This window comes from Watersipora subatra, chromosome 8 (genome assembly GCF_963576615.1).
Source record: "Watersipora subatra chromosome 8, tzWatSuba1.1, whole genome shotgun sequence".
In the NCBI taxonomy this organism is placed as follows: domain Eukaryota; kingdom Metazoa; phylum Bryozoa; class Gymnolaemata; order Cheilostomatida; family Watersiporidae; genus Watersipora; species Watersipora subatra.
The window spans coordinates 30,805,972-30,878,060 of record NC_088715.1 but is presented as its reverse complement, the minus strand read 5'-3'; the positions used below and the strand labels follow the sequence as shown (position 1 = coordinate 30,878,060).

The 72,089-nt window shown below is 35.0% G+C and overlaps 2 protein-coding genes across 2 annotated transcripts; both read right to left on the bottom strand.

The window, feature by feature from the left end:
* Nucleotides 1-4,601: 4,601 nt before the first annotated feature.
* LOC137402451 (transient receptor potential cation channel subfamily M member-like 2) lies at nucleotides 4,602-15,467 on the bottom strand. The gene is made up of 7 exons (XM_068088950.1): nucleotides 15,228-15,467; nucleotides 14,525-14,699; nucleotides 12,182-12,260; nucleotides 10,693-10,835; nucleotides 9,810-9,942; nucleotides 8,551-8,649; nucleotides 4,602-4,695 (listed from the first exon to the last, which is right to left on the bottom strand). Exons 1-7 carry the CDS (start codon nucleotides 15,465-15,467, stop codon nucleotides 4,602-4,604), a joined length of 963 nt encoding a protein of 320 aa, XP_067945051.1.
* Nucleotides 15,468-29,173: 13,706 nt separating this feature from the next.
* LOC137402449 (transient receptor potential cation channel subfamily M member-like 2) lies at nucleotides 29,174-62,439 on the bottom strand. Its single transcript, XM_068088949.1, has 16 exons — nucleotides 62,339-62,439; nucleotides 61,658-61,784; nucleotides 60,584-60,767; nucleotides 59,888-60,057; nucleotides 54,024-54,261; nucleotides 52,202-52,388; nucleotides 51,551-51,656; nucleotides 49,262-49,462; nucleotides 48,431-48,577; nucleotides 45,793-45,864; nucleotides 44,764-44,866; nucleotides 43,676-43,786; nucleotides 33,442-33,541; nucleotides 29,946-30,171; nucleotides 29,291-29,524; nucleotides 29,174-29,197 (listed from the first exon to the last, which is right to left on the bottom strand). Exons 1-16 carry the CDS (start codon nucleotides 62,437-62,439, stop codon nucleotides 29,174-29,176), a joined length of 2,331 nt encoding a protein of 776 aa, XP_067945050.1.
* Between the last annotated feature and the right edge of the window lie 9,650 nt (nucleotides 62,440-72,089).

Below are 72,089 nucleotides of genomic sequence, written 5' to 3'. Positions count from 1 at the left end.
TGAACTTTTGTTCTCGATTATAATCGTTGATGAAAAGTCAAAGACTTAGCACAAATTGAATAATGTCATACAATGGGCCATTCGCGATGCAAAATTACAATTCCCATTTCTTTCTAGATATGATCCTGCCAAAGATATGGCTGACAATCAATGGTTAATGGAGATTTAACGGTAGAAGACTTTTTGAAAACGCAACAAAATGATCATGTATCATCTGAGGTTAGTTATGAAAAGAGGAAAACGGAAGATGATCATTAAAAAGACATGAGCAGCAATAGAAGCTGAAAAGATTCAATTAACAAGCATGACATTGGAAAGTTTGTTAAGCCTAACACATGTAAACCTTTGAAGCAAGATAGACACAATTTAGGATTGTTTGAACTGGTAACTAGTCAACCGGAAACCATTGAAATGTTCATGTTCAAGGGAGATCCGATAGAACAACTACCCCAAACTTTATTAGCAAATTTTTTTTGGCAAATGCATCGTAGTATATATCACTTGACAAAGTGAGGCACATACAAAATACTAAGTGCTCCTACAATATGAACAATCCATTCTAGGCACGTCTACATCATATATAATTTACATTTCAAGATCAGTGAATTACATGTACATTGCCTAATATACTATATTGTAATAATAGTAATAATAATAGAATAATATTGTATAATATATATACAATATCATTCTAAACTCGCCCTTTTGAGCATACAAAAAGATAAACTTGATATAATTTTTAATTTGTCGACTGTACTGTAACTGCAGCATTATTAGTTTACACAGACAGCTTTTTTCTTTTTAAGAATCATCTGATTAGTTTTATAGACAATGATTACACTTATTTTTACAATAATTTAATGGAGAGAGCCTATCTTTGACGTTCATATGCAACGGTTTGCCTTTTTTTAACCAAAAAAGTCTATTATGCAAACTAAAACTAATAAGATCTATTTACTATGTTTACAAAAAGCAAAGTCACCGAAGCAAACTCACAGAATGTTTTACTACAAAAAGCGTTACATGTACAACCTGTTCTATGCTCGTCCGTATTCAGGGGTCAAGGTTAGGATGAAATAGAACTTTCGACGATACTCCAATTTGTGAAATTCCGATTGGTAGACTGACGCTGTAACACCTGCACCGATTGATCACGTTTATATTTATGAATATTTGAGCAGCTACGATATTTTTGTTGTTGTTGACAGATCAGAAGTTGCAAAGGCTGTATGAATGGTATATATATATATATATATATATATATATATATATATGTATAATAGATATACCCTATATGCATGTTTTTTATTACAAGTGCAGTGTGATAGATTAACATTCACATCGATTTTGATAACTCCCCTGACTTGACACACCATGTTATATGGAATTTTTTATGATCTACAACACAAGAAGTTCACATAAATCTTTAACTTTATCTGGAAACTGGGTTATCGGAGGTGAACGTTATAAGAGCCTCTACTGTATAAGCAAAATGATATAAACAAAAATTTTTAAATTAGAAATTGCCTGTCATACTGCCCACGACCAAAGTGAAAATGGAAAAAAGAATGGGCACTGCTGGTTGTTGAAAAAGTAGTTACAAAAGGTCAGAATTCTATAAAAGTAGAATTCTTTAGTAGATGTTGTAGGCTTTGCCTACAACATCTACTAAAGAATTCTCTGAATCAGGAGAGTTGTTGTTATTATTTTGGGTAGTGTGTTGTTGAACATTAGCATTTGATGTTGATAGTTGGTGTGAGGACCTTCTATTTTTTTTCTCTGTAAAAATTGGGAGACACGTGGATGACCACTGCGAAGACGTGGTGTTCTGTAAGGTTGTATGTTCATGGTAGTTGTCAAGTTTTGAAATGAAATTCAAAAGGTCAATTAAGCAAAACACAAGGTTGTATAAAAATCAGACCTAGTCTACTACTATCTCAAACCTATGTTTTACAACAATAAAATAAATATTAATTCAAGATGTAGGCCTAACCTACTGTACGTAATTTAACTAGCAACTGCAATAATGCAATATGTCTAATATATCTCTGAAATACAATATTAAAAGTAAAATGGCAAGCTTCCGTGTAATGTACACAGTTTGAAAGTTGTGTTGGAAAGTTGGTTGTGTTGAAGGTAGAATGGTTTTGACAGCGATATGTAACACAAAGCAAGCACTAGCATTTACGCGTCTGGATTTTAGCCCAAGTTAATCTGTTTATTTATGTATCATCTAATCAGATTGGTTAGTTTTAGGATACTTCGGCAACCTATCAAATACTTGGTAACATATTTAAATAGGTTTATATATGTTTTGTATCGTTATTACACTTTAACGACTTCATTGAAAATTTGGTAAATTTGTGGATGAGATTTTGATACAAGGGTTTGCTGCGGCCGTTAATGAATAATTATTGTGAGTTGTGTGCACATATACATTTATCATAAATTTTCCAACCAAACGCTTTGCTCGTGTTTGGTCGTGGAAAATTCCCCAAACTTTTCACATCCTTCGTACAACAAGCTCACAACACTTACAATAACCGCATATTACTTTATTTTTTTAACACTTTGGCAAGCTGCCATACCAATTATAAAATACAGGGACATCCGCATAAAACTATTCATTGCTTGGTATCATTCTTACGTAATCTTTTTTGCATTGAAATATAAATTTTAGTAAAAAATAACCTTCTTTGGTTTTTTAATCCAAATAATATTTTCTAATTCAGGAAAAGTTCTCAGCACCATGGGTGTGCGAGCGTAGCTGTCTAATATAGTAATCCTTTTATACTGGAGTCAATTAATGTTGTTACCTAGCAGAACAATATCAGGAGGGATATCCTTCATCAAAAGATACTAGTTGACAATTAATCTACAATTATTTTTTCCTCCATTGTAAGCTACCACCAGTTTGCAAGCAGGTATATTCCACAACCACTCATAAAATTCGTAGTTAAAAAAATGGTTTGATACCGTGTACAATCTGCATCAACTTTTCAGAGCCAGCATCACTGTTTCTGAACAATGAAAAAATTACTTTTGTTTCCTGTGCAGCAATTAAGACAGGAGAATGTCGATTTAAGTCAAGTCGCTAGTGCATTTGTGGTCTAAATCAGGATTTTAAATAAAGTATTGTTGGCCATGGTACATGGTTTTGTTACAAAACATAAGCTTTGTAGTAGTTTCTATAGCATAAATGTTCATATGACTGAAAGAATTGGGCATTGCATACGTTGCACACTATTTGATTTTCGTTTAATGCTATCTTTACTTCCCCGCACTCGTGAACGGACCTGTCGCATAATCACTTACTTCACATAGTACATTTACATTCATAATTGTGAGATTGTCATTGTGATATTTCGAGCACTCCGAATTGTATTAATTGTTAATTTTGCTGTTGTTGTTGTTTGTAATTATGGCTGAGTGATACACTTACAGACAATGTGGAACAAGAAAAGCGTTACCAACTGTTTTTTCGTGAGATCATGTAACTTCTTTCTCAACTTGAAATTATGATAAACTAATTTTTGACTACCCAAGCTTAACACAAGAACAACACGAAAATGGCAAATTGAATTCACTTAAAAAAAACAGTTTAATTAACGGGACCATTTCAATGATGAAAAACCAATAAATTTTACTCTAGCAATAAAGGTCATAAATACTAATCTAGGCGCTATGAGCCAGTGGAAGCTGCTTTCAAAAAACTGGGTAGATAAACTTCGCAGGTAGTTGTATCAAACTTCAACAACAAACACTCTACCAACTGTGGGTTATATGGGGAAGCGTGGCAAAAAACAGATAAATTAGTAATTCAACGTTTCAAATAAAACTGCTCCCTTTTAATTTTATGATAGCCTTGACTGTGTAGAAGAAGTAGGTAGATATGGTAGATATCTACCGGTAGATATCCTACCGTTCGATATGCCTGCTTTGAAAGTAGCAAACAATCTGGCAACTACTAGCACTACAAAAACAGAAAACCTGATGAGTGTCCATCATAAAGATAAAACCAGCCAGAAAGAGAACTGAGCTTACTTTGCTAGGTCCAGTAAATTTTAAAAATATATTTATATTAGAGGTCTTTCAGCTATCGAATAAGCAAGCTCTTGAGGACCAACATAGAAAATTGTAAGGACCACATGCTATCTTTTTACCCCAATGCCGGAAGGAATCGCAGCCATACTAAATATTAAAAATATCTCTGTGGCATTGTTTGTTTTACCAGAAGCAACAGAAAAAGCAGACGCCATGTCATGCGACACATTGCCATGTTTATATGCCCATTTGACTGTGAGCATGGCTTTTTTGGGATGAAAGGCTGAAGCATCAAAGAAAACATTGAGCTAAATACTATAAGCCAGTCGCCTATCTAGTAGACCAACAGGGGTGGGGCTATTATCTGATGAAATAGTGTTGAGATCTACAATAAGAGCAGTTTTTGGCTTGGCCACTTTGACAAGACTGGACAAAGTGGGCAAAAAATACCAATTCATTATTTTTTTAAATAACAAAAAAACTTGTCGCCTCATCCACCAGAACTGGAGTGCCTGACCGAGGCAACGGAAAACAACCAAGAGTCACCATAGTCACCCCTACTGGCCAGAGTATCCAAAGAGAAAGCTGTGAGCCTTTTCATGCTTAATTGTCTTCTGGAGTTTAGGGTAGCTGGTGCCTGGCCTAAGTTCTCTGTGCAGAAATGCTAGGGCTTCAATTGGCTTTTACTTTAAATAGTAGATTTTATCATGGACTCTGGCAAAATTGGTTAAGTACAGGCCCATAATTCAGTTCACAAAAAACTGCAGCCAAAAAGAACCAGAGAGCTGCCAATGAATAGACAGAGAAGGTTCAATGCATGCACATAATAGTCACTCGAGACCACTTAGACATTACTAGGAAAAATACTAGCCCAGAAGGAATCTCGTAACCTTGAGTATGGAACTTGACAGCTCAAGGTCCAGGCACAACTGGCTTTCCTATTAAGCTCTAATTAAAAAACGATGTTCTCAGTGGGAGTTTGGTGGGAGCCAGCCATCCTGTTGTCTGGTCCAAATATTGGCTTAGTTTGGCATGGTCAGTACATTGGAACCTGTGGCAAAGACACAAAGAAATCTGACGTATAAAGGTATTTAGCCTGAGCGCAGCCTACCCGTAACAGAAGCGTGTAGGGAGGCAGTTGCAGAAGATTAGACATAGTGCTTTTGTGCCTTGCTTTTATGTGTGGCTTAACATATCTTTCACAATAATGAATTCTGCGTATATTGAATAGAAAAAAGTATTCACTTGCAGGCAAGAAGGAAGCGCAATATTACCAACGTAGATAATGTAGTAAAATCAAAAGAGATATTACTCAATGTTGTAATCACAAACCATAATACAATAAATAAAGAAGTAATTACCTCATCATGGTTGTATGAGCAATCTATTGTTGGCATTATTATTAAGAATTTACCTGTGTGGTATCGTGATGAAATTTGCGGAATTTTTCTTTTGAATAATGCTTTGCTGGTGTTATCAACTCAAATCCACTGGTTCATCATAATGGCATATTACTTTACCTTCTAAATATAGTTTTGGATTGCTCACTGAAGCATAATTGTTCACACCATTTTAAATAATGGACATTTGCAACAATTGCTTTTGATTCCCAACTTATCATTTAAAGATTCCACAGACTCTTTGGAAGTTCCTTTTAAATTATTCCTTCTATTTTGTAACTTTCCCTAGATTTTTGTGGCATAACAAACTAGAAATAAAAAACAAATTGATTTATAAGGCTGTACAGAGAAATTTGCAAAAAATTTGGAAGGTTTGTTCACCTCATTGAGTGATGTCTCTGCTCTATGTACTTCTGTCATCAACTCAGCAGTTGCAGGGTTTTGTATAGAATGTTATTTGTTGTTGCAGTAGTAAGTTGCTAATAGATTTACTATTTGCTGGCAACTACTGGGTTAGTTTGTAAGTAGTTTGGTATTCTTGAAAAATAAATACTAAAGGCACAACCATAAGAAACTCGTTAATAAAAGCAACTGGATTTATTTTATCCACATATGTGTAATAGCTGCAGACATGCAAGTATTTAGGGGCTTTGTTAATCCTGAAAGCTTTTATTTTGTATTCATCACACAAAAATATAAAATAAACTGATCATTTCTTTACTTTCCACAAGAATCTCAAGCAATAAGCACACAGAGTGTTAGCAACCATTTTATGTGTATCTATATAGGTCACTGTTTAAAAAATGAACATGCATGCATAGAGCGCATTCGCAGTACGGCTCTGTTTAACAATGTTGTTCTTTTCTTATATATTGATAGTTCTTCCATAGACCTCATCGTCTTTTCTTTAAGCTTTTTTCTATAATAGGAAAGCCTAGCTTGGTTATGCTGGTGACCATGATGTCAGTCTCTCCAGCTCTGGTCACTGTACTCTGCTGTAAGAATAAATTAACTCTTGGCTAAGGAAAACAAACAAATGCAATAAGGGTTTTCTAGCATCTCTTAACCCTTTAACTGCCACAGACACATTTTTTGCAATTTTATTATTCATTGACCACATAAACCGCGGTCTTTAGGACTTTAATGATATTGAGACAATGTTGTCCAAAAATATGTAAATAAAATTAGCCTAAAATAACGAAGCCATTTTAAACTTTGGTTTGAGAGTTACTAACCTAAACACAAACAATTTTGCGTAAGTTCATTAAGTACCGCACCAGTCAAAAAACAGGTAATTAGTTATGTTGATGACATTATTGCCTATCCAGATTCAGACTTTTGTGATTATACGGATAATTAAAGTAGCAGAGCTGTCTTTGATAGTGGTGAAGTATTGGTTTGTAAAGGTAAGGAGCATTGTGGAGGATCGTTTTAGCTTTGCATTGATCATAGCTTCACAAAGCTTTATCATTAATAAAGTATAAATCCATTAAATTTGAATTGGATAGAATTGAATTGAATTCCAAAAATACTGTATACATATCATGAAGCAATATCAGCAATTTTCGGTAAATTGGCTGTCACTAGGCCGATAGCTGAATTTGTACATGGTTAGCAGTGAAAGGGTTAAACAGGATGTTCTTCCAAAATTTATACTATGAAACAATTGGTATTGTGTCTAGACGCAAATTACTGGCTGTTCACTATTCACTGTTCACTAAACTTTTTATGACATGAGTAGGCGTATGGCTGAAGCCTTCCTCAGTGTGTTTTTTAGCAATTCAGAACACCACATGGTAGAATAAATACCATAGACTACAACATAGACTAGAATTTTGAAGAATAACAGTAAACTTGCAATTTAATAAGACATAAAACCATAGTCAGTTATTATTGAATATATCAAGTGCATATGGAACATCTGAGCACACTCAACATTTGCAACCATCCTGAATAACTTTCAAAGCTCTGGTTCAGCACTCTCAACGTTAGCTTGTGTAACCCAACTCTAAACATAGTTGAATCTTATCAATCAAAAACTGAAGTTACATATTATAAATTTAGGTGATAGAAATATGACCTTCAAAAATTGTTATTGTTATGTCATGTTTCGAAGTGAATTAAAACCAACAAACAAAAATGTAAATAAAATCGGTTTAGTGTAGAAATCCAGTCAGTTGCGTAAAGAATTGACGAGCTGATTTTAATAAAGATAGTGTATAAATACAAAACTACATGTAGTTGCATGAATTCTATTTTGGCTTAGCTTAAAGCTATCGAGTTAATACCAGCAAAGCTGATAGCATTAAAAAAGGAAAAACTGACAAATGATGGGATACACTATTACAGACCTGGAAACAATTGTTGATTCCCATTGTTCAAATGAGTTCACAGTGGCATTTACCAAGAGTCATGGAAACGACACAATCTTAATAGATTTGACGCCGATTTTCTTCGCAAATATTTTTAAAAGACATTGGCAGTGAGACTACTATTCGAGGTCACAGTTATTTTGGTAAATGTTATTTATTTTGTTAATTATCGTTTATTTTAATAGCGATATAGTACAGTAACAAGCACTATTTCCTTTCTTCAACAGTGGAATGTTTCGTGCATTAAATGCATGTTTCAAAAAACTTCCTATCAGTGCTTGCTTTGTGTATTAGCTTACACATTTTTCCTTCTAAACCTAACCATCTAGTAATTCATAATTATTTTTACATTTTACAACAATCATTGGTAAGAGTGGTTAAATTTATTAAATATGAATTATCTTTTGATTGAACCAGGAGGCAGTGTTTTGAATAGGCTTGGTAAGCAATAGCTCATCTGGTTGACTCTGGAGTCTGTAGTTTTACTGCCAGGTGATCTCATCAAAGTGTAAAGGTTGAAAATTATCTTTTTATGAGTCCAGCATCTTTTAAATAGACTGACATCTCAAAATAGTATAAAAGTATTTAATACTTCTTTATAAGTATAAATATTGTTAAGCTTCTTCTGCCAAAGTCGCTAAAAAGAAAACAATCAATTTAGCTCTTTAAATTCATCTTTAAAAAATCTATTCAAAAGACAATCTTAACATCAGTTTGTAAAGACAATAGTGTACCTTAGGTCATCCAGTCCAAATGTGTCTCTAAGGAAAGGCGGAATTTTACGAATGGCATCATCTTTTAGGTCACCGAGTTGCTCCATCATCATCTCAAATCTATAAATAGAATCATAGTTGCTAGACATGTACTACCATAAAATAATGCCAATCTATAATCACTACACAGAATTTTTCGTTGCATAAAAAAATTAGTTATTTTTCAAACAAAGACAAATGAGGTGAAACAGGTTTATATTTAATTTAAAGTTCTTTTTATAGAGGTCTTGCTATTAACTTGGCAAAAGTGTTTCTTACAAGTAAGTGACAATGCAAAAATTTATGAAATTTTATGTCTCAAGCTATAAAAATCCGCTTGAGACTGCTTTTAAAATTTTGAAAGACATTCGAAACTCCCTCAATTGATCTTTTGAGAGTCACCAATGTGCACATTTTGATATTTTACTACATGTATATTGATGCTGACTGCTTAGATTTCTCTCTACTAGCTGTGGCAGTAATTTCTATATGTACTTGTAGCTACTTACCCAGTTTTGTGGCTAACACATGACTTTGGAGAGTTTAATCTGTTGACATGATAGTATGGTAGAAACGAGTTGTCAACAATAGTAAAAAAAGAGTCGACAATAAAAAGAGAATCTCTTGCGAAAATAGCTGGAGACATGGCTTGGAACTATTGAATTAAATTTAAAAAATTTTACTCTTTTGATAATAGGAAATCATAAAATTAGCACTTTCTACACTAATATTTTGCGTAGTTTATCGTTATTCGTCTGCTGTGATTATAGACTTTTCAACGTTTCTCTGTCCTGATGCAGATTGACTCAATAATGTTTAGTATTGATTATGAATCTTTGATTTTCTTTAAGTGTTTGTGATTGTTGTGATTCTCAAATCTCAAATCTCAAATCTTGCAACGCACTGTACAAGTATGCCACAAGTAAAAAGATATGTGCATGTACTCACGTGTGTGGCGATTGTTAAAGTTAAGAAAACACTTCAAGGTTTTTTAAAGTATTAGAGTAATGGCTTGCAATTAAAACTGTACCTAGAGTTATAGTAGTTATTGTTTCATGAGTGGCTGGAAACATGGTTCTTCAGGCTTGGAGTGATTACTGTATTTTGTTATTCAAGTTATTTCTAAAAGAGTACTACATGTAATTGTTCACAAAAACTTTAGAAATGCAAAAAAGTGCAATGAAACGCAATTTAACCTTTTGTTTCAAAAACTTTCTGCTGACGTAATTTTATGAACCTACCTTTGAGCGGTATTGGTCACTTTATAAGCCATATCTTGATATGTCTTTCTTCGTTCGTCTGCTAAGTGCTTCTCCACGCGGCCTTTTACAAACTTTGTTATCTTTGAATTGTGGTCTGCACCAAGAGTTATCCCTAAATCAAATATACTCTAATTAATTTTCTGCTAGGATGCTGTGTCAGTTAATAGAATTACCAAATAAATTGATCTACAACAGTTACTTGTTGTATGCATCTCTTGGCATACTAGAGAACTGCTATTGATGAAAATTAGCTAATGAAAACTAGCTAACTCTACATGTAGTTTATTATTTATTGGTTTATTATGTTAGCAATTAACTCAACACTCAGGTTGGACATTTGAATTCTTGAGTTTTAACATAATTTGTTCTTATTTATAATATCAAGCATCTGTAAAAAGTTAACTCAGCTAAGTTCAATGTGTAGAGTAGAGAGCTCATTAATGTTCACTTCATAAAATCTAGTTTATGAAATACAATATTGGCTGGTATTTATCAGTTTTCTATTTTATCAGCTAGCGGAGGTCTTTTCTCATTAAATATTGTCCTTACACCTTTTATAGATTTATAAAGACTAAGATTTTGCTAACCATTACCCAAAACTAATATAATTTTTAGTCAAAAATTTTATGATATATGTTAGCTCTGTTTCTTCTCTGACACCCATAATCTCTGGTTTAAGATATGCATCGGTGCTCCTTTTTATGTATTTCTAAGAGTATTTTTCCAGATATAGCAACCTGGTTAAAAAACAAACGATATAAAAAATTCTGTGGTTCAGAGTTTGGCTCAATGTTTTGAAAAAAAACTGAATATTGCATAGTTACTACCTTGTTACAGACTGTGCCTAAGTAAGAAAACTTACTGAAACCAGGGCTGGGTCTACATATCTGTATAAATGTTCCAACGAGAGGAATGTAGGGTCGGTCAACATGCTCACAGACAATAGCATAGTAGTTATACTTCCATAGAATCTCAGATCTCTCTTGAACTTTCTCAAATGTATAGCTGCATGAAAATCAAGGGCATCTAATAAGAAAATCAGAAAATAGCCTAAAGTTTTCAAATTATCAGAGTTTTTAATAATGCAGAGCAAGAGAAAAAACAGAGAATTAGAGAGACAGAAACAGTGAGAGAAAGAGTGAGAGGTAGAGGGAGAGAGGTAGAGAGAGAGAAAAAGAGAGAGAGTGAGAGAGAGAAAGAGAGATAGAGAGAGAAAGAAAGAGAAGAAAAAAGAAAACGAGAGGGAAAGAAAGAGTAAGAAAGAAAGAAAGAAGGAGAGAGAGAAAGAATGAGAAAGAATGACAAAAAAACGAGACAGAGTGAGTGAGAAAAAGCGTTAGTGAGAGGGTGAGTGCAACGAAAGGGGGAAAGAGAAAAAAAGAGAAAGTGAACAGTGTTAAAGCGAAAAGAGAGAGATTGAGATAGTGGGAATATTCAAAATAAATGGAAAAAGAGATGAAAAGGTAAAAAGAAGAGAATGGTGAAAAATAAAACAACAAACAAACAAAGAAGAATAGAGAAGGCTAGCTAGTATGGAGAGAAAGAGCTATTACAACATTTTAAATTTGTTGCAAGAATTAGATTATCAACTAAGAAGTTAGCCTAATTTTATCAAATGAAATGTTAGCTAGAGGTTGTCAACTCAAAGTTGTTAATAAAAGCTAAAACATATTATGCTATTAAAACTAATTTCGAGCAATTTATTTAATTATAATAAACCAATTTTTCCAACTGTAAAGTGTTAATATTTATACTTATTTTCTTTCAAGTAGCTCAAACAGGCTGGCTAATTGTTCATAATGTCTTGGCTCATTAGATACGTTTTTGCAACTGCAGATTTGTCATAACTGTTGCAAAGGCATGCACAATATTTATGGTTTTTGCAAGCAAAATAGTGCTCAGTAATGAAATAAGACTTTCCTAAGCAACCAAAAAGAACTTGACGTCGTATTGATGATTACAAAAACATTTTGAGTGTATTACTCTATATGATTGTAAAAAGTCAGAAATACCTAACCTTCAGAAAATATAACTTTTTTTTATTCATAGGCTTAATTTACTGGAATAGAAATAATTTTTATCTAAAATTTTAGTAATATAGCTAAAGAGTTACTTTAGTTATGGTGCAGTAATTACATCATGCCAGTATTTTTCTATTACAGACTTGAGTAGTGCTGTGCAAACTGGAGGAGGTGGGAGAGTACCCTTAGCTCATTCAAAAAAGTAGCAAAGGGTTATGTTGAGATGAATCTTATAGCTTTGTAACATCTACCTATTTAAGCATTTATTTAGGCATTTAGACATTATATATAATATGTAAATAGATAAAGGAAGTTGTGGTATGGAAATACCTGAACATGGCGATGAGCAGATTGAGCAGCAGAACATTGGTAAGAATCATATATAAGGCCAGTAACAGTGATCTGTAGCCTGTGAAACAATCATGGAATTGGAACTCATAAAATCTTTCAATTACTACTCAGTTTGCATGGAATATTTAAGTGAAAATAGTTTAATAGTTTTGCTTAGCATACAGAAGACAAACACAAAATTCAAGCTCACAAACTAACAAGTCTCTTAAAAGTATTTTGCTAAAATCCAGAACATGTTCTGAATTTTATAACTTCATGAGTAGATCTAAAACACACAAAAAACTCATAGTGAAAAGTCATTTTTCATAGATTCCTATACAAAATTATTGGAAAACTATTCTTTTGGACGCTTAAATGCAATTTCCGACAGACCAAAACAATGTAATTTAATTTGTTAAATTGATTTTAAAAAATGTGTGCTACAGCAAAGCAAAAACTGAGTGTTTTTTTCAGATACGCTAATGCAAACAATCCTAACTTTTATTTAGAAAAGAAATCTGCAGATATATGCAGAGTTTATAGAAACCAAACCATTAAAAAATTCAGCGTGTTTTATAAAATAAATTTTTAAGAGAATGAATAACGGGAACTTAATATGAAAACCTACTTGAGCTTAATATATGTGGAAATATGGTCCAATGTTTACAGGTTGCTGCTAATACTTTGGTAATACTAAAAATCATATCGTGTGTGTGTGTGCGTGCGTGCGTGCGTGCGTGTGTGTGTGACCTTTCGCGTGAAAATTGACCAAAAGCCTGCATTCACTATCGTTAGTAATGGAGCTTCGAAGTTTGCATTAGGTTTATTAGGGAGCACATGGCTACTTTGTTTATTATTTTACCCTAGACTAATCAGAGTGTGAGGAATTCATTTCTGAAGTCAAAAAGGGATTTCATTGGTTCCTTGTGCTGAAATCTCCAATCGAAGTCGTTGATATGCGATCGCAACGTCATCAAAATGGCGACACGAAAAGATTCTAAAACTTCGAAGAGCTTTTATAATTTGATGAATCTGAGGAACTTGGCACATTGCTCAATGAAATTTATGCTGAATATAGAGAAACAGAGATAAAGATTTTTGTCTAGAGATACAGATTTTCATTTTACTGATGACCTGCAAGCTCGGATGCCCAAATTTATTAACGATGAAGAAGTCAATGTTGAACTTACCAAAGAGTTAAATGTTATTCACCCGTATAGTACTATGGTTAATGACTCAGAATCACCTGCTGCCAGATTACCAACTCATCCTATAGTGTCTGATGCACCTATTAACTTTAGTTGCAAGTGTGACTGCATCAAGAAATTAGATAGAACTCTGATTTTTAGTCAGCTGGCTTACAACAAAGGAAATTCAAAGACAAAGTTAGATTTGGTTATCATGGGCCAAATTTCTACTTGTGTGGATGATTGGAACACAACAAAACCTTTTGAGCATAAGGAGAAGATGATAAAAAGGTCAAGATGCAACTTTAAATATCATGGTGAGATTTATTGATTTTTTTTCTGATCTACCATGTTTATTTTTGGTAGTAATAGTATGGATGTAGTAGCCTACTAGTTGCAGGCACAGTTTATGCCTCCCTGAGTCACATAAAATTACATCATACAATATGTGACTCAGTGATCAGTCGTACTCACTGGCTTGAGTTAGGTGTGTTTTCACTCATCATTAGTTGCCAGTTGTCACATGACTTATTCAGTGTGTCAATGCTTGCCCGCTTATTTTCTTGCCTGCTGACATTAACCCTATGGCATGAGCAATCAATCCCTTGGTCACACGAACACTAGGCCACTAAGTCTATTACTCTTAAAAGTGTCTCAGAGTCAGAATCCGTTGCCAATCACCTCATTTGCTCTTTCTTTAGATTTTTTTCTAAATTAATTACGAATTAAAGGAAATTCTAAATTAAAGGAATTTAATTTTAATTTAAAAGAATTTAAGGATTTAGTTCTAAATTAAAGGAATTGAGAGCTTTCAGAAGCTTTCATTCAGCCAAGCTTACCCCGGTACGATGTCAGGTTATTCTCATAGATTGTTGTGTGTACTGTTTGCTAACCATGCTACCAGGGTCACTTTGATGCACAGCCATGTTTGTTTTGTTTAGGAAAAGTAAAAATTTAGACGTATCTAGACACCCCTGCCATAGTGTATGATGTAAGACTCGCAGGTATCAATGGACTGCTGAATGTGATAAAACCTGAAGGTTTAGACTATGACCGCAAATAATACTTGCATACTAACATTCGACAATTTTGCCATTTTGCCATCCGATATAAATATATATCTGTATGTATATTTATGGTGCCATTAATTAGGTACCTTGATAATCCTCTAGGAAAAGTTCTCCATACATGTGGAAGTAGGGTCTGTAGACTACAGAGGTTATAAGGTCATAGTTCAGCTTTGACTCAGGTTCAATTATTGTTTGGCTGACAACTCCAAACATGAGGACAGTCATTAAAAGAATCACACAAAAAAGTCCCAAGTCAGCCATCTATAAAGAAACAAAATGGAAGTGCTGTAGCAAATATACAAAATATGACACTTGTAGTTTTATTCTACATGTGACTATTTTAAACTAAAAAAGTACTCATTGTGTAGGATTATGTATATCCTAATATACATGTAGATCCAGCAAATATAAAAACTTGCTAATCAGCTGTGTAGTGAAGTTTTTCGTAATTGCCTTATTGCTGCTGTAAGATAGATTTGCAAAATCTTAGAATCGCATAACTTCAACTTATACTGCTAGAGGAATTTGAGCAAACCTTTACTCTAAAAATACATATGATTGTTTGAGCTAGAATTTTTTTTGACAATCTGTAATAATGAACAAAAATACAAACCTATCAACAATAATGATAGCATGTTACAACAAAAATTGCTTGTTTTTTTGGTAATATGAATACTCAAAATACCCGATTAATACATTTAGGAGTTGAAATTTTAGTTCTTATTTACTAATAAAACCATCTTTAACGTTTTCTCTCTACGTAAGTACAACTACATATACCAATCTCACCATCTTTTTGATCATGATGATCTTTGGTCCAAGTTGTTCAATCACGTAGAATACTTGAGTGAACCGCAGGACATACACAATAAATGAAAGTGAGTAGAGCCACCGTGCAACATCAAAATCCCTCTCAGGAATGGTGAACCTTAGTATGGCAGCAAAGAAGAGAAGAACAACTGCCAGAAGATCTAGATGATTCCAGAAGTTCTTTGTCCAATCAGTGATTCTTTGCTTTCCGTATTTCATTGCTATTTTGTCTCTATACCACATCTGTAATAATTTGGCTCATTTTTAGTCATATAAGTTCTTTTTTTAAGTTAGTTGTTATCATTTTTTAATAAAGTGCTGTAAATGGTTTATTTTTTATAGGTTGATAGCATAACTTTTAAAAGACGAGAAGAACAAATGCCAAACAATCAAAAATATTCCAGGTTCTCTGCTTGCCGTAGTCCAATGCTATTTTGTCCCTTAACCGCATTTGTAACGGATTGGGTTATTTTTAATCCCTTTTAGTCTGTTTTTATTTCAGCTGTTGCTAAGCTTGAGAAATAGTTATTTTTATGTGATAAATACATGACTGCAGTTAAAATTATTCATTTAGTAAAAGTTAATAGTGAACTCGTACATCAGGTAAGTTGTAAAAGCTAATCTCTTTTGTATTAGCAGAAGAAGGCTTTTAAAATGCTATTGTGAGACCATTTGATTTTAGTAGCTAGCTGCTTTATAATCGTTGTAAGGCATGAATTAGAAACTATTTATGTCATACATATGAATTGATATGATTGGAGCGCTTGGGTGCATTGACTTTCTTAAAACCTGTGAGGCAACCTAATGGCAACATAGCAAGATGTCAACCATCATTGGCTACAGGCAATGGGATTTGTGTCCCTTGCCTAAGCCCTGAGCTGCACTGATGAGGCTTCAATAGCCGAAACAGTATTGTCTATAGCATGTATATACATATATATATATATACAGTATATATATATATATATATTTATATATATATATATATGTATATATATATATACATATATATATGTATATATATATATTTATATATATATATATATATATATAAATATATATATATATTTATATATATACATGTATATATACATATATATGTATGTATATATACTTGTATATATATACATATATATGTATGTATATACATATATATATATATATATATATATCTACGTATCTATTCATGTATGTATAGAAACATGAATTTGTATACAGATGTATGTATACATACATGTAAATATGCCGAAGGGTATACATATGGATATATTTATATACATACAAATATAAATCTATACTCATGTATATATGTATACATATATTATATACAAATAAATATTTGATCATCTAAAACATATACATATACATGTATGTATATTTATATATATATATATATATATATATATATATATCGATGTATGTATATATACATCTATAAATATATATATGCACAAGTACCTATATACGAACATGCATATACACATATGCATATACACTCATATACGTTTACACATGTGTGTATATGTAGGTATAGAAAAATGTACATGCATATATACACACATACATAAACACATACATACACACATATGTACACGCATACATGCACACATATATACACATATACATACACACATGTGTACACACATACATAGTCACCTATGTTAACACATGCATACACGCACATGTACACTGACAAATACAGGCATATGTACACACATATGTGCACACATACGTACACGCATACGTACATACATACATACATGTACTCGCATAAATACATGCATATGTACACACAGATGCACACACATACATTAACTCATACTCATTAGTACAGGCATACAAAATGCATACACACATATACATACACGCAGATGCACAAACATATACACATATGTACATACATACTCGAATATGTACACGCATATGCAAACACATATGTACACCAATAACAAACAAGAAAACATGCAAAAACATGTACACAAATACATACATGCATACGTAAACACATATGTACATGCACGCATACATGCTTACATACACACATTTGTACATGTATACAACCACACAAATGTACATGTATACATACAAACATACATACACACATGCATACATACCTACAAACACAGATACACAAATGCATACATACACTTTTACGAACACGAATGCATACACAAATACGTACACACATACATGTATGTACACACATACGCACCTGCATACAAACACACATATGTATACACGTACATACCTACATTTGTACACACATAAAACATTCTAACGCAAATGAATACATGCACGAATTTGAACACGGATACATAGACAAATATGTACCCAATAATGTACACACAAACGCGCAAGAAAATACACACACATGTCCGCGTTTACATACACGCATATGTACATGTATATGAATATGAATATGTACACACATTCGTACACACATACAGGCACGCATACATAAATGTAAATGTACATGCATACATACATTAACACGTACATGTATATGTATACACATGCATACACACAACTGTACACACATATGAACATGCATACACACAATCCTTAGTACACACATACATACACACATATTTACACACATATGGACATGCATACATACAGCCATGTGTACACACATGTGTAAAAGCACACGTACACACATACATACTTGCATGCATACATGCATAAGTCCACGCATAACTGCATGCATACAAACATGCATAAGTACACCCATACATATGTACATATGTGCATACACGCATATGCCTGCATCTGTTTGTTTATGTATATGCATGCACGAATGCACATACCCTTGCATGTACTTAGTCTGTACATATGTGATTACATATGTGTGTATGTGTACATGGACATATGAGTGTATGTATGCGTGTAGGAATGCATGTATGTATGCATGTATGTGTGCGTGTACATATGCATGTACGTATGTGTGTACCTATGTGTGTACATATGTGTGTACGTATGTGTGCACATACGAGTGGGCTTATGCGTGTTCATATGCGTGTCTATATGTATGTTCGTGTGAGTGTGTATGTATGTGTGTACATATGCATGCATTTATGCAAGTACGTACGCGTGTACCTGTACATGTACCTATGTTTGCCCAAATGCATGTGTGTATGCGTGTACACATACATGTTCGTATGCATGTATGTATGTGTGTACATTTTGGTGTATGTATTTGTGTTCAATCTTGTGTATGTATGCATTTTTGTATGCATGTCTGTATGCGTTTACGGATGCAAATATGTAAGCGTGTACTTGTGCATGTTCATATGCTTGTTCGTATGTGTGTATGTGTTTGTGCACATATTCGTGTTTGTATTAAATACCTATGAGTGTTTGTATGCATGTATGTATGTGTGTATGTATGCGTGTGCATATACATATATGTATGTATAAACATACATATATATAAATATATATATGTTCATGTCAACAAGCACTTGATAGCATGTGCACACATGTATAATACAGTTGCTGGTGAACATGAACACATACATGTATAGCTGCAAATTTTGAACCTTCATACAAAGCTACCTTCAAGGTCGGAACATTGTCAAACTCTAAAGCTTTCACTTCTAATTTTGTCTCACTTCTCTGATGTCTAACAAACAACAGAAAGCATTTAAAGATGTAATTGCGTCAAACTTTAGTTGATTTTCAAAGAAGGTATTTATTTTTTCTATCAGTTGATATGTTTTTTGTTGTGTTAAGTGGTCTCATTGTCAATATAGTTCTAAATTAAAGTAGACAAAACTTGTTTGCCGTAAAAAAACATGCGCATGCTTGCCTAAAATGAGGTAACGCATGATACAACCTGTCTCTATCTCTCGTATTCACATCGGCTGTTGCCATAAATATCTAGTTCTTCGCGGCTCTATTGGCATATATTCTACATGTATTTGCTCATGAATTGTAGTGTAAAATTTAAAATCTAGCTACATATACACTATTATAATCTCTCAAACGTCTCAAAAAAAAGAAATTAAAAATTGGTCATATTAGTTTCTTCTAAATGCTGTGTAAGAATTTGAGTACCATTTACGGATTCTACCGGTCTATGGTAATTAGGTCACCGAGGTAACTTCTTTTATCGCAGCCTTTGTATTAGCTAAGTTCTCAGTTGCTACCCACACCGAAAACTAGTTACTAGATAAAATAAGCAAGCTGCATTTTGGAAAATATAATGGTCGCATGCATAGCCAAATCAACTGCGACCCCTAAAAAGTACATTCAATTTTATCTACTCATGTTCAGTATTAATTTGAGGAAAAAAATACATTTTACATTTGATTAGAGTATTCAAGTTGTATACAAATGGTTTTATGAGTTGACCAAAAAAAGTGAAAGCAAAACGCCATTTTTATGAATTCAACTAACCTAATGCTTTTAGCAAAAGGTTAATAAAGCCATTCTTGCACCTGGTTGGCGGACTCACCTGTTTTTACCTAGCAGCGCGAATCATAAAATTTTTTGAGTTTTTAATATTTGCTTCATTGGAACCAAGTTGAGTTATGCAAAAGTACCTGTCAAAACAGCTCTGATTACACTTCATGAATCCATCTATCAGGTAGGATTTCAGCGCAAGTGGCATAGGGACTACGACGTATTCAATATGTTCTGCAAATAATGGTTTGCATCATTTTCAACAACTTTGTTTAATTATATAATTTTTACAATCCAAAGTATTTTAATCTCGGCAAATTTTTTTTATTAAAAACATCCATTCAAGTGGTGGCTACTCATAGTTTCAGCTTATACATGTATAATACATGTAGTAGGACAAATTATTCTACTGCAGCAAACTCTAACAAAACATATCATGGTTGACGCAACACACATTCATGTCTATTTTTCCATTTATGAAATTTTCTAGACTGACAGATGATCGGCTGCTGACTCCAGATAAACATCCTGTGATCGAGAAAACAATTGTAATAAATATATGTCATTCATAGATATGCCGCTCTAATGCGTATCGGTTGAAAGCTTTCAAATTTGGAATTTGATAGATTAGTTTCATAGATTTTGAGTGTGATTTTACAAATGGAATAAATGTCTAAAAAAAAGCATAAGTACGCCAAGCCAACAATTCAAAGTTTTGTTTCTGGGAGGTAAAGCATTTTTTGCAAGTAAGAATTGAACATGAATTATAATCCTAAATCTAATTTACTAGTTAAAACTGCTAAAATGAATTTGAAGCCAACATTATAGCTAGGTACAAAGGTAAAAATGTAACGATGCTTGGTGATAGCACAAATTTATAATTGTATTAATTAGTAAATGTATTCATGAGTACTAAAATGATTACCTTTAGTATATTTAACACTGGTTCATCAATTTAAGCCATTATAATGATGCTATAGATTTAATTAGAAATTGTCAATTTAACTATCAATGTAAGTTATTTTGTAACTCGCAGCATGCACAAGAAGTTACATTATAGTCTCAAATGGGAAAATATAAATCTGAATGTAAATACAACAGTATACAAAAGAGGCAGAGATAAATTTACTTCCATGTTCCTAACTTTGTTGGCAGCATAAGGCTGCTGACGGTTGTCAGCTCTAACCATACGCTTTCTGCCCCAAACTTTAACCACTTGATGCTCAGAAAACTCTTGAGACAGCTTTTCAGGAACTGGATGTAATGTTACAAAAGTTGTTCGTCAATCAAACGTGCCTATTGAGTAATTCAGTAAATTAATGATGTCAATTAATTTGATGCTGCTGCGATTTAATAATATAGTAAAATCCCTAAATTTGAGATCACAGACAACGCGTTTTACGAGTGATGAAGCTTATTACGACATAAATCAAAATTTTCTGCTAATGATTGGTTAAAAAGTTATCTAAACTTATCGCTCTTGAACTCTTTTCGCATGTATCACTCGTTACTTCACGAATGAAGCACCCGCTCGAATATGAGCTTTTTAAAAGTTGGCCTCACTTAAACACTATTATCTGTGGACAGGTTTAGCTTACAAAGATCAAATTTACATCAATTTGCAGCTGATTTTTTACTTTTTTTTTGACCTTAATTTGATTTGATCGAACTTCTTTACGCAATCGTATCTTGAAAGATACCAAGTGTTTTGAAAAATATCCTTTTTTTTCTGACATACCTTATCATGCTATGTTAGAATTTTTACTTATAACAAACACGCCATAGCAGTTGGTCCTTTAAAATCTAGCATAATATAAGTCAAACTGTTGAATATATTTCAATCTAAAGATTTTTACACAAAGTGTGAGGAAAAGCTAGTTTTGTACGCTTCTAAAGAAGATTTTATCATAATGGCCATCAAACAATTAGCTTCTTTTCTGATTTTGCTGCTTAGCATTCAGAAGTTAGCATTCTTGAAAGGCTGTAGCAAATGGCTCATTCTCCAAATTTTTTTATAGAGACTGCTAAAATGTCAGTTAAATTATCTGTTTATATATATTTCTCAAGGTATGTCGCATGTGTGTGTGTGTGTGTGTGTGTGTGTGCGTGCGTGCGTGTGTGTGTGTGTGTGTGAGTGAGTGTGCGTGCGTGCGTGGGTGTGGATATGTTGGTACGCAATTCGGCGATAGATATAGCTTTAGCACACACTGATTATCTTACAGATGCGGCCTCGCGTTATGACGCCCTTGTTAGGAAATATTTTTCTTAAGGTTCATTTACTATATTCTTCTGTCGCGAACAAGTAGCTGTATTCGTGAAAAAAGCCTCAACAATCTCTCAGCTTTCGGTCAGACTGTTGTTATAATAACTTGTAATGACATGTGATTTCATTTGTCCTTTTATGTCTTTGTCCTGTTTATCTTTTGCCTCTCCTTATTGACCTATGAGTTAGGCCTTATTGTCTGAGTTGCCTTCATGACGTTACGTTATGCCTTATGTTATGCTAGTCAGTCAGTTGTTCAGAATATATGCAAGCAGCAACAACACAGTGCACTGAATTCACGTTATAACAGTTTATGGGCCCAGAGCCTCCTGATAATATCGTTACATAAGAAACTTTTGATTAGATTATCATGGCAGCAACAGATGAAAAGTGGACTATAGACAAGCTCGATGGACAGAACTGGAACACATGGAAATTTCAGATGAAGCATATGCTGCTGGCGAAGGGGCTGTGGGGTTATGTGAATGGCAGTATAACCTTAGCTGAAGATGCCGGAGCAGATGCGAAACAAAAATTTCAGACAGAATCCCAGAGAGCATTTTCATCTATTGTAATGGCTGTAAGCACATCACAAATTTATCTCATCACATCACACGAGACACCAGATAAAGCATGGGATGCCCTGTGCAAACATTTTGAGCGCAACTCTCTCGCGAATAGACTTTAAAAAAAAACAATATTTTCGATTGCAAATGACTGAAGGAACGCCACTTGCAGAACATATGAAGACCATGAAGGAGATGACTGACATACTAGCAGCTATAGGATCTGCCGTTGAACTTGAGGACCGAGTTGTGACACGTTTGGGGAGCCTGCCAGAGAGCTATGCCACTATTGTCACTGCGTTAGAAGCTCGAGTTGACGATATAGACATAAGCTTTGTTCAACAACCTTTACTTAATGAGGAATTGAAGCAAAATGCTAGTGGCAACAAACTTGAACAAAATACTGCTCTAGTGAGAGAACGGTAGTCAGCACATGAGTAAAAAGCCAGAAACAACGCATGTGCTTTGTATGTGATTCCCCACTTCATCTAAAGCGTAACTGTCCTCAACGAAATGCTGAATATAGAGGCAACCACCAAGCTAAGTTTGCAGGAAATGATGAAAATAGTTGTCAGGATGATTGGCTATTCGTTGCTGGTAATAGCGTTGTCAATGATAATCGATGGCTGATAGACTCGGGTGCCTCATCACACATGACTAATCAGATGACCATGATGACCGAATATACCAACTTTGAGAAACCACAACTAGTGAAACTGGGAGATGACAGATCGGTAGAAGCTTTAGGATGTGGTAAAGTGCGTCTCCGAATGCTGTTCGATGTAAGTGATGCCAAACCTGCGGTGTTGACAGATGTATTGCATGTTCCAAAACTGTCATGTAACCTTTTCTCTGTACGATCAGCTGTATAAAGGGGAAACTCTGTCACGTTTGGAAATGAAAGATGCTGGATCCGCAGCAGAGATGGGCGATTGTGCGGTATGGGTAAAGTGTGGGACAAACTTTACGAACTGAGGTGTAGACTTGTTACCACTGCGAGTAAAGAGGAAGTACACCTCACAACCACGTCTTCTAATAACAACATAGATATCTGGCATCGACGCCTTGGACACTTAAATGATCAGCAGATTCGTTCCGTTATACGAGAGCAATCAGTTACTGGACTAAATAGTACCCCGATTGGAAAAGATACACTGTCCTTATGCGAGAGCTGTGTAAAAGGTAAGATCACGCATAAACCTTTTCCCCATTCACAAGTCGGAAAGTCTAGTCATAGGCTACAATTGATACATAGCGATGTTTGCGGACCAATGCAAACACAATCACTTGGTGGAGCTAAATACTTCGTAACTTTTATAGATGACTATTATCGTTGTTGCGCTGTCTACTTTATTAAACACAAGTCTGAAGTGTTTCAAAAATTCAAAGAGTTTGAGGCGGCTGCTGTTAATAGCACAGGCAACCACATTGCAACGCTTAGGTCCGACAATAGGGGTGAGTACGTGTCATCTGAATTTGAACAATATCTGCTGCACAGAGGTATTAAGCACGAACTGAGTGTACCGTATTCGCCTGAACAAAATGGCACCGCAGAAAGGCAAAATCGAACACTTGTAGAAGCAGCTCGTACTATGTTGCAGCATGCTAGATTGACCAACACTTATTGGGCAGAGGCCGTTGCCTCTGCAGCCTATGTGCGTAATCGTGTTGTAACATCAGCCTTGAGCAAAGGCATCACACCGTATGAACTCTGGTATGGCAAAAAACCCGATGTGAACAATCGCAAAGTATTTGGTTGTATCGCATATGCACATGTGAACAATAGTGCTAGACAAAAGCTAGATACTAAGGCATTAAAAGTAAGGTTTGTTGGCCACAGTACTAGATCAAAGGGCTATAGAGTGTTAGATGAGAATTCTGGTAGACTTTTTATTAGTCGTGACCTGGTGTTCAATGAATGTATGTTTCAATTCGATCATACTGATGTTTGTTGTAGCAACACAGTTTTCCCTGTGAATAATAAAACCTGCAAACTTGATGTAAGCATGAAAACCACTTGCACCCAACCTGCAACTCCGGAGATGACAGCAGCACACCCACGTTGGTCGCAGCGAGAGAGGCAACCGACAGTTAGATATAGTATCGATGAACACATTAGCTCTACCGTAGTAAGACACACTGCCTGCTTTGCAAATGACATCACCGAACCAAAAAAATTTGCTGAGGCTATGGGTAGTGAGCACGCAAATGAGTGGAGAACAGCAGCTGATGCGGAGTTTTGCTCGCTAACGACCAACCAAACTTGGAATTTAGTGGAGCTACCCGAGGGAGAAAAAGCTATAGGATGCAAATGGGTCTTCAAAGTAAAAAGTAAAAGCGATGGAACAGTTGAGCATTTTAAAGGAAGACTGGTGGCTAAAGGTTATGCACAAAGGTATGGAATAGATTACTGTGAAACATTTGCGCCGGTAGTTCGATACTCCTCAATCCGTACAATTCTAGCTAATGCTGTACAAAAGAACATGCATGTACATCAAATGGATGTTGAAACAGCCTTTTTAAATGGAAACCTGGACGAAGACATATACATGCTTCAACCTGAGGGGTATGCGCAGCCCGGCAAAGAAAAATTGGTTTGGAAACTAAGGGAATCACTTTATGGATTGAAGCAATCCCCTCGATGCTGGAATAAAGTTTTTCGGTCAGTCGTTGAATCTATCGGATTCAAGCAATGCCATGCTGACCACTGTGTATATATCCATCCAGATACACATGCAGTAATAGCTGTGTATGTAGATGACCTAATTTTGGCCAGCAAGACAGACAAGGAAATGTCCCAGCTCAAAAACAAATTCAAGAATAAATTCAAAATGAAAGACATGGGAGAAATACAACATTGCCTTGGGATATCGATAGCAAAGAAAGAGGGAAATATAGAGATGCATCAGAAACAGTACATACAACAAATACTGACTAAATACGGACTCTCTGATGCACATACAGCCTCAAAACCTGCTGATGTCAATGTAACACTGTGTAAAGATGATGGTGTCAGCCAGGAAGTAGATGCAAAGATGTATCAATCCATGACAGGAAGTCTACTTTACCTAGCAATTGATATAAGACCTGATATTGCGCAAGCAGTGGGAGCTGTAACCAAATTTAACGCCAAGCCAAACAGCACACATCTTACAGCAGTAAAAAGGTTTTTTCGCTATGCCGGTGACATAGATGATAGACACTCGACGACAGGTCAGGTTTTTATGTTAGCAGGTTGAGCTATTAGCAGGCTTAGCAAGAAGCAGCCTGTAGTGGCTTTATCTACGACAGAGGCTGAATACATAGCGCTCTGCTCAGCTAGCCAAGAAGCCATCTGGCTCAAACGACTGCTGAACGAACTGCGCCCAAAGGAACATTTGCATTCTGTAATATTATATGAAGACAATCAAGGAGCTATTGCTGTATCGAGTAACCCTGTGGAACATGCAAGAACGAAACATATCAATGTAAAATTCCACTTTGTCCGAGAGGCTAAAGAGAGTGGTCAAATCGAAATTCGGTATTGCCCTAGTGACAGTATGATCGCAGACATATTGACTAAACCCTTACCACGCGTGAAATACGAAAAACTAAGACCGGTGATGGGTGATGTCTGATGGCTTCATGCTGCAGTTGCAAGTGCTCAGTGGTACACATGTACATTAAATTTAGTGGGAGTGTTGTTATAATAACTTGTAATGACATGTGATTTCATTTGTCCTTTTATGTCCTTGTCCTGTTTATCCTTTGCCTGTACTTATTGACCTATGAGTTAGGCCTTACTGTCTGAGTTGCCTTCATGACGTTACGTTATGCCTTATGTTATGCTAGTCAGTCAGTTGTTCAGAATATATGCAAGCAGCAACAACACAGTGCACTGAATTCACGTTATAACACAGACAAAGTACGATATCTCATTTTTACACTTGCACCAATATTGAGAGATAATAGCATCATCGTATTCACAGTTTTGATGGATATCTGCTGGTGGAACAGTAATCTTTTTCAAACAAACATTCTTCTATGCAAGGATTTCTATTACAAAATCATGAACATTTTTTGTGCAAGTTTTATATAAGTATCTCCCAAGTTAGAAAACGGATAATTACTTATGTTGATGGCATTATAGCCGATTCAAATTTCGCGATTACCAAAAAAGGTAAAATAGCAGCACTCACTCCGATGGCGGTGAAAGTAATAGTTTTCTAACGTTTTGTAATAGGAACGTTGTGAAGGATCGTTTGAACTTTGTAGTGATTGTAGCTTCACATCACTTTATAAACACACAAAGTATAGATACATTGAATTTATTGCATAACAGTGTTTTTTTAAAAATATAGGAGATATAAATATGTACCAAAATTGTTTTAGATAGAGTTTGAAATTGCAAAAAATATTGATTACATTTCACGAAGCAATTTCCGGTAAAATGGCTGGCCGTAGGCTGATAGCTAAATTTTTTCATGTTTGTTATACAAAAATTGTTACTAATTCAACAAATTCAGGATTTTTATTTGTTTTCCCATTTTTTGTTCCTAATAATTGTATCATTACTAAATTATCCTTTAGTGTAATATAGTAAAACTGACATAAGTTAGCTATATTACTTGCTAATCATTTCACATTTATATCTAAACCCTTTTACAGTTGTTTAATTTTTTGTAATTGATTTGACCTGCCCAAAGCCTTTTTCTCATGATATGAAGTTTGAAAATTACAATGGCACATGTTGTTATATGTTAAACCAAAAATCAATTTTCTGACAAAATACTTTTTATTACCCGGGCGACGCTGGGTAGCATAGCTAGTTTTGGTATACATAAAGGAAAATCTATTTAAATCAAACATTTAAGCAAAATTATGGATTGCTATTTAATCATGATCACTTTTTTATAAACTCTCTAACCTGTCTTATCTCTTCAAGTATGCCTGTCAGTCCATAGAAATAGGTAATCAGCTCTAGGCAGCTTATGTCTGCTACTACACAGCATTGCTGCCATGAGCATGTACTTGTCATGTTGCTGCTGTTATTTGCTGATATTCTTGTGTAGGGTCTCAGCTCAGTCATCATGAAGAGAGAGAAGAAGGTCAAAAATGCCAAAAACCGACTCTGTACAATATGAACTAGTGACATTTTACAAAAATCTGGAGTAAACAATTACATCTTCAATGTCCGAGAGAGACTGATGACTGTAATTATTGTATGCAAATTTTGTAAAAAGCTGAATGTCTTTCATGATTTATTTTAATGATCCAAGAAACAGAAACGATGTAAACTCTACCAGATAAAAATTACACAGAAAAGCTTTGCTTACAAAATTGCACAAACATTTCCTACAGAAATGTATTTAATTAGAAGTGATGTCATTTTTAAATACAAATCAATCATTTAATAATTGTGCAGACAACCAGTTACAGAGGTCCATGTCATTGACAAACATTGTTTTATCATAACAATGATGCAGTCGAATGGCTACCTATTTGATTAATGTGAATAATTTGATTTAGACTTTTAATAACGTGAGTTTAAAATTTTTAATGCTTTGTACCCAAAGGATTTTTCCCAAAATCTTTAGGTACATTTTCAAGGTTGTTTAGCAAATTGGTTAAAACTTTTATTCAACAATATTAAAAAAAATCTTAGGCACTGGCTACCAATCCAACACAACTAATCCTAACATGTAATAAAACAAAGGTTAGAAAATTTATCACTAGTTGGAATGTTTTTTTATTCAAACTTTAAGAAGTTGGAACCATCCTTTATTTCAAAATTTATGACTACTACAATTTTTTGCTGTATGCTGATATGATATACTGCCTGCTCAAAAATTAAAATAAGTACTTTTAGGAGCATGAAAATCTTATGACACATTGAACATACCTAGAGAAGAGAATCTAGCCGTGGCTTTAGCACAGGTTGAAGTGATAAAAGTTTGTTACCATATAAAATCAATCAAATTTTTGTGTAAATCTTACATTAAGATATTTCACTTATCTAAATAAACGCAGGTAAGTTTGCAAACTGGATTTAACTTATGGTTACTTATGATTATTTAGGTTTCGCAATTCTGAAATATTGTGATAAGCAGGTGGCTTATTCATATATACTAAAATAAATAAAGGTTAGGTCGTACTACATATACCATGGTCTAATATATTATTATTTTGGCATCTTATTAAAATGTTTCTTTCTGAAAGTTATTATATATTCAAAAATTTTGCAGTTTCAAAATCGTTGATGATGTTAACAACATGTCTTTAACAACAGTCGGGTGTGTATAATTTGAAAATGCAATTTATGCTTAAAACAAACTGAACACAGTTATTGAACATTTGTTTCAACAGAATACGTAAAAACTTCACAGGACCACACCAAATAAATGGCTTTTCTTCTTGCAAGTTTCGATGCTAAAGCCTATTTAGTATAAGTAGCAATGACTGTAAACTGACTGCCGAAGCACTCTGTGTGCACATCTACACAATGTAGATGAGCACACAGTACATCAGTATACATAATTACATCTAAAGTAAATTAGATGTAATTAGTAAATAAGTCTGTAATCTTTAATGCTATCAAGTTTTATTGATTTTAATCTTGAAACATTCTGGCAATCAGATCACCAAAAAAAAATGTGAATCACTCAGACATCAAAAACAATCCAAAATTTTGTGTAAGCTCATTTTTAATAGTACTAGTCAAAGTTGTTGTCACAAAACTAGAAGCAAGAAAAACACATTCAAAGATTTTGCAAATAAGTTGCTTTAAAACCGTGGTTTTTCTACTAAATATTTGTCAATAATCTTCTTACCGCATAATGAATGAATTTGACAATTGGCGAGCGAAGGCCTCTGACAATAGCCCATGGATAAGAAATTTCGTTGTCTTTCCCACCGAAAAAGGTAACATGAATGTGTGAATTTTTGTCTGCATCTTTGACATTAACTGTATCTAGGTGCTGCTCATCCGTGCGCAGCTCTTCATCTTTCTTACGGACAAACTTCAGCAGGCAAGCCATGAGGGGCAAAAATGCGAAGAGCACAATCTACAAGACCAAAGTGTTTTCTAGAAGCCCTTTATTTTAAATTGGTGCGCAACTAAGCGTGCTATGCTAAATATGTAAATAGTAAAATGACTTGTGATGATAACAATTTATATCCCGTGTACATTATGATATACACGTATCTTATCCATAGTACTAAGCTTTTATATTTTAAGGCTGAAAAAAACTTTTTAGGTCATTCAATTGGCTTGTGAGGTGTTACAAGGTAAATTAGAGATTAAGAAATTTAAATAAAGTTTCAGTTGTCAAAGTTTTCATTTTTACGAACAAAACACAACAGATACAATTTGATACGATCTCAAGTCTCAAAGGTCGTCTAAAATGTGCTGATGATAAATGAAATCTTTTCTGTTCCAACAAATTGAAACGTTCTTTACCAAATGATATTTTTTATGCTACTAACCACTCCAAGATGAGTTCTTAAAGCAATGTCTCCTCGCCAAATTTTGCTAAGTTTAGCGTAACAAGCGGGCTGGGCAAGGAACTCTTCCCTTTCACCATGATAAGCCATGGAAAGAACGGTGGTACAACCCCAGTTGGGAGCTTCTCTCACTAGCATTTCGGATGTGTACTTTTGATCAGCTGACCAGCAGCAGTCTAAAATTCTGATTGCCAGTTTATCAAACTCCCTGCAACCAAAATATGTGCAAACTATGATAGAGTTAAAATTAATTACCTATTTTAAAGGAATCGGCCTGTCTCTTTTTTCTCCACAAAATGTCTAAGTAATAACACATAGTGTTAAACTTCATTGAGATATATGTTTAAATATAGATTAATATATCGATATACATTTAAGATTGGCAACAAATCATATGCAAACATGCAGAGAGTGTTCACACACAACTCTGCCGTGAAAATCGTTTGTGCTCCTTTTATATATCGTCCTTTTTAGGCTTACCCCTTTTTGTTTTGCACTCAATTTTTTATGGTTTTATCTATCATCTGAGTGTCCTGTACAGTGACCAAACCTTCTCCTGTGTTTACAAAGCTTGATCGACTCTCGCTCGACTCAAGGTGACCAAGGGGTTGATCGTTATGCCATGAGTCACGTCACTCTGCCATAACACTTCTCTTCTCTTTATACATCAATACACATGCAATATTAACATTAATCCATATGCAATTATGCAGAGAGAGTGCATGTACAAATATGTTTTAACAACCATTTTCTGTATTTATATGTATATTTTTTTAAGCTCTGCTCCTTTTTTATTTATGGGTGGTTTTTCTTACAGTCTTTGTAGTTAAGCAGGCATCTTGAACGGTGATCAAGCTTTTTTCCTGTGTCTGGGTAGCTAAGCCCTGTTAGAGTGGTAGCGAGGAAGTTGATTGCTAAGGCCCTGGTCATGGCGCTATGCTGTAACACTATTTCACCATGCAAGCTAATATGCTTTGATATTTTTTAGGAAAACCTTTTTATTATGAAGCTACTCTTAAATGTGTACAACAAATGGATGCAAATGCAATTAGCTTCAGTTTTTTTTGTTGCTATCAAGTTTGAACCCTATCAAGCTTAAAGCTTATAACAAAAGAGCAAACATGGATTTTATTATATGAAATACTAATTTTCTGGCAGTCTGGTGTGCCGTGAAAATGCCATATGTAATAAACATGTGCACAGTTGTTCTTAAAGGTGGAAAAGTGGTAGAGTGGAGGAAAGTGGTAGGGTGTTTGACTGGTAAACTAAATAGTCGTGTTCAACCTAAGTGCGGTGCAACCCTGGTTCTAACATTCTTCAAGTTGTTAAGGACAGACCGAAGTAAATAAACAAACACAGCTCTTATTATGGTAAAAAAATTTACCTGTTACAAATATAGCTTAGACTATAAGCATAACTAAACAAGATGTTGATGAGCTTCATTATATTTATAAACAGCTTCCAATCTCTCTCTCAATGTTTGTGCTACTACTGGAGCCGGTTTAGGATTCTTGACTATACAGAGTATATAGTGTAACAAGTAAATTTAGTATAGCGCTTAATAGCTAAGCTGCTTTAAACTCCAAAAAATTAGCATTAAATATATCTATTAATTTTATAAACTTGCATTGTTCACTGCCAAAATCAAACCCTGCCAAACGACTGCCAACATATTCATCTATAACAAAAGATTGGATGAAGTAAAAGACAAAGGTTTATGCTTTTTATTTGCAAAAGAGCCTGGTTCATGTCCTTGCATTGGATAGAGCAGATATAATACTCAGGTTTTCTTGTACACAACCTAACTACTGTGCTAATTTAAACTCATAAAAGTTACATCCAAAATATCTTCACTCATGTTATAAACTCATATTGTCTAGCAATAAAAATAAACTAAAGCAATTGTGCCAATTCATGGTAGCTGCACATTTATATTAGCAGTTTTGATGACATATTTGTCTGAATTTAGGCCTACTTAAAGGCTCTTTGACTCTTAAAACAATTTAAACAAATAGATGCGTTTCTTGTGAAGTTTCAAAAGCGGCACACCAATAATAACTAGAAATTCTCCTGTCATACAGCCAAAGATCAAAGTGATATCGGAAAAAAGAAAGGGTACTGATGGTTGAGAAATGCAATATTAGCAGTCAAATGGCACTGTAGTGCAAAATGATAACTGCAAAGGTAGCTGTAATGTACTGGGTGTTATTATGTACAAAAAACAGCGATGATGAAAAGAAAAGATGATGAATAATTTTCGTGAGTTGTGTGCACATTTGCATTTATCATACATCTCCCAAACAATTCCTTTGCTCGTGTGTAGTTGTGGGATAATCTTAACCCACATTATTTATGTAAATTTTAGTGTTTTTGTTTCTGACATTTTGACCTTTTGTGCATCTTATGTCTAGTTATGAAGATTAAAATCTTGCAATAAAAATCTGTATTACAGAAGACTTGGTCTCTGAACCTCTGTTTACAAGGCAATTAACGAACCCATTAAGCTACACAAGATAGTCGTTAGCTGGTTAAAATACGCATGGCTACTCTGTGCCACCAAAGTCACTAAAGCTTGCTCTCGCGGCTCTTATTAGTAATTGTAACAATACCTATACTAGCCTACTCAAATTGGCCAATGGTAATTACATTACTGGCTACTGTTTATAAGCTGTTTTTGACACCCAAAAAATTGGCTGGTAATACCTAAAAATATATTTTCAGTTTGTTATTGCTAGTTTTACTATATCCAAATTCTATTTATCTAAACCCTTTTTCTAAAGGTCACATTCAAAGAGATATATTCTCACTGACAAATTTGGAATAATACTGTTCCTGTTTGAATGTTTTAGAATAATTCCTTTTGCTAAAAACCAACAATAATGTTGTAAATGAAAAACTAACAGTTTAATTTTCAGATTTAGTTAGAGAATTATTAAATAATTAAAACATTTTTGTACTGAAAGTAAATGTCACAATTTAATGTTTGTAAATTTTATTTTCATTAAGTTATCAACTCTCAAATACATTTTAACTTGACTTATTTATACATGTACATCAACACTAAAATATTTTGGTTGAAGTTACTTCGGTTGTAAATGATGTTGAATCATTTACAGTTGAATCATATCAAATCGTTTGCCAAAGCAATTATCTTCCAGTAAAACTTAGTGATGTTAAAACACTAGAGGAAATGATCAGCTTACCATAAGAACTATCCAAATAAAGTACAAGTTGATTACTGAAAAAGCCTCAAAGTTTTAGCTTAGATTGAATGCGTTGTTTTACATCATTGTGACTAGCAAATGCCTCAAAATCGTTGTCTCAGAAAATGGTCATGCGGAATCGAATAGCTAATAATCAATTACTACAGTATTTATTCTATGGAACCCTGACTCTGTCTGTAAATGCTACAGCAGTGAAAGAAGGTAAGCAGAAATGTGTGTTATATCACATACAGTACTGTGTATGTAAAACTTACTTAGAGTTTTCAAGATAGGAAGCATTAACGTCGATACTTTCCTCGTGGTTGCTTTTTCTTGCCATTCCTTGCATGATGGCAGCTCCAACGATTGCACTAGCTACAAGTTAGAGCATAATGGCTACATTCTTCACAGATGTTCTTCAAAATATCACATGATTTACTGAAACAGTAAAACCGGTGGGATAGATGAAAGGTTAACCTTGATAGCTTAAAAAATCGATTTTTCGTTCCAATCTTAACAACATCTTCTATTATTTATTTGATGTAAACTTTTAGAAACTTGTTGTATGCATGATTTCATTGTACATATAAACGGTGCCATACTAATTTCTAACAGCTTGGAGCAAGGATTAATTAAACCAAGCAAAAAATGATTGATCACTTCAGAATGTACCTGTATGGAAGAATGCACCACAAATAAAAAAGGAAACTAATGGGATCTGTATACATATTCCTTGTAATGGAAAATGGACTTTCTGTGGCTCTTTTAAAAATTTAAAATCATTCAGTAAAGCAATAGCTAATAAAAAAGAAAAAAACCAATTGCTAATACCAATAAGTCAGGGCAGATATATAATTTGGACCGTCACAATTTTGAAGCAGAAACAAGGGGAGTAACAAAACCTAGTTAACAATCATACAATTCCAAAAGAACATAACACCAAAAAGACTAAAACTATTTACTACGTTCTGGGCAAGTCTGAAAACAAAAATAGTTATCAATTGTCTTGCTGCCGTTTATGAGGTTTTCAAACTTGGTTTTATGAATAATGTATCATCTATATTCTTTAAAGTTTGTGTTCGAAGTTGTGTATTCATGTATTCGTGTATCTGTGGATGTGATTGTCCAGCTATAGCTACTATTTTAGAATTGCGTCCGAGTGTTACGGTGTCTCTGTTAACAAACACTTTTGGACATAAGTATATGCAGCACAATGCTTCTTCGTCTTTCTTCGTTAGGGCTAATTTATTCGACCCACGAACTCAACAACATTTTATCTCAAACTTGAAGTTTGGCAATTTGTGTGGTGATTATACATGTTATCAAAATGTATACCTTTCTGAACTGGCCATGGCGAACTATCCTTATTCATTTTCTAGTAAATTCAGTATTAATTATAATAGAAATGATTTGCAAACAAATAAACGATAAATTTTTTGTTAAAAGTTTTAATTTTACTAAAATTCTATAGCTGCCTGATATATCGACATGTCGATCTGTGCCGATGTTAATGCCATATTGACATGAGTGTGTAATGCTAAGCTTTTACTGATATAAGGCATAATATTTTGTGGCCAATGTGTTTCTATTGTTAATAAACCATCATTTATAATTAAATAATAAATATTAACCCCATTTTATGCGCAATATTTTGTTGGTGGTGTCAAAATGAATTAGATGCAGAGCCAGAAGTGCTATTGACACTACACATTAATTGTGGCCGCAAGAAAATCATCGAAAATGTAAAAAAATTTTCATTGAGGTTAAAGAGAGCAATGGACCTTTGGCCTTTTACCGCAACACTAGAAATAAGCAAAACTAAATTAACGACTGTTCCTCGCAAAAAAATTATTCTAATGGTAGAAAGTTGTAGTTGGATTTCATTTTGTGGTATTAATTTGTGTTGGGCTGTACCTTGTTTTGGTGTTTTTAGTTTGAAGTAGATGGTTTTAATTTTAAAATAGTTGTTTTCTAACATTTGATTTCATCACAGGTTTTTTGGTGACATCACATTTATGTCACCAAAAAACCTAACATCATTCTTTATTCATTAGGAATGCAAATATCAAATCGAATATCGATATCTTAAATTTTTATTGCGTATTGTATTGAAATGCAGAAATCCCACATTACACAGCATGGACAAATACAAACCCAAAACTTCCATCAAGTGTGCATTCAGTAAACTAAATTCATTTAAGTTAGATTCAGTGTTAATGTTTAAGAACTCTTCCCATATTACTTGTAGTGTTATATCATTTTGCAGATTCTAACCAAAAAATGCACTAAAGTCATTTTAGGTACCCAATATAGTTACTAAGGTTAATTTGGTATTTTGAAATCAATTTTTTCGTGATGATGATTTTTCCCAGGAAGTCATTGCATTAAATAATGACTATTGGTTTTTATACCACTTAATGTACGTCTATAGCCTATGATATTTTTGCATGCCAACACTGAAACGAACTGAAATCATATAGTGGTATACCAAATAATTTTTGATTGTAATCTTATTGAAATAGATTATATTTAATCATTACTCTTTAATGATTTCACATTTACATTTAAACACTTTTACATTTTTATTTTTCCTTCTAATCTATTTCAACGAAACGCTTTTTTTCAAGTTATGAAATTTTCAAATTACAGATGTTTGAAAACCTATATAATTCATTTATATTTTAAAAGTCCTTCACAAAAGCCATTCCTCATGATAATAAGTTTAAAAATAACAATTGTTTGACTTGACAAGTTTGAAAACTTTTACAGCTGTTTTTTTTCTCTTAATTAGCTTCAACTGCACAAAACACTTATTTCATGATATGTAGTTCAAAATTGGAATGACAAATGTTGTTATATGTTAAATACTAATCAATTTGTTGTCAAAAGCTATTTTTATTACCCCGGCAACGCTGGGTAGTACAGGTAGTTCAACTATGAAATTGATCAATTTGATCAAGGGGAATATAGGCCAATCTGGTCTCATTGTTCACTCCAATTTTTCTGCCTTATATACTGCAAACTTTTACAATCCTACAAGTAGAACACTTGTGATCAATATCACGTAATAAGGTCAATAATAAGGTTTCTAATAAGGTCACAAAATGATTGACTCAGCTCCTGCTTTGCAGGTCATACATAAACTCAATATATCCCATTGCATTTCATTATCAGTTTATTTTTTCCTTACTATTATATATTATTATTATTATTTGTTATATGTTTCTGTATATAAAAATATAAAGTATAACAATATATAGTGGTATGAAAGAAATATAGCACAATATTTCCTATTGAGATAACATATTTCTTATCAAGATAAAATCTGATACTACGAGAATGTATCTCGATAGGAAATTTGAAAGTAGGAGACTCAAAAGTGCGCATCAGACGAAGAAAAAGAAAGAACAAAGCATAAAAGCTTAAGCAACCTCCATGGCCACCACAGATAAGTTGCTAGCTGAAATACGATCGGCTGCTCTGACAATGGAGATTCGTTGTGACAAGGAGGAACTTGACTGGCGCATGAAACCTCTTCATGGTGCTTACCATCGGCAAAAATCTACTGTTGGCGATTTTCACCAGTCATATATGGGTTGAAAAAAGAGAACGTAATGGCCAATACAGAGTCGCTACTCATGGCAGCCCCTAGAGCAAGGGCTTCAAGCGAGGCAACTTTGAACAAAGATCTATTATAATAGAAACGATACTAAATGCAGACTGTGCAAAGATGCATCTGAGACCATCCAACACATCATCAGTGGATAGAAATGGATACATTGAGTGGAGTAATCATGTTTCAGGTGTTGTGTACAAAAATTTAGGTGATGAGTACATCCTTAATATACAACAAAACTGGTGGCAAGCTCGTGGTAAGGGCTAAGAAAATGATCTTGCTAAGATCCCCTGGGACTTCTCCATCCAGACTGACAAGCATGTCCTAGCAAACCAACCAGATGTAGTGGTGGTGGGCAGGGGGAACAAAATGTTCACCATATTATATATAGCAGTGTCCAATGACTACAATATAGCTAGCAAAGAAAAAGAAAAGGTAGAGGAATATCTCCCTCTTGGAGAAGATTTGAAAAATGCTGGAATGTAAGAACAACTGTAATTCAAATAGTCATTAGGGCAGTGGCTGCTACAGCACCTACGCATAAAATATGGCTTGCCCAGATAGCGGCAGCAATCAACTCCAGTGAGTTCCAGAAAAGTACGCTATTGGGAACAGCTAAGGTCTTGGGGCGAATGCTCAAACACCCAGGTCTCTGATAGGAGACCTGAGTTAGAGCAAGAATTACCACTCAAATGGGCTAACCTGGGTAAGGAAACAATTTTATATACATATATAATAAAAACAATCATAGTATATGATAATAATATAAAAATACATGTAAAATCAAATTTGAGCAAAAGTTACCAAAATCATTAAAGATTTTACTACTAAATAGTTTCGTGCATAGTAAGCTTCATTTAAAACGACCAAAGGCCAAATGACCAATTTCAACAGAAACAAAGAGCTGGAATTGCCGCAACGCAGGCCAGTACCCACTAAACGGGAAACGCTTAACAGAGAGTGTTATATACCAAGCTGTTGTGAACGCAGACAATGCACAATGCCAGCCACAATCATATAAAAGGCTGACTAAGACATCATTTATGAAAATATATTATAACCACAAATAATTCTTCCATTCTTCCAACAACAAAAAACTCCAATAAACTGAGCAAGTTCATGTGGAAGCTGAAAGAGAATGACATTAACTAGAACATAAACTAAAATATTTTTTAAGCACGTGTCTTCTTTAAATCGGTCGACTAAACTCAGCAACTTCTGTTAATGGGAAAAAATCTATATAGTTGACAAGCCACAGCTATCAACATCAAACAACAGAGTAGATATGATATATACATGTAGACATGCACAAAATCACAGACTGGGTCGCATTACATGAATTCTGTTTCCTTACAACATCTTTTTATAGTCTCTTTATTCGTATTTATTTTAAACCTATAATTTCTCAGCATGCGTTCATACATTTTACCAACCTTTGGTCATTTTACCGGAATAAGCCAATTCCTAATCATAAAACTATGTAGTAGTAAAATGCTTTAATGGTTTTGGCAGCTTTTACTCAAATTTGATTCTAGTCAGCTCTAGTTTTACTATTGAGCACTGTTTCAAACAATGCAATAATCCTTCATATAGATTTATTCATGTATATATATGACAAATATATAAAAAAAAATTGTTTCCTCACCCCGGATACCCCGTATGGGTGGTAAATTCTGCTCTAACTCGGGTCTCCTACCAGAGACCTGGGAGTTTGAGCACTCGCCTCAAGATCTTAGCTGTTCCCAATAGCGCACATTTTTGCAACTCACCTGAGTTGATTGTTGTTGGTATTTGGGCAAGCCACATTTTATGCGCTGGTGTTATTGCGCCCAGTGCCCCAATGACTATTGGGATTACAGTTGTTCTTACATTCCAGCATTTTTCAATCTCTTCTCCAATAGGGAGATATTTCTCTACCTTTTCTTTTTCTTTGCTGGCTATATTGTAGTCATTTGGTACTGCTATATCTATTATAGTAGCCCTCTTGTTTTCCTTGTCTACCACCACTATATCTAGTTGGTTTGCTAAAACATGCTTGTCAGTTCGGATGTAGAAGTCGCAGAGGATCTTAGCGCGGTCATTTTCATTGACCTTACCACGATCTTCCCACCAGTGTTGTGGTTTATTAAGGCCATACTCATCACATAGACTTCTATACACAACACCTGCGACATGATAATGCCGCTCAGTGTATGCGTTTCCTGCTAGCTGGTTGCATCCACTGATGATGTGTTGGATGGTCTCAGGTGCATGTTTGCACAGTCTGCATCTAGGATTGTCTCTAGTGTAATAAATTTTCGTTTGGAGTTGCCTTGTTGGGAGCACTTGCTCCTGGGCTACCATGATTAGCGACTCTGTATTGGCCGTTAGGTTTCCTTTGTTCAGCCACATATATGTCTGGTGAAGATCGCCAATCTTAGATATTTGTTGGTGGTAAGCACCATGAAGAGGTTTCGTGTGCCAGTCAATTTCCTCATCATCAGGGCGTAGGTCCGTTGTAAGAGCAACGGATTGAAATTCAGCTAGCAACTTATCCGAAATGGCCATGGAGGCTGCATATGCTTTGATGCTTTGCTCCTCTTCTTTCACTGTCTGATGTACACTTTTGAGTCCCCTACCACCATCTTTCCTATCAAAATACATTCTAGTAGTATCAGATTTTGGGTGGGGTGCTCCATGCATGGTCAGCAGTTTACGAGTTGCTATATCTGTTTCTTTGATGGCTTCCTCAGTCCACTTTATTATGCCTGATGGATATCTTATTACTGGGAGTGCGTAGGTATCTTTTGCCATGACTTGGTTCTTGGCATTGAGCTGGCTTCGTAAGACCTGCAGAAGGCGTTTCTTGTATTCGGTAATGGCTTTGTGACCTACCTCGGCTTCGTGGTTGATGTCGCTTTGCATAATCCCCAAGTACTTGTACCCTTCTTCTATATCTTTGATGGTACCATTTGGCATTCTTAGGCCATCTGTGAGCATAGAATGGCCTTTCTTAAGAATTAGCCATCCACATTTCTTAATACCGAAGGTCATTCCAATGTCCTTGCTGTATACCTAAGTGAGGTGTATTAGCGAATCAATATTCCTTTCTTTGTTAGCATACAGCTTGATGTCATCCATGTAGAATATGTGGTTTATCTTGGTGCCACTCTTAAACTGGTACCCACATTGAGTCTCCTCCAGCATATTGCCTAGAGGGTTTAGGCATATGCAGAAGAGCAGCGATGATAAGGAGTCACCTTGATAGATGCCTCGCTTAACTTTGACACTCGCCAGCTTTTTGCCATTAGCCTCCAGTTCCGTCTTCCATTAGGTCATTAACATCCTGATGAATGCCACAAGAGCAGGGTGAACATTGTACATACTGAGTCACTCAAGTATCCAACTATGGGAAATTGAGTCATAGGCCTTTTTGTAGTCAATCCAAGCCATGGCAAGATTTGTTTGCCTTTTCCTGCTGTCTTGACAGACCGTCCGATCCACCAGTAACTGATGTTTGGCTCCTCGGGTGTTGCGCCCAATTCTTTTCTGAGCACTGGTCATATAGTGACTCCTGTGCTCTTCCAGTTTGTCTGCAACTATTTCTGAGAGCAGTTTCCAAGTGGTGGGCAAGCAAGTTATTGGTCGATAGTTTTTGGGGATCGGCCCCTGCTTTGGATCTTTAATCAGAAGTACAGTTCGTCCTTTGGTCAGCCATTCTGGATGGTCACCTTGTTCTATTAGGCATTCCATCTGTTTAGCCATTCTAGTGTGAAGTGACGTCAATTTCTTCAACCAGAAGGCTTGAATCATGTCATGGCCAGGTGCTGCCCAGTTCTCCATACGCTGCACTCTGCACTTGATGTCCTCTTTGCTGATGGTGAGTCATTGCTGAGCCACAGTGTGTTGATGGCTCTCTTTAAGCCTATTCAGCCAATTTGCAGTGGTTTTATGAGTAGTCTCTTTCTCCCAGATGCCCTTCCAGAACTTTGAAGGTCTAGATCGGGGAGGCTCAGACATTGGCCTCTGTAGTTCACCTTTGAACTGGGAATACAATCTAGATGGATTATTGATGAACAGTTTGTTCGTTCTCTTATTATTCTGCTCTTTGGTGTACCACGTCAGTCGTGCCGAGAGTGCTACTAGCTGCTGTTTGGCAGATTCTAGAGCTTCTATTGCGGCTTCCCTTTTTGGACGCTCCAAACGGTGGTTAGATCTCTCACTGAGCCTACTAACTTTCTTGCATAAGTCCTTGATCTTATTTTGTAGCCTCAGCTGCCAGGATGGAATGACTTGAAGCCTTGTTGGCAGTGGCTTAATATCCATCTCCTCCAAGATGACAGTTGCTGTACTGTAGATTAAGGCATTAGTCGCAATGATCGATTCAGATGAGATCGACTCCAGTGCCAAGTTAATGTCTTCTAACAGCTTCTTAGGTATGGCCTTGCTAACTCTTTGTAGTGGTACCCTGCTTCCATAATCATTAGCAGCCGACAACTTGTTGATGATATTTTCCGCAAGCTCTCTCACCCTTGGGTCAAGGTCGAAGTGCATGCCTTCTTCAACCTGTGAGTCAACACATGATCGTGTAGGCGTGACAGTGTGTGTTGACAAGAACTCCTCATTGGTTGAGGTTACTTGGGTGAACTTTTCCCTAATTTCATATGCCTCAAGTTCCGATATGAGGTGCCGCTTGATTATGTTACTCCTCTGAGCTACAAGGTGCTTAGCGGTTAGTGGCAATTCAGGGCGCATGTTTATCTACAGTTGACGCATCCTTCCCATGTAGCCCAACTTTTGAGGTTCACTCATAAAGTAGCACTGCATAAGGTCCGTGTTATCAGTCCGAGTCCATTTCATCCGTTTTGAAACAGCAGCCCATTTTTCACTGCCTTGTCCTGGTTCAGCTACAGGCAGCGCGGACCTTGTTTGACCGGGCGACGTCCGAGCCGGCATGGCTTTGATTATTGCACTCATCATAGAAGTTGTAGATGTTATACAAGCAAGGGTCTTGTTTAAGGACCACCAGAAAAAGTGCAAATGTTGGGGTTTGAACCGAGGACCTAATGATCACGGTTTCAATACCTTACCAACTGCGCTATCTGTCCTGTGTATATCTGTAATATATATATATTCATATATATATATATATATTTATATATATATGACGGATATATATATATATATCCATCATATATATATTCATATATATATATTTATATATATGACATATATACGCATATATATGTATATATATATATGTATGTGCATTTATATATACAGAAGGGTGCTTCTATTATGTATACCTCCCATAACGTAAATTATATATGTCCTGGAAAATGTATGTAAGTATTTTGCTTCATGCTATGTAAAAAATTTCACTTAAAGTAAAAAGTCAAGTTGGGTGAGTTTCCCAATACGATTTGAATGTTAGTTTATCTTGTAGAAGAAAAGACGTCATGTGTATAGCATCATATCTATCATATGTATATAGCTTTCACGACATTCTAGTTCGTAATAGAACATTAAATGTTCGGCAAGAAGGAGAACAAGATGGCTGCGCATTTGTTTGTAATGACAAAGGCGATTGATTGATGCAGGCGTTACAGCATCGATCTACCAATCTGAATGTCACAAGTTGGGTATCATTGAGAGTTGTTATTTATCCTAACCTGGACCTTCTGAACACAAACAGATGACAAACAGGTAAAACCGCTTTTATAGTAAAAAATATTTTGGTGTTTTGCCATATTGTGGACATACAAAAAAATTGCTGCTAGTTTTATTTTGCAGAATAGACTTTTCTGTTTAGAAAAAAATAAGCGAATTGTTGCAAACGGCATTGAAAATGTGCAGTCCCAATCAACTTGTTGTAAGATTATCACAATCATGGTTTATAAAACTAGTGAGATGGTTCATAAAAATCAGAAAGTTAACCCACAACTCAAAAGGTCAACTCAAACATTTTTCAATGGCCATAGGTGTGGATTTAAAAATATCTTTGAATTGATTAGGCAATTCCAGTGTATTTTACTGCTCCTATAATGTAAAATCCTTAGAACGTAAATATTCCTGAAATCAATTATTTATGTTGTAGGAGCCACTAGTGTTTAAACATGCATATACCTATATAAAGTATTATAGCACAAATTTGCAAGTCAAACGATTTAAAAATGTTTTCTAAATATAATAGATCTGACTTGAAGCTTGAAAACGGTGAGAAAAATATATGTTAAACACAAAGTTTGAAATAATAAAATCTATCTTTATAATAAAGGCTTATTGTCTATTAGTTTGTTCATTATCATAAAGCACAGAAAATAGAGTCTTCAGTAAGCATTCTGAGAGCTGGGAAGATGGCTGAATAACTCTGTTAATTAGAGTGTCAGGTGAATCAGCTGAATGTCATGGATTAGTGCTTCCTATTGTTTGAAGCTCTAGTCACCTACTTATGTTTTGTCATCTATTTCTATTTTAAAATATAATATGACTATTATAACACCAAAATAAATGGCTTTGACACCCATGCTGTTTATTATTTCTGACAATTCAAAACTAATATGAAAGTAATTTTTTACTAATGACGAATCATTGAGTTCTTGTAAACAAATCTCACATAAAGCTCATTTGAGATAGAAAATACCATCTGGAAAATTTAATCGGCTCAAAATATGTCATTCATAGTAACAAATAAAATCTATGTTAAATATTTTGTATTTGTCATTTAGAAAGCTATCATTTGAATTGGCAGAAGGCAATAAAGAAACTTACTTTGATAATCCTTTTTGGCCTTAATTATCCTCAAACTGAATGATAACTGTAACTACAGTTTGTATTAACTTAATGACATTTTTAGGTTAGAAAAATGCTAATTGTTGTACATAACTTTGAAATCTTAATTTAAATTAATTTACCAATTTGATCATTAGAGAGTTTCCAGAATATTTTAGCAAGATCCATCCTGTTAAAAAGAGTTGCCCACAGAAATAGGTGCAGAGCAGGATCCTCGTAAGCTGGGTTGTCATCTGAAATAGAGCGATTAAAGAGCAAACAGCTTAGTAATTGTTATACTTGACATAAATTAGTTAGAAAATAAGTTAGAAAACTTAAAAATTTATTAAATCTCAACAATTTTAATCAAAAAATCGAATAAAGCATGGATATGAATTTTACGCTAAATTGTATGGGAAGTTTTTATGCCAAAATCGAGCTATAAAATAGATTAATAGACAGAATTTTTGAAATTCTTGATAATGGCTTTTTGCTTACCACTGATTTTAAGATGAAGTATATCCACAGGAAATTTGCAAAATTATGATGAGTTTTGCTACAGTTCAATAAAGTAAAATTGGTTTATTATAGTTAATGTGTTTCAGTTTTATATGGTAACAACACACCTATGCAAAATATCATGAAAACTTTCCAATAATGGCATGGTACAACGACGCTAATGCATCTTTAACTAAACAATATTCAATACGAGAAACGCTGCATAATAAAACACCCTTTGTTGTGAAATGCTCATATTATTTTTTCTAAAACCTTTGTAAGGCATGTGTATTTTAAATAATAACTTGAGGGTAGTAAAAAAAAAATATGACTACGTAAGTTATTTATCACTTATTGTACTCAAGCGAACCAGAAACACCATACAAGTAATTCACTGGTTTTGTTGTTCAAATAAGCAAATAAAGTTCATGTAGACAGCCAGAAAAAAATAGTTGTGAATATTCAAAATCAGGTAGCAAATCGAGATAACATAAATAAACTAGAAGGTCATAAGTCGGTTATATGTAATCCATCTGCGAGCAGCAGACTGCCACAAACAAAAACCGCTAGAACTTATCAGATTGTTACCACCATGTTTGAATGCAAACTCAAGTCAACCATATAAATTCCCTTTCTGAGCATCAAACATTAAAAAATGCCATCACAATGTTTCAATATGAATTTCAGCAAGAGTGGCCTGTTAGTATCCATGAACTTGGCTAAAGTGACTTACTAGTCTCGCCAGCCTTGTAAATGTTAGGGTAACTGTGACCAAGGATGAACTTGAGCATTTTACCAACATTTTTCATGTAGTCCTCGGGTTTTAGAGTAGAACCCTAAAAGTTCACATAAACTAAATTTTACATAAAATATAATGTGAAGTGACGCCTTTAAAATAAACTCACACAAAACTTTTAGGTATCAGAAAGCATTGCTAATTTTCTATTATTTGTGATTGTTTTTATGTTTGAGGTGATCTGATTGCGAGGATGTTTGGGTTCAAAATTGATAAAACGTGATCATGGTTAAGACACACTGATAAAGAAAAATTGTGATTGTAGCTTCTCTAGTTGCAAAATGACTGACACAATAAAGAAGCATAACCCTGCAACTAGAGTGCAATAGCCAATATCAACTACAGCAATGATAACATGTTTCTTTGCGCTTAAACCGCAATCAAAGTTTGGCCATTTTAATATTGAAACATCCTTACAGTCAAATAACATTGAATACCAAAAACCATTGCAAATAGTAAAAAAATACCGATGTTTTCTGATAAAATCTACAAAGAGTTTCTAAGTTAATCTTTGAATTCAGTTTTTCTCAGCTGCTTGTAGTTTTAGAAAAAATAAACAGCAAGCTGTGTAATTACTTTTATGTTTGAAACTTGACTAGAGAACTTATAAATTTCTTTAAAGTAATAGCTCCAAAACTATTAAAAATTAGAATCAGTTGTTTCTCAAGTTGAGTGCTCCAGAATGTCACTAGGTTTTCTGATTACAGAGAATATGTAACAGATGTATTCATGTATAAATGTATAAATCTTATCTGCTTCAGATAAAGTTTGTTTAATCAAGTACTCATTAAAACGTGACCTTTTTACGGTCTTTCACTTGAACCTTTGTGATCCATTTTATTTAGCTTTGTGATTTTTTAGCATATTAGGCATGCTATGTTGTTGAATCTTTAGTTTTTAATTAAGGAAAATAGAATAATTTTCTTTAAAAAAAATTCTTATTAACTCAGTTCAAGTTCTACTCACCTTGCTCTTAGAAGGAGTCTTTCTGAAAAGGTCCTTTACAAATCCAGAATATCTATTGTTGTCTTTCATAGACTGCAATAGTTGCAAAATAGTAACTTTATCTAAGGCTAGATGACCTTCCCAAATGAAAACATATGGTGAACACAGGTATAAGTTATAACTTATGAATAGTAGTTTTTTCTATACCAAAGAAAAACTGGCTACACAGTTTTGCCATGCTTATGCTACGTTGCTTTCAGATGAAATTATAAAACTTTGTGCGGTTTGGGAAAAAGTGGTTTTCAGTATAATGCTGAAGTCTTATATTAGTCCTGCTATAAATTTGTGAGATATTTCAAAAATACTAACAGAGTTTCACACTGACCAAAAAACTAAATAAAAATGGATGCTAAAAAATAGAAAGAATGTTTTTTATCCAATGACAAACTTATTGTAACTCCTAAAAACAAAATCTCAGAATAAGACAAACTTTGAAAATGTCTCATCATAAGCAAGTAGAGCTTGAAACTAAATGAGTTGTTGGTCTATTCTTAAAAAACATACACAAAATCTTCAACTCTTCTTACCCCTCTCTACTAGCTAGAAGAGACTCAACTTTTGAGCGATAATAGAACAGGATAGGCTAATTTGTAGGAATACTTCTATAGAAAAACCTTACATACAGTGTGATGTGCACATGCTTAAACGGTGACAAAAAGATATGCCACTATCTATTTTACTGCTGTAACTACAAACATGTATGTGTAAGATTCAGACCAGAAAAAACCTACATTTCACTTCAACAACTCATCAAGGGCTTAGGAGGATTATCTGCTAGGATATAATCACGCAAGCATTCTATTGTAAGTTATATTGTTTTCATATTCTACATACTCATGCATGTTGTTGTTCAGAAATTAGAAGTATCTTTATAACTGGTTTTTGTCTTTTACACAAGAATCTTCATACTGAAAAAAGATAATCAGTATCTTATCTCCAAGTTTGTATTTCATAAAAAAAGACGAACATTACTTTTTAGTGTGGTAGATTCTGCCTGCAAACAGAGATATTGAATTTTTCTTTCTAATTTAATCAATATTGATTACTATTATTGGTACTACTACTATTGATTCTGCTACTACCACTAATGTTACTACTACTCCTATCGTTAAAACTACTACTACCGCTACAGCATACACTTCTAATATTATTACTATCGAAGCTAGTACTACTACTACCGCTACTACTACTACTATTACTACTACTACTACTACTACTACTACTACTACTACTATTACTACTACTAGTATTAATACTATTGTTACTGCTACTACTACTGTTACTACTGCTACTACTATCACTATTACTAGTATTATTACTACTACTACTACTTCGATTATTACTACTACTACTACTACTAATACTGCTGGTACTACTACTACCACTACTACTATTACTGCTACTACTACTACTACCACTACTACTACTATTCCTACTACTACTACTATTACTACTACTACTACTACTAATACCACTGTTAATAATACTACTACTACTACTGTTACTAGTACTACTATTATTACTACTATTTTTACTACTACTACCACTACTACTATTACTACTACTACTATTACTACTACTACTTCTACTACTACCACTACTACTATTACTACTACTACTATTACTACTACTACTACCGCTACTACTACTATCACTACTACTGCTACTACTTCTTCTACTACTACTGCTACTAATACTACTACTACCGCTACTAATACTACTATTACCACTACTTCTACTGCTACCGCTACTACTATTACTACTACTACTATTATTATTACCACTACTACTAATACTACGAGTACTACTACTACTGCTACTAATACTACTACTACTATTACTAATATTATTACTACTAATACTACTACTACTGCTGCTATTAATACTACTACTACTACTACTACTGATACGAATACTTATATGACTAAGAATACTAATTATATTATTAATAATACCGCTATTACTACGTCTAATACTGTTAACATTGCTATTACTATTTTCATTGCCAATAATAATGCAATTATTACTTCAATTAATATTAATACTGCGCACACACAATCAAACACACACACAAACACAAACACACACACACATATGCACACACACATACACACACACAAGCACATGCACACACACCCACAAACTCACATGAACACACACACATGAACACACACAAACACACACATATGAACACACACAAAAACACACACAAACACACACACACACACACACACAAACACGCACACACGAACACACAAACACGAACGCACAAACACATGCCTGCACACACGCACCATACATCAGTTTTGGTGTACTACATTAATGATGTTTCTACAGTTACCACTAAAACACCTCTCTTTGAGAAAGGGTAAAAAAGATCTATTTGCTCTAATTAGTTTTTTCATTTTCCTTATATTCTACAAGCCTTAAGTTTAAAAAAGAGAGTCAGTTCAAAAGAAAGGGTGCTATTCAACTATTTTCATGCATAATAAAAGTTTCTAAAGCAGTCTAGGATCCCAGCAACCTCTTGTGTATACGATAAAAGGGTTTGAACTGTTAAAAAAAAACAAATAAAAGATGTTTGCCTAAAAATACTCACCTCCTCATAAAGTGATTTTAGATATTTGCTTGTTGCAAAGGCTTTGAGATCCAGGCCGTGTTCAAGAAGGAGATTGACAAAATCTGGAAGATTTTGGAGTAGAGCATCAGTAGCTATTTTGTGAAGGAATGTTTCTTCTTTCAAAAACTGTCAAAAATATAATAAGTGTCTAAATGATAAAGTTACAAGTTTTATTATACTGTAAATAAAATTAGCGTTGTAAGTGTTATCAGTAATTAACGCCGGTTATGCTTTGATTGTCTTCTAGTGTCGTCATAAGTCTCATTACTAATGAAAACAACAACAACAGCCACAACAGCAAAAACAACAGCAGCAACAACAACACTAACAACAGCAACAACAACACAAACATTATCATCATTACCCTCAGAATGGTCACCACCACTATTATCACAAGAAGAACCAGTAAAAAAGACTGTAGCGGTTATGTGAGCAAAAAATATTGTGTGAGAACAGAAATAAAAAGAGGCAATCGGTTTAAAAAATGGCAAGCAAAAGAAAATAGAGAAGAACCAGGTTGATTTAACTCAAAAAGAAACAAAGTGCAAAGCTTTGCTGCAGAAGAAAAGGGAAAGCGAAAAAGCAAGAACAGACAACACGGTAAAAGAAAGATAAGGAAGAATAAGTAAAGCTTTAAGGGAAATGATTAAACATACAAAGCAGAGTGTTAATGCCCCAAACATATCACATTCTCTCGTTGCTACATATTACTATGTTTGTTTGTTGCTCCCAATGATCTATTGATCGGTTTAATGATCAATTAGGTTTAAACAGAAATTTTTAGTTTCGTGCAAGAAAAAAGGAAATTACTTGGCGATAGCGATTGCCATGAATATCAAAGATCTTTTCGCTGGCATAGTCTGCTTGATTCCAGGATATGGCGAGCCTCATTTGAGCTTTCATCTTAGATATATCCAGGTCAACTTCACGATAGAGGGCAGAAAGGATGGCTCTATCTAATCCGATTTCATCGGAATCAATGCCTAGCTGGTTCAAGTCGAACACTGATATCTACATAAAGTGCAAGTGCAAATACAAATAAGTGCAGAAAACTAAAAGCAGAGAAATTCAATGGTCCGAAATATTTCTGATCAAATAAAAGTATTAAAGTTAAATTAAACTCAAAGTTATAAGTTTATTTTATGTTTAAAAATTTTGACTCATACTAAAAGTCAGTAAAACCTGCTATAAATATGTTCTATTATTATATTTTTATTAAAAAACAGTTTTAACAAATCAAAGTGTATACAGCTATTTTAGTGCATGATTAAAATAAGAGATACATCACAGAGTTCAAATGGCATTACAGAGAACATGTAAGAACAACTCATGCGAGATACGAGTATTAGTGACAGAAATAGTTATTTTCTTGGGAATTTCGCAGGATCTGCAATATATGCCCTTTAATAAAACTGTTAGAGGATTTACTGAAGATTCTTGAGTAACTGTTTGCATTGTCACATTGTATTGTCATTGTATCATCTGTCAACATCATAGCAATGTCAAACTTGGTTAAAAATTAGTTTTCTAAAAATAATCATGTAAGAATTTAAAACTTTTTTTTTTATAAAAGTGTGCCACTTTACTCGAACTAAAGGAAAGCAATTGTTTTTGTATGTCAACATTTGACCAGGTATATTCCCTTGCTACTAATATATGTATACATGTGTATATATATTTGTGTATATATATATTTGTGTATATATATTTGTGTATGTATATATATATATATATATATATATATATACATATATATATATATATATATATATATATATATATATATATATATATATATATATATATATATATATATATATATATATATATGTGTGTGTATATGTATATATATTTATATTAATAAATAAAACATACATGTAAAATACATATGTTAATTAAGTTTTAACAGGATTTATATTTTACACATATATAAATATACTCATGTATATATATACATATATACACTCATATATATATATATATATATATATATATATATATATATATATACATATATATATATATCTATATATGTATATATATAATATATATATATATATATTTATATATATATATAGGTCTATATATATAAATATATATATATATTTTTATAAATATATGTATGCATGTATATACAGTGGAACCTCGGATTTCGAACGACTCGCAGTTCGAACAAATCGGAGTCCGAACAAAAAATTCAAGAAGTTCTTGCTTCGTAGTTCGAACAAAAATCGGAGTTCGAACGCCGGTACAACGCGTGAGTGCGTATGTGAGAGTGGGATGCTGAGCGGCGTACGGGTATAGATCGCTCTATCCGTGACCAACTGTTGTCGCATTGTCCGAGATTAAACAAATGTGTAGCAAATGGGCCGAGTTACAAAACTTCGTCGAACTCTACCACCCCGAATGCTTCAGCCACCAGAGTCATCAATGACTTTAACGACACTATCATGAACCACATCCGAAAAGTGTTAAAAAGAAGGCAGAAGCAAGTGTCATTGGATAGATATTTTAAGAGAAAAGATCATCCTGTAGCCGAGTAAAAAATCCTAACCATAATTCTTTTCTTTATCCTTTTGTTTTATTTTTACACGTTCATGTTAGCGTAATCTTTCGTACGGAAGATTACAACAACGCGAACGTACGATTAGCCTGGGTTACATTTATGTTTATGTTATTTGTGTCTTAGCCATTTTGCTTAACATTTTCTGAGATGTACATTGCTTTTTATGTGTTGGTCAGCATTTTAATGTGCAATTTCATGCATAAAATAATGTATAAAATACTAAAAAGATAAACGTTCAGGGTGTTGGAACGGATTAAAACTTATATATATTAATTCTAATAGGAAAACCTGTTTCGGATCTCAAACAACTCGGTTTTCGACCAACCTTCTGGAATGGATTATGTTCGAGAACCGAGGTTGCACTGTATGTATATACATGTATATATATACATATGTAAAATATATCGACTGTGTGATTTAAGTTTGAAGTCATTTCGCTTTTTATTGTAGTTTTAAAATAACTCAGCTACTTTCATTATATTCCACTCAAAGATTCTCCTCCTTAAGGAGAGAATATTTAAAAAAAAACATACATATTTGTGATAATTTTTAATGGTTTTAAGTGAGGTCATGACATCATCAGTTGTATCCTTTCCCATGACACTCTGATATATTTCTGTCAGCTTCTCATCTGGTATGCTAAAACATCAACGTGTTAGAGATTAGCAAAACTCATAAAGTACACCAGCGAATATCTACTGAGTTTTTTTAACTATTGCATATTAGCCTTTACAGTACATGTACTTTTTCTGAAATACCTATCAAAATTGAAATTACAAAAAATTCATTCGATTTTATTACAGAGCATCAGTAGTTTTCTATTATCAACTATATTCATATTTCTATCAATGAAATTTTTTGTATCATACTCTAACTGCAAATAAGTTTCAAGATTAAAACGGAAAAACTTACTTGCAGTTGAAATGCTATGAGCATTCTAACTGCAATTAAGTTTTGGTTGATAATAATCTTGCAACATTTTTGCAGTCAGATCACATCAAATATTGAAACTATCTCCAATAATGAAAAGTATCCTTCCTCTCTGATAAAATTGACTATAATCTTTCCAAAGTTCATTTTCAAACTGCAAGTGTGAATAGTTCACTCAATAGTTCACTCAAATAGTTTCTAGCAACTAATTTGCTGTTCTCAGTGTAAAAAAATATCGATGCCTAAAGGATTACCTTTCTACATTGTTTCGTCGTTTACAGAGTGCCTTCATTTTCACCACTACCCCAGCAGCTCTTCCTGACCCAGCAACAACCAGAAGAGGTATACGTTCAAGCAAACTTTCTGAACAACCTTCCAGTGAACCATCATCTCCATCTACCAGAAGGGTGACCCTCGGAATGTGTACCACATTTCCCTCACCTAGGTCATGGTCACATGACATTGGAAGATAATTCAGTGTTACAAATTATATTTCATAGCAGAAATAGACTCCTTCTAACTTATGTTGTGCTCACCATAAATGTATCTGTAGTTAGTACATCGAGCCAATCAAATAGGCACCACTTGCCCATTGGCAGTAAAGTAGCTCTGCTCACGTTTTTCACTTGTGTTCATGTTATGATTACATTTGCATGCAAGTTCATCTTATGTTAGCGCTACAACCACTTATCATTGCACTCCCATATAGAGTAAGTTGTAATAATTACATCGCTTGGACCTCCAAATGCTTTGATGCGCAGACGGGTTGGAGTCTAAACTTGATTTACAGTTAGATTTGTAGGATTTATCTGACCTACAATTCTGACTGTAAATAGAGTTTAGGTTTTGAATTGTTTGCAAATCAACACATTTGGAGGTCCAAGCAATATACTTATTGCTACTGACTTTAACCGGTATGCAATAATAAGTGGTTGTAGCTCTAACATAAGATCAACTTCCATACGAATGAAATCCTAACACGAACACAAGTGAAAAGCATGTGTTGCTGTCTAAGGGCGAGTGGTGCCTTTATATATGAATCTTTCATGTTTAGCTCCACTCCTTTTTCTTGCTAAGCTGGCCAATGTCCAGCTGGCTACATTACCAAAAACCTGGTAATCTGAGGTTGTGGTCCACATGACTGGCTAGCTTTGGTGGTAACCACTTACTTTCTGAGAAAATAACTTCTTTCTGCTATTCTGGTTGCAGCTCCATCACCTTAAAAATTTTTCCAAGTTTCTAGAATGTGGAAGTTTGGAAGTATGCTACTTTACTCTGATTAACAAATACTAGTTCATTTAACTTGTTTTCCTAATTTAATAAACATATGTAATATGTATTTAGACTTTAGAACTGAACCTCAATTAAAGAAATTGGTCTCTTTTGTAAGTGTTGGTTAACAAACAATGGGTTATGGTTCTAATCCGTCCAAATTTGCAGTATTTTATTTGTGATTACTACATACGTTTTTTATAAACAAATATTATTAACAAATAACCATAAAAGGTAAAAAATATTGTATACCAACATATTGATTTAGCTTAATATATTATTTGTCATTACCAAAAAATTTCACGCCAAGGAAGTTTTTGTATCAATTCACTTAAAATATAAATTTTTCACTCATAAATATAGTAAGTTTTAAACACTCATATACTTTTAAACACTCAGAAATTAGTCACAACAATGAAAAAAATAATAATAGTATTTTAAGTCAGTTTTTAAAAAATACAAAACTATTTATAGGGTTAAAATCCTTGACAGTTAATTTTTTTTCTCAAATTCATTTCAAATGATGGTTTATGGGTGTTCCATGTTCAAAAGACCTTGATAATATGCTATTATCTCTGCTATTTGAGATAATTCATAAACATTACATACAATCAATAGCAATTTGTTAGTTTTGCAGCCCCTGAGATTTCTAATAAATAAGTTGTTTTAACAATTTCATTTTACTCCAATTAATTGTGCATGAGCTGGTCTACTATACAATAATCCATGTCAATCTAAAGGTTGCATACTAGAGAATATTTCACAAAACCCTAGTGAATAGTTTAAAAAATTTTATACCCTCACCTGAATTGGAATCAGCGCTGAAAAGTCTATGGGAAGTCAAAAATCTTTCAAATTTGTGCCTCCACTTGCTTTCCCCACCAAATTTGTTTGTTGATCCATCGTCTACCAAAATGAAGTGAGAGTGGTTTGGATCTAGTGGCTCAGTTCTTTTGACTTTCTCCCTGTTTGTGTTTTCTTGTGAGCGATGGTTTTTCACGACTTCTTCAATTGAGTAATTGGCATCAAAGTTTCCTTCTCCCTATGAAAAGATAACTTTTAATTTTTTTCAAAAATGTCATGTACATTACAAGGAGCCTAGACAGCTGCTGTCACACATTCATGCAACAGAGCTATGGAAACAGAAAACTATTAAAGTTTTCTTCACTTTTATGGCAGTGAGAGTCTAGCATTAATTCCAAAATGAAGTTGAACTCGTAGTTCAATGAGCATCTGTGTTCACTGAGCAAATTAATAATAGTTGGTTCACAAATAATTGGAATCACAAAAATGATATAACCAAAGATTTATTTGTACTATTTTGACTAAATTGACCATTGAACTTGTGTGTCTAAAAATATGATGTTACAAACTGTAAATCTTTAGCAGAAATGATTTCTACAACAAGTAACTTGTACAACAAGCGGTTTTGGTAACTCCCCCATGTACAGCTGAGCAAAATACTTGACACTATTTTAGGTAGTATATATTTTGGTAATGCTAGTAATTTGTTGTTCTTGAAATGACAGTATAGCCTACTGTTATGTCTCGCACAACTAATAAAGGTGATAGAGGGTTTGAAAGCAGTTTAGGGGCCATCACATCAACAATGTTGATTCATTGTCAATGTAACGGTTTTCTAATATTGAACATCAGTGTTAATATTTTATGGCAAGTGTCATGCAAGTGCCAAGTATTATTGGTACTTTGCCAACAAACGTTATGCTTATTAGCTAAAGCTTTATACAAGCTAGAATATTATAGTACTGTCTCATTGTAGCTATTAATGATGCTTGTAGCTTTTTACAAAGCTTTTCTATGACCAAACATATAAATACTTGGGTTTTCTGTTATAAAGTCAGTTGTCTCTGGAGAGTGCAATAAACCACATTTCTCTAATTTAATACTCTATTTGATTGCTTCTGTGCAGAAACATAACAGAAGCTAATTGGCGACAAGGATTTCTCTTCAAAATTGCACCACTATAATGGCAGAAGTAGCAGACCTGATCAAGCTAATGCAGAAGCAGCAGGAGGACCAGAGACAGCAGCAAGAGGAATACAGACGTCAGCAAGAAGAGCATAGACAACAGCAGCATGAGGAGTTCAAGCAGCAACAAGAGGAATACAGACGTCAGCAAGATGAAAGAATGGAGGAGAATAAGAAACTGATGGAGCTACTACTACAAAACCTACAACGGAAACAAGAAACAGCTGCAACCGCTGTTCCAGCCTTCCCAGGTTTTGACCCAACAGCAGAGCTACTAACAGATTACATAGACAGATTCAACACCTTCATTGCAGCAAATTCTATTCATCAAGACAAGATTGCTGGCACTTTTCTCACCAACCAACAGCCTACACTCTACAAGCAGCTTAGTAATATGGCAGCTCAGCTTTCAACACCCAAGCAGATCAACGACCTCAACATGGATGAAATACTGGAATTTCTCAAAGACCAGTATGACCCTAAGCGCTTCATTGTTAGAGAGCGTTACAAGTATTGGAGTGACATGCAGAGGAAACCTGGAGAAACTATTCAAGAGTTAGCTGCCAGAATTCGTCAAGATGCAACTACATGTGCCTTCATAGACATTACAGATCCATTAGATGAGGCTCTCAGAACAAGATTTATCTGCTCTGTAAACAATGAAGCAGTTCTCAAATCTCTCTTCAAGGTCAAGGACAATGAACTCAACTTCAACAAAGCTATACAGGTAGCACAAGAAACAGAAGAAGCAGCTAAAGTTGCCAAAGAGACAGTTTATGGAAACTCGTCTAAAGTCAACAAGGTTGCTCAACAGAAATCAAGATACAAACCACTCCAGAAAAAACAACTCTACACCTGACAAGCAGAAGGAAGGAAAGCTATGCTACAGATGTGACCGAACTAACCATACAGCGGATGACTGCAGATTCAAAGCAGCCACCTGCAACTTTTGTTCAAACAAGGTCACATAGAAAGAGCATGCAAGAAAAAGAAATCATCTGCAGCAGGAAAACCAGTAAAGATGATAGAATGCACATCAACCAAGATGGTGAAACTTGCTGAAAACATCAAACTGGAGGGAGACAACTTCACACTTGAACTGGACACTGGAGCTTGTGACAACTTCATCTGTAAATCAATATGGGAGAAGCTAGGAAAGCCAAACCTAAAACCTACTACAGTTAACTACAAATCAGCCTCAGGACATCTCATAGAGACGCTTGGCAGATGTGAGCTAACTGCCCAATTGGATGCACAGAAAGAAGTCAGACTACCATTTGTGATTAGTGCTGTACAAGATCTCAACCTACTAGGAAGAACTGCTATACAGCAACTAGGCATCTCTATTGATGACAAGCTACAACAGAACCTTGTATCAACAATCACAGAGAACCAGCCAGATGGGAGGTTACAAATCAAGTGTAAGGAGATGTGCAAAGAATTTCCAGAAATATTCAAAGACGAGCTAGGATGTCTCAAGAACTTTGAACTAGAGATAAACTTCAAACCTTCAACAAAGCCAGTCTTCTGCCGACCCAGACCAGTTCCTATTGCCTTGACAGAAGAGCTCAACCAAGCATACGAAGCAGGTGTAGCTAAAGGCATATGGGAACCAACTCAATTCAACCAGTATGGAACACCAGTTGTACCTGTACGCAAATCTACAACAGGTCAAGCTGCAGGGAAGATCAGAGTATGTGAAGACTACTCCAAGACTATCAATAATCAGCTAGAAACACATAGGAAACCTATCCCACTACCAGAAGATCTAATCAGAAAACTAGGTGGAGGCTATTGCTACACAAAGATTGATTTAGCAGATGCCTACAATCAAATATTGTTGGCACCAGAAAGTCAACGACGACTAGCACTATCAACACACCGAGGAGTACTACTACAGAAGAGGTTGCCCTTTGGCATAAGCTCAGCACCAGGGTATTTTCAAGAAATCATGGAGCAACTGACACAAGACCTCCCAGGAGTAGCAGTATACCTAGATGATATACTAGTGAGTGGAGCCAATGCAGAGAGCCATCTACAAAACTTACGTCGACTTCTTCAAAGATTAGAAGAAAGAGGGCTCAGATGTAGAAAAGACAAGTGCTGTTTTGCTCAACCGACAGTAGAGTATCTGGGACACAAACTCACTTCAAAGGGAATCACTAAAGGAAAGAAGGCATATGCAGTACAACAGATGCCAGTCCCAACAGACTTAACTCAGCTAAGATCTTTCTTAGGAGCTACACAATTCTACAGCAAGTTCATACCCAATCTGTCACAACTCACAGGACCATTGCATAAACTGACACGCAAAGGAGAGACCTGGAAGTGGGGCACTGAACAAGAAAAAAGCTTCAACAAACTGAAAGATATGCTATCAACTGATAGTGTCTTAGCACACTTCAACGCAGATCTTGACATTGGAATCTCATGTGATGCTTCAGAAACTGGACTGGGAGCTGTACTATTTCATCGTTATCCTGATGGAAGTGAGAGACCAATAGCCAATGTTTCAAAAACACTGACCAGCACACAGAGGAAATATGGACAAATACAAAAAGAAGCTCTCTCAATCATATTTGCTCTAAAGAAGTATCACCAGTACCTGTATGGTTGACGGTTTATCCTGGTAACTGACCACAGACCTCTTCTCACACTTCTAGGACCTACCAAAGGAGTTCCAGCTCTAGCAGCCAACAGACTAGCAAGATGGGCACTGGTACTAAATCAGTATGACTACACCATAGAATACAGATCTACCCAGCATCATCAAAATGCAGATGTCCTCTCAAGACTGCCAGTTGGACCTGATGAAGAGTTTGATGCAAGAGAAGATGAGGATGATGTTGATACAGTATGCACTATTCACACTATTGGACAACAGCTCAACTCTACAGACTACAATGTTCTAGCAAAGGAGACAAAGAAAGACCCAACACTAGCCACAGTAATGCGCTACACAGCAGAAGGATGGCCTGGTAACAAAGAGATGAAGGAGACTCAGCTGTCACTCTTCCACAAGATCTCAGATTCACTTTCTATCACTGAAGGTTGTCTTCTATATGGCAACAGAGTAGTCATTCCTGTCAAGTTACAACAGGAAGTATTAAAGATCCTTCACCTTGGACACTTTGGAATGGAAAGAATGAAGAAGCTAGCTCGAACTGCTGTCTATTGGCCTCGCATTGACTCTGATATAGAGGAGACAAGCCGACAGTGCACTGCCTGTGCGGAACACCAGAAGCTTCCACAGAAGTATCCTATACATCTCTGGATGCTACCTGAGAAGCCATGGAGTCGTCTTCACTTAGATCATGCAGTAAACTTCATGGGCAGCCAATGGCTAGTGATGATAGATGCCTACTCAAAGTATCCATGCATACACAGGACTTCATCTACTTCTACCAGAGCTACCACAGATATCTTAGAGGAGATATTCGCACACTTTGGATACCCTCACGCCATAGTCACTGACAATGCTACCAGTTTCACCTCAGGAGAGTTTCAGCAGTGGTGTCAAGAGAGAAGCATTGTTCACCTCACTGGAGCACCCTACCATCCAGCTACAAATGGCGCAGCTGAAAGACTAGTACAATCCTTCAAACAAGCCATGAAGAAATCGTCACTCCCACCTAAATCTGCACTACAACAGTTCCTGATGCACTATAGAAGGACACCACTTCCTACAGGATACTCTCCCAGTCAGCTGCTGAATGGAAGACAGATGAGATGCAAGATTGACACCCTATTGCCATCACCCGCACACATAGCACAGTTTCATCAATCCAGAGAAGTCAACCGATCTGCAGAAAAGACAGTTAGCAAGATACACAGCTACAATCTTGGAGCACCATGCTATGCCTTGTATCATGGACCTAGACGCAACAGACAACCTAGATGGGTTCCAGCCATTGTTACTAAGATATATGGAACTCGTAGTCTCAATGTCAAAGTGGTACCAAAGGGACCTACTTGGAGAAGACATGTTGAACAACTCAGACCAAGATACTCAACAGAAGAAGACCAAGACCCTGGAGATAAACCTGATATAACAGAGGAGACAAAACTGCAACTACCAGCCCCTACAACTGTAACAGAGCAACCTCCGTCTAGAAGAAGACCACGCAACCCTCGTCTACCTGATGGAGATGAGTATAGCAGAGACAAACCCCGAAGGTCTAAGAGAACCAGAAAGAACCTTTAGCTTAGTGAGGAGGTGTCATGCAAGTGCCAAGTATTATTGGTACTTTGCCAACAAACATTATGCTTATTAGCTAAAGCTTTATACAAGCTAGAATATTATAGTACTGTCTCATTGTAGCTATTAATGATGCTTGTAGCTTTTTACAAAGCTTTTCTATGACCAAACATATAAATACTTGGGTTTTCTGTTATAAAGTCAGTTGTCTCTGGAGAGTGCAATAAACCACATTTCTCTAATTTAATACTCTATTTGATTGCTTCTGTGCAGAAACATAACAGCAAGATAGCACATTGCTATATTGTTGGTAGGTCAGCTAAGGTTTTCAAAGTAAGGTATGGGTTTTTAGAGGTAAAAAGCTTTTTGTTTGAAAATCGATTAATACTTTGTCAATAATAAACCTTTTTTCAATTCTGCACTTCAATATACTTTAGCCTTCACTCTGAGTTCACTAAAGTTATGTATGCATATTTAGTACCATGATGCCTTTAAGCCTGTGCCGCTCTGCCACAGAGCCCCAGGCAGCAATGCCGAGTAGTACTATGTTATTCATAGAATATGAGCCTGTGGCATCCAAATGATCCTTAACCGCAGAACCAACCATCTCATGAACACCATTTTTTGATCCAGGCGTCAATATCCAGACACCTGAAAAAAAACATACAATAGTACGGGGAGTAAAAAGAAAATTTCTATGTGATCTATCCATATTTATTACAGTTCTCTATAATTTCAAATTATGAAACAAAGTTTTTGATCACTTAACGTTGATTTTAGACTGACTGAAAATTAGTTAAACTGAGCAGTTTAGTTTATTTTTACATATTTTTGATGATATACAAAGATATCGACTTTTTGGGCTTGGAACTTCTAACCAAAACACATTAAAGGTGCACTAAATAAACTTGTTTTTTGTTCAACTTGTTCATGTTGAACACCTGAATGAGAAAAAAACAAGTAGGACATAAGGTCAGTACGGAATGTAATTATAGAGCTAAAGCACAATGTTTGGCTTAACTATGTTTCAGTACATAGGGCAGTTATCAACGAGCTCATAAAACATGTAGCTAACTAATACCCGTGCATATTTTAATATATTCTACAGAGAATACCGGATAGCCTGCTTTAATTGATCGTCTGCAAGAAGCCAACCTTTTACATGCCACAAACTAACCTGTAGTCGTTGCGAGGTCAATAAGACCCTGTTTAAACATAATACTGGATCTGCTTTTGTCAAATTGGAACCTCTCTGCTCCACCCACTATTGAGACAACTAGTTTTGGTTTAGGCAGCTGCCAGTGTTTAAGCAGAAGATCAAGGAGATCAGCTTGGTCATCATCATCACTCAAGCGAATATACTTTAAGAGAATTTTATGAAAGTGTGAATATATGACTACTAAACAACAGTAAGACAATATTTGAAATTCAAGAAGAGAAACCACAACATTTGGTGTATTTAGAGGCTGACAATTACCAAGTATAACATAACAAAGAACGATGGTAGCAGATACTGACAAGCTTAATAACAATTCTAGTTTTACCATGCTTTGGTCAAGTTCAACTATCAAATTTTTTAAGTCTTTGCAAATGCAAAAATTAAAATGACTAAAACTGGTATGGCTTGGTGGTATCTATAGGTTTCCTATACAAAAGTGGCACCTTTTAGTTCTAAGGAATACCTTTTAATTAAAACAGAATTAAGATTTGTTCTCATGGCACTAATTGAATTGTACGAAAGTTGCTCTTGGGGTTCCCTCACAAGAAATTCTTGTGTCATGCTTATTTAAAACTGTCTATTTAAAAGAGCTATTTGTGAAATTCGCGAGTTTTAAACTTTTTACCACTTCCTCTGGTTTCATAAATAAAAAGTTTGAACAAACAAGTTTCATTAAAACCTAGTTTAAAAGGGCCAATTTGAATCTATTTATATAGCGTTGTAAACAATTTTGACCAATACTTTCTAAAGATCACAACCTTTTAGAGTATTTTCAGAGTATAAAAAATGTTTGTAAAGCTTGGTGTTTGATCATAGTTACACAGAAACAAAAAATAAACCCGAAAATTTAAAGTTATTTACTGCTATTAATGCAATAAAAAGGTACTGTACGTTACTCTTCAAGGAAAGCTGTTTTGGTTTGTTCCTTTCTAAAATGAGACTATATTTGAAATTGTCTTAGTTTAAAAATGAGTTTTGTAGGAAATTTTGCATGCTTTAGTATAAAAACTGAATAATGGTTTTGACACTTACTGGTGGTTTGTATTGTTCTTCGGTCTTCTTTCCAAATCTGATCCGACCAAACGCTTGTGTTTTCACAACCTCATGATGAATTGAACTTATGTCAGTTACATGGTCTTCATGGCTCTCATTAATACTTCTAAAGAAGTAAGATATGATAAATCTTTCACGCATATATCACAGCTCTAATCAACTGAAATCATATTTTGCTGACTTTAAAGTTTTAGCAGCCGCAAACAATCATTTTAACTCAATGCCCGTCTGTCAGTATCAACTTAATTATCAAAGATTTTAAGAACATTTTCCTTGATAAGTCCGAGAAAAATACAGCTGAATATACTTGAAAAAGGAAGAAGTAATTTTTTTTCTTGAAATAGTAATTCAGGAAATATGCTTGCATATCAATTACGACTTCTACTGTGGAGGAAACTGACAGCTCCATTTACTCTCCATAAGAACGCATACACCAAGTGTATCAACAATGAAAGTATATTTTTGTGTAATATACATACAGTACATGAAGTTTATGTGTGTGCATACAAGTAACAACATCCAGAGAGACTCCTCTATATATTTGTTCTGGCCTTCGCTTCATGCTTCTCATGTATCCAGGTAGTGAGATAGGCTCTGCCTTCTTTAAACTCTCGGCGAACTGTTTCTATGTTAATTAGCTTGATGCAAAAGCTAGCTCACCTACGACTGAGTCTCCTGCTGCGGCAATGAGACTTAATCCGGTTGTGACGATGACCGTAATGATGACTAAGCAACTGGCCCTGATCCCGGTATTCTGCCATGACAGCACTTTATTTTGCATTGGTAAATTTAAAGAGAGCTGCTTGTGTACACCTTAATTTTTTTTAGAAGAAAACTCTTTGGCAATCAAACCGTTTGCAGAAATTGCGAAAAAGATTTATTCAGTTCAGATACATTTTGGAAATTTGGCAATATGTAAATTTGTAAACCTCTTTATTAAAAACCTTCCAAACTGTGCTAATGGCCAAATATTACACTATGAATTTTAATATAGATCAAATTAAAAGCACCACAAAATAATTTGAAAATGTTCATTCTACCAATACAATCACACAAACTTGTAAAATAAATCAAACTGAGAAAGTGAATGACTTTGGTCTATACAAAATAGCTGATGCAGTCTAAAGCGCGTTGGCTCTGAATGGCAAATTAAAGCTTTTGGAAAATAAAGACCGCTGTTGGTTTCAGAAAAGACAGTGATGTTAAATGGCTTATACCAAATGGAAACTGCAAGTCATTCTTCTCAGACATCCATAATCAGACCTAAGTAAAATATATGTAAGTTTAGTGACTTATAATTGAAATCCTGAGCAGTTTATATGTGTGGTGGAAGCTAGCCAGAACAGTCTGCTAAGTTCATTGACAGCTGGTCAACTTTTTGAGCTGTAACTGGCTGGAAAAATATACAATCATTAAAAAATGAAACAATTTGCCAGCCAGTAAGATACAACCATCGATTTATCTTCCCTAGAGTGATCACAGTGCCTACAACAAGCATTTCCGGTGACAACGAGGAGCGTTTAGGCCACACTCCTTTTTTGATCTAGTCAATTGTAGTGATTGACTAGATCAATGAAATTAGCCATGAAGATGGTTAAACAAGGATCATCAATTTCTTTGTATTTTGAACTTCTTTGTGACAAGAACTAGGTAAAACCTAAGGCCTGGTCAGACCATAATCTGCCATTCAGCGGGGTGTTCATAGTTTTATATGAGACAAAAACTTAGGGAAACCGAAAGGCGTGGTCAGACCAATTTCTCCCCCATTCAGCCAGGGTATTATAAGGGAGTGATCATCATAAACAGACAACACCGCACAATCTTGGATTTTGACAGATGAATCTTTCTTCTTGTTGACAATGATATTTAGCATAGCTCTTACTCTTCTAACTCGGTATCGTTTAAAAAGATAACACGTATATTTGCAATTTAAAACACTTTATACTGCATCTCAATACATATATATATATATATATATATATATATATATATATATATATATATATATATAACTGATGTTTTTAAATTATTTTGCATAAAATAACTGATATTTCCTTCCCCTTACCTCCCTCTAAAATCGGTCAACACATATCTACATATCAACAAATGTTATATAAAAACAAATTTTGTTAGTTTTATTTTTTTGGGAAAATTTTTTTTGGATTCAAAACAGCTCGGTGTAAAGGAATTTGCCAGCCTTTACTTGGCACGATCTAATCTATTTCCTACAGAAATAAGTTGCGGGTGATTTCGTGCAATGTTTTATTAGCGAAGGTAATTCAATAGTTGAGGGTCGTACGACCATTTGCTCTGCTCTACTAAGTGAGGGTTGCTCCCATATATAGAATAAAATTGCCTGTTCCGGCTAACGAGACCGAGTAAAAACACCGGATAACAGTGTGAATAATTAGGCCTGCTAGTGTGTTGATGTGACAACATAAAAGGCGATAATTGATAGCATAATGAGTAACAAGGCTGTAATAAAAAAAGACACACATATAACAAAATATTTACAAACATATAAAATATATAGGCCCATACAAGCATATAATAAAATATTTACAAGAAGTGTAAAGCATTGGCCCGGCGTCCACCAGATCGGTTCTCAAACAACCTTTTTACACATCGCTGGAAGTTATGACATTTTAGATTTACAGTGGTTTGAAAACCTTTACAGTTGTTTTGTTTATTTTAATTTATTTGTCCTGCACTAAACCTTTTTTCTTATGATAGGAAGTTTGAGAGTTGCAGTTTTTTGAGAAAGTTTAAAAATCTTTACAGTTGTTTTTATTTTCTTTCTTTATTTATTTCAATTATGGAAAAACCTTCTCATGATATGTACATTTAGTTTGAAATTTAGATTGGAAAATGTTGTTATATGATAAATAGAGGCAACTTATACTTAAATATACTAAATTATAACTATATAAAAATAAAATAAACTTTGTTATTACCTTATCTATTAAATAATTTTTGATTGTAATCATAGCTAACCGCATTATATTTAGCCATTACTTGATAATTACTTAACATTTAAACACATTCACAGTTTTATTTTTCTCTCTAATTTATTGCAATAAACATTTCTTTCATGATATGAAATTCTACAGTTGTAGTTGTCTGAAAAGGCTTGAGAACTTTAACAGTTGTTTTCTTTTTCCTCTTAATTTATTTGAATTGTCTAAAAATATTTTCTCATGATATGAAGCTTAAAAGTTAGAATGGTAAATGTTGTAATTGGTAATGTATGTTATATAAAAATTAATTTTATGTCCAAAGGCTATTTCATTACTCGGTCAATGCCGGGTAGTACAGCTAGATAAACCTCTAATCATTCAATTCAGTTGTTAATACAACAAAATAAAGCCTTTTTAATTTCAACTACTGATGATACTATTGCGTGAATAATAATAATAACATACCAGAAGAAATGAATAACTAAACAAAACAAAACTACAACAACTCACTCATGGAACTTTTGTTCTGGCGTTTTGCTACTTGAATGGGAGCAGCCAAAGGCTGCACAAAAAATATTTAACATTTAGCATACAGTTGATGTAATGATTACAGTCATAGAATAAACAAGGCAAATGTAGCAGAAGCTGTAGTATATAATGGAAAAATAGTTGTAATGTATAAATCAACTTTGTAGTAACAACTGTCGAACTAGTTATAGTAAAGTATTTAAATTCAGTGGCAGTTGTTTGTTAGGAATGAGTTTCCATTACTGTACATTGACAGTGTTTGGCTTGCAGGTCACTCCTCTTGATACATGTGCTAACTAATAAAAGTCCTAGGTCTATATGTCTTTAGAGGTCTTCATTTTCAACAGAAGCCTTTACATGACAATTTAGTGACAATCATATGAAGACATCATTGCATATACATTTGTATTGAGTAATTTTTCTGAAGCACAAAAAACAAGATGGCTGCCACACTTTCATGGCGAAATAGCAATATGGCAGCATGCTATCACTCTAGGGAAAGAGAAATCTATGAATACAAATACTTAGGCCGGCACTGCTAAAACTGCCTGTCTATCAAAAATTAAAACCAGCTTGTCTGAACAGGGTATAGCCAGCTTTGCTAACAAGCCTGAAGAGAGTACCACAAAAACAATCTCACCTTTCAAGAATAATATGGGCTCGGCTAGTATAGCTATAAGCGGCTTGGCTAAAGCTGACACGATTAATGCAGCGTTATCATTACCGAAGCCGGATCATGTACACCCGACAAGCCAAAGTTAAAAAAGGACAGGGCTTGCTAATCAGAGAAAAAGTTAAGGAGAGCAGAGGAGCGGAAAATTCAAAAATCACATGGCTGTCTCTTGTGTACATTTCTCCTGTACTGTGCGCACATTTAATTGTGTTGCATTACGTATATATTAGTAAAATATATATATAGTGTATATATATATACACTATATCAACAAAACCCTGACAGTAAAAACTAATATTAATCTATGGCGGAAAACAGCCGACGTAATTGATTGGTTTAAATGTATTAAAAATAAACATTCTTGCTCATTCCTAACTTTCGACGTAATAGACTTTTACCCATCTATAACGCAAGAATTACTCGAACAGGCACTAGACTTCGCTGGCAACTATGTCAAAATTACTGACCAAGACAAGCAAATAATTCTTCATGCCAAAAACTCCATACTAGTACACAACGACCAAACTTGGGTAAAAAAATCTTCTAGCAACAAAACCTTTGACGTAACAATGGGCAGCTTTGATGGAGCGGAAACATGCGAATTACTTGGCACATACATGTTGTCGCTGCTACCCAGACAGCTTCGAGAAAACATAGGACTATACAGAGACGATGGACTAGCCATCAGTACAGCCTGCCCACAAAATATTGAACGACTCAAGAAACTGATATGCAAAATATTTAACCAGCACAAACTGAAATTAACCATCGAAGCTAATAAAAAGTCTGTAAATTTCCTTGACGTAACCTTTAACCTTAATGCAAACACTTACTCACCCTATGCCAAACCTAGCAATACAACACTCTATGTCCACAAAAACAGTAACCACCCACCTACTGTAATAAAAAATCTACCACACAACATTAATTTGCGACTAACTACACTGTCCAGTAATGAGCATGAATTTAGCAAAGCAGCACCCCCTTACCAAAAAGCACTCAATGACAGTGGTTATAACCACACACTTAAATATAAACACATCCCGACCCAGCCAGCGACTAACAAGAGACAGCGTAAGCGACCCGTAACATGGTACAACCCCCCTTTTAACGCCGACGTGCAGACAAATATAGGCAGAAAATTTATAAACATTATAGATACATGTTTCCCGCCTACCCATTCACTGCACAAAGTATTTAACAGACACACACTAAAACTCAGCTACTCTTGCATGCCGAACATGAAACAGCACATAGATTCACACAACAGACGCCTGCTGAGCAGCCAGCAGAGCACAACTACAAACAGGGCCTGCAATTGTAGAGTAAGGAACAACTGCCCACTAGATGGAAACTGCTTAACCACAAACATAATATACCAGGCCATAGTGACTAGATAAGATACGGGCACCGAGAGCACCTACATAGGACTATGCACAACCGACTTCAAATCCAGATTTATAAACCACACAGCCTCTTTCACACACAGTGACAAGCAAAACAGCACAGAACTTAGTAAACACATCTGGAAACTTAAGAATGACAATGCAAGCTACAGGATTAAATGGAAAATTATGCAGAAAGCTAGACCTTATTCAAACCAAACAAAGAAATGTCATCTGTGCCTTAGTGAAAAATATTACATCATTTGCAGGCCAGAAACAGCCACCTTAAACAAAAGAAATGAAATAAACAATACATGCAGACACTCCAAGAAATACCTACTCAGCCAATACGATCCAGGCAGAGGCGGAGCTACAGACACCACCAACAACATCAGGAGAGGCAACTCCACCCGCCATTCAACACAAGTCACCTGAAGAGTGCACCAGCACGAAACAGACCTGTCGTGACCCCAGAATAAAACATCAATCTGGAACAAAGATAAGTAACATTAACCTATTCCACACTCTAGTTAGTTATAACACTCCGCACTTTTTAGAGCGTAGAGTGCTGTTAGCAGTAGGCCTGACAACTTATCTATTATTAGTGTATATATATAAATATATATATGTGCCTTGTACTTAAACTGGTTTGATTCTTGTTGTGCAGTGAAGGGAAATAGAGGCTACTTTCACATAGGCTATACGAGTACAACTTACTGTTGAATAAGTAGAACAGTTTCGATCACAGTCTTTATTGATTTGATTAAAACTAATAAATCAAAGATAAGAGTTATCTTATCACACAGAAAGTCAAACCAGATTAAATGTGTAACACAAGTTAAACCTAAACTGCAATGTTTCTTTTCAACTATGTTGAAAGATTGGGCAAATTGACAAAATGTTATATATTTTATATAAAAATTAAAAAACTGAAAGTAGCTTAATGACAAGGCTGCTAAACCAAAAATAATTAGTTAAAATTCGATAGAACAATATACTTGGATCTGTTTTTGAGCAAAACTATAATTCTTATTAGACGTATTATTTTTTGTGAGTTTAGTAAATAATCGTAAATCTTTTATTACATTAATAGTAACTTTGTCCTAATTTCACATATGTAAACCAAACCACGGTGAAATTACGGTTTTGAATAATTATGCAGGCTAAACTAGAGACATTTCATAAATGTACATGACTTGAAAGGGCAAACCAGTTTTATGTGGTGTAATCATATTGGTACATCTTTTGGGTTTTTAACTACTAAAAAGATTAAATATTCAAAACTTACCGTAGATAACTATTTTAAAACATAATATTGTAGATACTTGGTTTACCTATTTAAAATCGGAGTAAAAAGAGAAACAAATTAATATGTTGTTATGGCTATTGACTGGATTTCCATTGAGTACAAACTTACAGTACCGTACAGCGTTACAAATGAAAGTTTTACTTTTCATAAAAAGGGCTCAGTTTATTTAGCGCACTACCGTAGTAGCATATTACCAGATGAGAAAAGGGAAGTGGTTTGTTTAGCACCCAACCGTAGTAGGATATCACGAGATGATAAAACCGGAGTGGTTTATTTAGCAGACCACCGTAGTAGCATTTTACCAGATGATAAAGGAGGAGTGGTTAATTGAGCACACCACTGTAGGAGCATATTACCAGAAGATAAAAGGGAAATGTTTTTTTAGCACACCGTTGTAGTAGCATATCACCAGATGATAAAGGGGAGTGATTCATTTAACACACCACTGTAGTAGCATACTACCAGATGATAAAAGGGGAGTAGTTTATTTAGCACACCATTGTAGTAGCATATTACTAGATGATAAAAGGGGAGTGGTTTATTTAGCACACCTCCAAAGTAGCATATCACCAGATGATAAAACCGGAGTGGTTTATTTAGCAGACCACTATCCCAGCATATTATTAGACGCTAAAAGGAGAGTGGTTTGTTCAGCATACCACTGTGATAGCATATCACCAGATGATAAAAGGGGAGTGGTTTATTTAGCAGACTACCGAAGTAGCATTTTACCGGATGATAAAGGAGGAGTGGTCTATTTAGCACACCACTGTAGTAGCATATTACCAGATGATAAAAGGGGAGTGGTTTATTTAGCACACTACTGTAGTAGCATATTACAAGAGGATAAAATGAGAGTGGTTTATTTAGCACACCACTGTAGTAGCATATTACAAGATGATAAAAAGGGAGTGGTTTATTTAGCACACTACTGTAGTACATATTATAAGATGATTAAATGGGAGTGGTTCATTTAGCACACCACTGTAGTAGCATATCACCAGATGATAAAATGGGCGTGGTTTATTTTAGCAGTTGACTGTAGTAGCATATTACCAGATGATAAAACGGGAGTGGTTTATTTGGCAGTCTACCGTAGTAGCAAATTACCAGATGATAAAAGGGGAGTGGTTTATTTAGCAGACCACTAAATTAGCATATTACCAGATGACAAAACAGGGTTGGTTTATTTAGAAGACCCTGTAGCAGCATATTACCAGATCATAAAAGGAGAGTGGTTTATTTAACACGCCACTGTAGTAGCATATCACCAGAAGATAAAAGGGGAGTGGTTTATTTAGCAGACCACCGTGGTAGCATATCACCAGATGACAAAAGGGAAGTGATTTGTTTAGCACCCAACCGTAGTAGCATATCACCAGATGATAAAACAGGAGTGATTTATTTAGCAGACCACTGTAGTAGCATATCACCAGATGACAAAAGGATAGCTGTTTATTTAGCATACCACTGCGGTAGCATCCCACCAGATGATAAAAGGGGAGTGGTTTATTTAGCAGACCACTGTAGTAGCATATTACTAGATGATAAAAGGGAAGTGATTTGTTTAGCATCCAACCGTAGTAGCATATCACCATATGATAAAAGGGGAGTAGTTTGTTTAGAACACCACCGTAGTAGCATATTACCAGATCATCAAAGGGTGAGTAGTTTATTTAGCAACCAAATGTAGTAACATATATTACCGGATGATAAAAGGGGAGTGGTTTATCTAGCACACCACTGTGGTAGCATATTACCAGATGATAAAAGAGGGTTGGTTTATTTAGCACACTACTGTAGTAGCATATTACCATATGATAAAAGAGGAGTGGTTTATTTAGCCCACATCTCTAGTATCATATTACCAGATGATAGAAGAAGAGTGATTTATTTAGCATATTACTGTAGTAGCAAATCACCAGATGATAAAAGAGAAGTGGTTTATTTAGCACGCTACTTTAGTAGCATATTACCAGATGATGAAAGTCTGTATAAATCTATCTTAAAGCGTCTCGGCAATTGTAGCCAAAGCTTTTCAATGCTTACCTTTGATGGAAGAAGCTCTGAATGTATTCTTTCTCATTTTTACTTGCTTCGCGAACATTCAGGTGTGGCTCTCTCGGTTCTATGCTTATCCTTCCGGAATGGGTCTCCTCTGGGGTTTCAGGATCTGCGTAATAGGTTTTTGAACCAACCAAATTAATACATTCACAGTCATGCAAAACATAATGAAATGCGGTTCAAGGTAGTTTCAAATTTTCAAATGTTATAATTACAATGCTGAATATTTGAAAAAAATCTAACCCTCTTTGCTTTTCAGCTTAGACTGCACCAGCCTGTCTAATTCTATTTCGAAACCTGTTTTTGCCACCAATAGTCTGAAGAACTTATACAGTACACTAGTACGCTAGCAGTCCTGTGCACTTTGACAGACCATCATGTGTAATAACTATAGACATGATTGTTTCATATTTGGTAAGGTAATGGAGTAGCCCTGTTGGTAGTGTTTTTGGTTAGGATGTTGACTATACAGGCACTATTCCTGCAATGTGCTATCTTTTTTAAAACTTTTTTAATGGCTTTGCATAGACAGACAAATGATACAGCTCTTATTATAGTAAAGACTAGTGTGTTGGATCCTGCGACCAACACGTAGAGGCGACCTGGGTCGGCTTACTCTACCGGTCTGCATTCACTCTCCACAGGGGCCGTGTAAGGGTTGCCCGTGACCAACACGCGAAGGCGACGAGGTCGACTTACACCACCGGTCTACCTCAACCACCTTACACCAGGAATTGCTCCCTGAGTGATATTATACTCGTTCGACAAGGTCGACCTGAGGTCGACGGGGTCGACGGTGTTTCTATAGCTCTACTCCCAAAGCACAGTCCGTAGACTGAGGCTTGGAGTAAAGTAAGTGCTCAGTGTGATTCTGTTATTGCGCAAGGTAACAGAAGAGTGTGGGTCCAAATGCAAAGCATGTATTGAACGATCTAAATGAGCCGAGGCTCTGCCTTAAATACAACCGAATATGTAAATGAGGTGGCAAAGGCCAGCCTCTTCTAGGGGCGTGATTACATAAAGGAAAAAGAGAATACAACTCCAATGACACCAAAGAAAAAGGAGATGGCAACGCACGTTTCCATCACACACGCCGCCCCTATAAACGACCATCGGCTATATAAAACCAAAAGAAAAGAAAAAAATACAAGTAATGTAAGAAAACGCCAACTAGCTACAACATACAAAAACAAGAAGATATAATAATATGAGAGACACCAATTACTAAAACGTACCAAGAGAAATAATGATAAACAATGTCGATCGTATCTTCTATGGGGTCGACATGCGGTTCGCCAGGTCCTCTGGAGGCCTCTTCCCGCAGGACGTCCACCGTGACCCGGGGTCGAATGTCCCCCAGTCGGCTCTGGACGCTGCCTATCGTGGTCAATTTTCTGGGAGCTGGAATCGGTCGTTCTATCTTGGGCGGACTGCACCACTTCTTCTTCGGGGGAGAGGGGAAAGGTGCCTGGGGCCCTCTTCGCGTAGGCGGCTT

Coding starts and splice junctions, on each gene's coding strand:
- LOC137402451 (XM_068088950.1), bottom strand. CDS start 15,467: ATGAAATACGGAAAGCAAAGAATCACTGATTGGACAAAGAACTTCTGG. Junction 12,261..14,524: donor TTTCCTAGAGGATTATCAAG/GTACCTAATTAA, acceptor ATTGTTTCACAG/GCTACAGATCACTGTTACTG. Junction 10,836..12,181: donor CTGCTCATCGCCATGTTCAG/GTATTTCCATAC, acceptor ATTTTCATGCAG/CTATACATTTGAGAAAGTTC.
- LOC137402449 (XM_068088949.1), bottom strand. CDS start 62,439: ATGGCAGAATACCGGGATCAGGGCCAGTTGCTTAGTCATCATTACGGT. Junction 48,578..49,261: donor ATGGCAATCGCTATCGCCAA/GTAATTTCCTTT, acceptor TATTTTTGACAG/TTTTTGAAAGAAGAAACATT. Junction 29,525..29,945: donor TAAGAACTCATCTTGGAGTG/GTTAGTAGCATA, acceptor TTGGTCTTGTAG/ATTGTGCTCTTCGCATTTTT.